The 72,089-nt window shown below is 36.8% G+C and overlaps 1 protein-coding gene across 1 annotated transcript; it reads right to left on the bottom strand.

Annotated features, from left to right (window-relative positions):
• Positions 1-16,838: 16,838 nt before the first annotated feature.
• ZPLD1 (zona pellucida like domain containing 1) lies at positions 16,839-61,223 on the bottom strand (the record flags this gene model as incomplete). Its single annotated transcript, XM_080816607.1, has 10 exons — positions 61,103-61,223; positions 46,182-46,402; positions 42,904-43,085; positions 41,542-41,614; positions 36,811-36,908; positions 35,371-35,451; positions 24,790-24,961; positions 23,430-23,538; positions 17,411-17,440; positions 16,839-17,014 (listed from the first exon to the last, which is right to left on the bottom strand). The coding sequence occupies exons 1-10, from the start codon at positions 61,206-61,208 to the stop codon at positions 16,839-16,841; spliced, it is 1,248 nt and encodes a 415-aa protein (XP_080672733.1). The 5' UTR covers positions 61,209-61,223.
• Positions 61,224-72,089: the final 10,866 nt, after the last annotated feature.

Below are 72,089 nucleotides of genomic sequence, written 5' to 3'. Positions count from 1 at the left end.
AACCATATGATAATTGACTCTCTCTGCTTGACTTATTTCGCTCAGCATAATCTCCTCCAGTCCTGTCCATGTTGATACAAAAGTTGGGTATTCATCCTTTCTGATGGAGGCATAATACTTCATTGTATATATGGACCACATCTTCTTTATCCATTCATCTGTTGAAGGGCATTTTGACTCTTTCAATAGTTTAGCGATTGTGGCCATTGCTGCTATGAACATTGGGGTACATGTGGCCCTTCTGTCCTCTACATCTGTATCTTTGGGGTAAATACCCAGTAGTACAATTGCAGGGTCATAGGGTAGGTCTATTTTTAATTTCTTAAGGAATCTCCACACTGTTTTCCAAAATGGCTGCACCAACCTGCTTTCCCGCCAACAGTGTAAGAGGTTTCCCCTTTCTCCACATCCTCTCCAAAACTTGTTGTTTATGTCTTATTGATTTTGGCCATTCTAACTGGTGTAAGGTGGTATCTCAATGTGGTTTTGATTTTACTCTCCCTGATGTCTGATGATGATGAACATTTTTTCATGTGTCTTAGACATTTGTATGTCTTCTTTGAAGAAGATACAGCATCCTTTCCTGATCAAAACTCTTCACAGTGTAGGGATAGGGGGCACATACCTCAATATCATAAAAGCCATCTATTAAAAACCCGGAGTGAATATTATTCTGAATGGGTAAAAACTGAGAGCTTTTCCGCTAAGCACAGAAACATGGCAGGTCTGTCCACTATCACCACTGCTATTCAACATTATATTAGAAGTCCTAGCCTCAGCAATCAGACAACAAAAAGAAATAAAAAGCATTTGAATCAGCAAAGAAGAAGGTAAACTCTCACTTTTTGCAGATGATATGATACTTTATGTGGAAAACCCAAAAGACTCCACTCCAAAACTGCTAGAACTCATACAGGAATTCAGTAAAGTGTCAGGATATAAAATCAACACACAGAAATCAATTGCATTTTTATACACCAACAACAAGACAAAAGAAATAGAAATTAAGAAGTCAACCCCATTTACAATTGCACCCAAACCTATAAGATACCTAGGAATAAATCTAACCAAAGAGGCAAAGAATCTGTACTCAGATAACTATAAAGCACTCATGAAATAAATTAAGGAAGACACAAGGAAATGGAAAAATAGTCCATGCTCATGGATTGGAAGAACAAATATTGTGAAAACGTCTATGCTACCTAAAGCAATATACACATTTAATGAAATCCCTATCAAAATACCATCGAGGGAGGAGTCAAGATGGCGGAGAAGTAGCAGGCTGAGACAACATCGGGTAGCAGGATATCAGCTAGGTAGCTTATCTAACCATTGTGAACACCTACAAATCCAACGGGAAATCGAAGAGAAGAAGAGCAACAATTCTAGAAACAGAAAATCGATCACTTTCTAAAAGGTAGGACCTGTGGAGAAGTGAATCCAAAGCAATGGGAAGATAGACTGCGGGGGGAGGGGCCGGCTCCCGGGAAGCGGTGGAGCAACGGGAGCACAAAATCGGGACTTTTAAAAGTCGGCTCCACTGGGAGACATCGCTCCAGAGGCTAAACCTGGGGGAAACCCAGGCAGGGTCAGCATAACCCCAGGACCCGCGGGGTCACAGAAGGACCGGGGGTGTCTGAGTGCTGCAGAGCTTGCAGGTATTAGAGCAGGGAAGCTGGCTACAGCGACAAAGCCGAGGAGTGAGCTCTCAGCCTGGGGTTACCTTGTGCTGGTTGCAGGCTGGGTGGGCTCGGAGCCGGGCCGGAGGTCACGGAGACGGAAGCAACCGGGCACTTTTCTCCAGGTTCCAGCAATTGACTGCTTTCCTCAAGGCGCGACCGCAGGCCAGGGAGGCAGGGCAGTTGGGCGCTTATCTCTGAGGGTGCACTGAGGAGCGGAACCCCAAGCTCTCAGCTCCTCCTGGCCGAGAGATTGGGAGGCCGCCATCTTCATTCCCATCCTCCGGAACTCTACGGAAAGCGCTTAGGGAACAAAAGCTCCCAAAAGCAAACCCGAGCGGATTACTTAGCCTGGCCCCTGGCAAGGGCGGTGCAATTCTGCCTGCGGCAAAGACACTTGAGAATCACTACAACAGACCCCTCCCCCAGAAGATCAACAAGAAACCCATCCAAAACCAACTTCACTCGCCAAGAACAGCGGAATTCCACAGCAGGAGAAAGCAAATCTTATCTGGACAAAATGACAAGGCGGAAAATCTCACCTCAAAAAAAAGAACAAGAGGCGGTACCGAAGGCTGGAGACCTAATCAATACGGACATTGGTAACATGACAGAACTAGAGTTCAGAATGACAATTCTCAAGGTTCTAGCCGGGCTCGAAAAAGGCATAGAAGATATTAGAGAAACCCTCTCCGAGAGATAAAAGCCCTTTCTGGAGAAATAAAAGAACTAAAATCTAACCAATCTGAAATGAAAACAGCCATTAATGAGGTGAAATCAAAAATGGAAGCTCTCACTGCTAGGATAAATGAGGCAGAAGAAAGAATTAGTGATATAGAAGACCAAATGACAGAGAATAAAGAAGCTGAGCAAAAGAGAGACAAACAAATACTGGACCACGAGGAGAGAATTTGAGAGATAAGCGACACCATAAGATGACACAACATTAGAATAATTGGGATTCCAGAAGAAGAAAGAGAGAGGGGAGCAGAAGGTATATTGGAGACAATTATTGGAGAGAATTTCCCTAATATGGCAAAGGGAACAAACATCAAAATCCAGGAGATGCTAAGAATGCCCCTCAAAATCAATAAAAATAGGCCCACACCTCGTCACCTGATAGTAAAATTTACAAGTCTTAGCGACAAAGAGAAAATCCTGAAAGCAGCCTGGGAAAAGAAGTCAGCAACATACAAGGGTAAAAACATAAGATTGGCAGTAGACCTATCCACAGAGACCTGGCAGGCCAGAAAGAACTGGCATGATATATTCAGAGCACTAAACGAGAAAAACATGCAGCCAAGAATATTATATCCGGCTAGGCTATCATTGAAAATAGAAGGAGAGATAAAGAGCTTCCAGGACAAACAAAAGCTGAAAGAATTTGCAAACACCAAGCCAGCTCTACAGGAAATATTGAAAGGGGTCCTCTAAGCAAAGAGAGACCCTAAAAGTAGTAGATCAGAAAGAAACAGAGACAATATACAGGAACAGTCACCTTACAGGCAATACAATGGCACTAAATTCATATCTCTCAATAGTTACCCTGAATGTTAATGGGCTAAATGCCCCAATCAAAAGACACAGGGTATCAGAATGGATAAAAAAACAAAACCCATCAATATGCTGCCTACAAGAAACTCATTTGAGACCCAAAGACACCTCCAGATTTAAAGTGAGGGGGTGGAAAACAATGTACCATGCTAACGGACATCAGAAGAAAGCTGGGGTGGCAATCCTTCTATCAGATCAATTAGATTTTAAGCCAAAGACTATAATAAGAGATGAGGAAGGACACTATGTCATACTCAAAGGGTCTGTCCAACAAGAAGACCTAACAATCTTAAATATCTATGCCCCTAACATGGGAGCAGCCAACTATATAAACCAATTAATAACAAAATCAAAGAAATACATTGACAGTAATACAATAATAGCAGGGGACTTTAACACTCCCCTCACTGAAATGGACAGATCATCTAAGCAAAAGATCAACAAGGAAATAAAGGCCTTAAATGACACACTGGACCAGATGGACATCACAGATATATTTAGAACATTCCATCCCAAAGCAACAGAATATACATTCTTCTCTAGTGCACATGGAACATTCTCCAGAATAGACCACATCCTGGGTCATAAATCAGGTCTCAATCGGTACCAAAAGATTGAGATCATTCCCTGCATATTTTCAGACCACAATGCTCTGAAGCTAGAACTCAATCACAAGAGGAAATTTTGAAAGAACGCAAATTCATGGAGACTAAACAGCATCCTTCTAAAAAATGAATGGGTCAAGCAGGAAATTAAAGAAGAACTGAAAAAATTCATGGAAACAAATGATAATGAAAACACAACGGTTCAAAATCTGTGGGACACAACAAAGGCAGTCCTGAGAGGAAAATATATAGCGGTGCAAGCCTTTCTAAAGAAACAAGAAAGGTCTCAAATACACAACCTAACCCTACACCTAAAGGAGCTGGAGAGAGAACAACAAAGAAAGCCTAAACCCAGCAGGAGAAGAGAAATCATAAAGATCAGAGCAGAAATCAATGAAATAGAAACTAAAAAAACAATAGAACAAAGCAACAAAACTAGGAGCTGGTTCTTTGAAAGAATTAATAAGATTGACAAACCCCTGGCCAGACTTATCAAAAAGAAAAGAGAAAGGACACAAATAAATAAAATCATGAATGAAAGAGGAGAGATCACAACCAACACCAAAGAAATACAAACAATTATAAGAACATACTACGAGCAACCCTACGCCAACAAATTTGACAATCTGGAAGAAATGGATACATTTCTAGAGACATATAAACTACCACAACTGAACCAGGAAGAAATAGATAACCTGAACAGACCCATAACCAGTAAGGAGATTGAAACAGTCATCAAAAATCTCCAAACAAACAAAAGTGCAGGACCGGCGCCTTTCCAAGGGAATTCTACCAAACATTTAAAGAAGAATTAATTCCTATTCTCCTGAAACTGTTCCAAAAAATAGAAACGGAAGGAAAACTTCCAAACTCATTCTATGAGGCGAGCATCACCTTGTTCCCAAAACCAGACAAGGATCCCACCAAAAAAGAGAATTACAGACCAATATCCTTGATGAACACAGATGCGAAAATTCTCACCAAAATACTGGCCAATAGGATCCAACAGTACATTAAAAGGATTATTCACCACAACCAAGTGGGATTTATTCCAGGGCTGCAAGGTTGGTTCAACATCCGCAAATCCATCAATGTGATACAATACATTAATCAAAGAAAGAGTAAGAACCATATGATACTCTCAATAGATGCCGAAAAAGCATTTGACAAAGTGCAGCATCCCTTCCTGATTAAAACTCTTCAAAGTGTAGGGATAGAAGGCACATACCTCAATATTATCAAAGCCATCTATGAAAAACCCACCGCAAATATCATTCTCAATGGAGAAAAACTAAAAGCTTTTCCGCTAAGTTCAGGAACACGGCAGGGATGTCCGTCATCACCACTGCTGTTCAACATAGTACTAAAAGTCCTAGCCTCAGCAATCAGACAACAAAAAGAAATTAAAGGCATCCAAATTGGCAAAGAAGAAGTCAAACTCTCACTCTTTGCAGATGATATGATACTATATGTGGAAAACCCAAAAGGCTCCACTCCAAAACTGCTAGAACTTATACAGGAATTCAGTAAAGTGTCAGGATATAAAGTCAATGCACAGAAATCAGTCGCATTTCTTTACACTAACAACAAGACAGAAGAAAGAGAAACTGAGGAGTCAGTCCCATTTAAAATCGCACCCAAAACCATAAGATACCTAGGAATAAATCTAACCAAAGAGGCAAAGAATCTATACTCAGAAAACTATAAAGTCCTCATGAAAGAAATTGAGGAAGACACAAAGAAATGGAAAAATATTCCATGCTCATGGATTGGAAGAACAAATGTTGTGAAAATGTCTATTCTACCTAAAGCAATCTACACATTTAATGCAATCCCTATCAAAATCCCATCCATTTTTTTTGAAGAAATAGAACAAATAATCCTAAAATTTATATGGAACCAGAAAAGACCTCGAATAGCCAAAGGAATATTGAAAAAGAAAGCCAAAGTCGGTGGCATCAGAATTCCAGACTTCAAGCTCTATTACAAAGCTGTCATCATCAAGACAGTATGGTACTGGCACAAAAACAGACATATAGATCAATGGAACAGAATAGAGAGCCCAGAAATAGAGCCTCAACTCTATGGTCAACTAATCTTCGACAAAGCAGGAAAGACTATCCAATGGAAAAAAGACAGCCTCTTCAACAAATGGTGCTGGGAAAATTGGACAGCCACATGCAGAAAAAAGGAATTGGACTATTTCCTTACACCACACACGAAAATAGACTCAAAATGGATGAAGGACCTCAATGTGAGAAAGGAATCTATCAAAATCCTTGAGGAGAATGCAGGCAGCAACCTCTTTGACCTCAACCGCAGCAACTTCTTCCTAGGAACATCGCCAAAGGCAACAGAAGCAAGGGCAAAAATGAACTATTGGGATCTCATCAAGATCAAAAGCTTTTGCACAGCAAAGGAAACAGTGAACAAAACCAAAAGACAACTGACAGAATGGGAGAAGATATTTGCAAACGACATATCAGATAAAGGGCTAGTATCCAAAATCTATAAAGAGCTTATCAAACTCAATACCCAAAGAACAAATAATCCAGTCAAGAAATGGGCAGAGGACATGAACAGACATTTCTGCAAAGAAGATATCCAGATGGCCAACAGACACATGAAAAAATGCTCACTCGGCATCAGGGAAAATACAAATCAAAACCACAATGAGATACCACCTCACACCAGTCAGAATGGCTAAAATTAACAAGTGAAGAAATGACAGATGCTGGCGAGGATGTGGAGAGAGGGGAACCCTCCTACACTGTTGGTGGGAATGCAAGCTGGTGCAACCGCCCTGGAAAACAGTGTGGAGGTTCCTCAAAAAACTGAAAATAGAGCTACCCTGTGACCCAGCAATTGCACTACTGGGTATATATCCTAAAGATACAAACATGTTGCTCCGTAGGGGCACGTGCACCCAAATATTTATAGCAGCAATGTTCACAATAGCCAAACTGTGGAAAGAGCCTAGATGTCCATCAACAGATGAATGGATAAAGAAGAGGTGGTATATATACACAATGGAATACTATGCAGCCATCAAAAGAAATGAAATCTTGCCATTTGTGACGACGTGGATGGAACTAGAGGGTATCATGCTTAGCGAAATAAGTCAATCGGAGAAAGACAACTATCATATGATCTCTTTGATATGAAGAAGTGGAGATGCAATGCGGGGGGCTTGGGGGAAGTAGGAAAAGAAAAAATGAAAAGATGGGATTGGGAGGGAGACAAACCATAAAAGACTCAATCTCAAAAAACAGACTGAGGGTTGCTGGGGGGAGAGGGGACGGGAGAGGGTGGTGGGGAAATGGACATTGAGGAGGGTATGTGCTATGATGAGTGCTGTGAAATGTGTAAACCTGGCGATTCACAGACCTGTACCCCTGGGGATAAAAATACATTATATGTTTATTAAAATAAAAAAAAAACATCAATTTTTTTCAGAGAAATGGAACAAATAATCCTAAAATTTATATGGACCCAGAAAAGACTCTGAATAGCCAGAGGAATGTTGAAAAAGAAAACCAAAGTGGGAGGCATCACAATTCCAGACTTCAAGCTCTATTACAAAGCTGTAATCATCAAGACAGTAGGTACTGGCACAAAAACAGACATATAGATCAATGGAACAGAATAGAGAGCCCAGAAATGGACCCTCAACTCTATGGTCAACTAATCTTCGACAAAGCAGGAAAGATGTCCAAGGGAAATAAAGGCAGTGTCTTCAACAAATGTTGGGAAAATTGGACAGTCACATAGAGAAGAATGAAACTGGACCATTTCCTTACACTACACACAAAAATAGACTCGAAATGGATGAAAGACCTCAATGTGAGACAGGAATCCATCAAAATCCTAGAGGAGAACACAGGCAGTAACCTCTTCAACCTTAGCCACAGCAATTTCTTCCTAGAAACATCAACAAAGGCAAGGGAAGCAAGGGCAAAATTGAACTATTGGGACTTCATCAAGATCAAAAGCTTTTTGCACAGCAAAGGAAACAGTCAATAAAACCAAAAGACAACCAACAGAATGGGAGAAGATATTTGTAAATGACATATCAGATAAAGGGCTAGTATCCAAAATCTATAAAGAACTTATCAAATTCATCACCCAAAGGTCAAATAATCCAATCCAGAAATGAGCAGAAGACAGGAACAGATATTTCTGCAAAGAAGACATCCAACTGGACAACAGACACATGAAAAAGTGCTCAACATCATTCGGCATCAGGGGAATACAAATCAAAACCACAATGAGATACCACCTCACACCAGTTGGAATGGCTAGTATTAACAAGTCAGGAAACGACAGATGTTGGCAAGGATGGGGAGAAAGGGGAACCCTCCTACACTGTTGGTGGGAATGTAAGCTGGTGCAGCCACTCTGGAAAACAGTATGAAAGTTCCCCAAAAAGTTGAAAATAGAGCTACCCTCTGGCCCAGCTATCACATTACTGGGTATTTACTCTAAAAATAGAAATGTAGTGATCCAAAAGGGCACGTGCCCCCAAATGTTTATAGCAGCAAAGTCCACAATAGCCAAACTATGGAAAGAACCTAGATGTCCATCAACAGATGAACGAATAAATGGCTACTATGTAGCCATCAAAAAACCCAGAATCTTGCTATTTGCAATGACCAGGATGGAACTAGTGGGTATTATGCTAAGTGAAATAAGTCAATCAGAGAAAGACAATTATCATATGATCTCTTTGATACCAGTAATTTGAGAGGCAGGGTTGCTGGTCATGGGGGTATGGAGGGAAAAAAATTTAAAAAGATGGGACCAGGAGGGAGACAAACCATAAGAGACTCTTAATCTCAAGAAACAAACTGAGGGTTGCTGGGGGCAGGGGCTAGGGATAGGGTGGCTGGGTGATAGACACTGGGGAGGGTATGTGCTATGGTGAGTGCTGTGAAATGTGTAAGACTGAGGATTCACAGACCTGTACCCCTGAAGCAAATAATACATTATATGTTAATAAAAAATAAATAAACAGATATGAAAATATAAAGAATAAATAAATAAAAGCAAAGTGTTCAATTCCTTGACTCTAAGGCCCCCGGGAACCTTTAAGTGCTGATTTGCAGAGCTTATGCATTTCACAGTAAGTTCCACATTTTCCCTGAACACAGAAAGCACAGATATAGATGACAACTAAGACAACAGTTAAAAACAATAGTGCTTATTATACCTTTGCAATTTACACATAGGTCCTTGAAACTCAGTTTTGTCCTACATGGTTTAGATTCCTTGGGTCAGCCCTGATAATCAATATAATCTGGAAAGTTTCACCTTATGCATATTTTTGAACTTGCTCATTTTTTTCTGCCAATAATCAGATAGAAGTAAGTTTTTGCTCATGTTTTGCAGATGGTTTTTTAAAAAATAATTTTCATAGCTTCACTGTGAGCATTGGACTTTTATAGTTGTCAGAGCTCAGCTAAGGAAAGCTATGACTGTTTCATTTTGACAGTTCCTTTGGAACAATTATTTAATGTGAGCATTATTTAAATGTGAGAGTGGAATGAATATATCTTGGTGTGGTTTTTAAAATTTAGTCTCTACATCTTATCTTCCATCTACATTTAAGACAGCACATTATTCTTTACTTCTTGCCTTCCATTTAGAGTTAGCAAAGAGTTTAGATACTGGGAGAAGTAATTTAGACCGAAGAGCAAAAGATACACATTTATGTGCTATCCTTGGCTCTGTTATTCCCTTAATCCCATCTGAAGAGAGAAAAAATGTTGATTTTAAACTGAGGCAAAACGTGATATCTTTTGAACGGTTCAGTTGACAATTTAGGAAAAACCACACAGTTTTTAAGGCATTATTTCAACCCCTCTGGGTATGTATAAAGTTACTTTCGCTGGTTGCCATTTGAGGAAAGATCCATTGTTGAGAAAAAAATTTAACCCCAAGAATGAATAAGTTAACAGAGGAAAGCTGCCGCAGCCTTTTTCCTCAGACCTGCAGGAATTCGGATCTTATATTTGTAATGAATTTCTGTCCACCTATTCTCGGGAATACTTAATAGGTAATGGAAGAAATGTGAAACGCCAACAAAGCAATTATCATTGTTCTGAAGGGGAAATAGGGTGAGGTGAAAACGCAGAGAAAATAGTTATTTGTTTACTTTAGAATATGGGTAGTGTTCAACCGAGGGGGTAATCTGGAGAATTTCTGTATCTTTTTCATATGCCAGCTCTCTCAAGAATCGACAGGCAGTGGCATTATACTCATTCTGGAAATTGCCTCTATGTTCAGATAGCATTCATTACATGCAGCTTTTTCTCAGATCTAAAGGGCAAGGGGAAAACAGATTATTTGTAAAATAAAAACATAAAGCTGGCATGGATTTATTTTTTCCCCTCAGGGTGAGAGGGAAAATGTCTGGGTGTCGTTTTCAAACATTCCAGCCATCAACTCTAGAAAGCATGGACAGACATTATTTTCATTGTTGATATAATGAAGATGATGATGCTTTTCAACCATTTCCGAGAGCATAAACCCATTTTCAGTGCGAGCCCGGCTAACCATAACAAATGTCAGTGATGTGGGAAAAACAAATGCACTAATGAAAAACAATGAGTCTGATAGCTCATTCATTGCTGTCAATAGAAGCCAGAGTTCCCCCAAATCCGCTTAGTATCTAGTATCGACTATTGTATAATCTGAAGCATTGCAGGCCATTTGCATATTGACTAAAGTATTAAAATTAGCAATTGAGAAAAATGTTGGGAATAAGCAAAGCAGTTACATTCTATCTCCCAGAAAGGTTTGGGATTTTTCTTTCAGGTCTGTGCTTTTTAAAATAGGTACAAATAATTTTTTCAGTAGCTGAAATGAAATAAAGTTTAAAATTGAGGTAATTATCTCAATAATATATACAAAACATTTTCTTCAACTTCTAAATTATTAGAAAACTAAAATTACTTTCTGTTTAAATGACTTGGATAGTTTCTCAAAAAAGGAAACATTCTAGAGAGCCATACAATTATTTTTCCTTACTGACCATTGTTAACATTTCTATCAGTTTCCTTCCTGTCTTTTTTCTGTGGGAGCTTATATTATGGATATGGTTCAGGGTTCTTTTTTCTTTTCATAGTCCAGCATATTCTTATTTGGTAAAGGTTTTTTACAACTGATTTCAGTGTCTACATATTCTTATATCCCAAAAACGTACTATAGTATGTCTAAGAATTCTGCATTTGGGAACACATAAGTGGTATCTAATACTTTTTGATTCAAAGTAATACAGTGATAAAGATCCTTGTACAGAAATCAATATATCTAACATTCTAAGGTCATGAATAAATGGTGACATAGGATTAAGTCAGATCCTCTGATCACCCTGGGTCTCTGCATTATTTTCTGCCCCCCTCATTTTAGCAACAACTTTTAAAAAGCAAATCATTTCCAATTCCCAAGTGGTAAATAATTTCTAAAAAGTACTACATTTCCTCTCAAGTAATTTTTCATTTTAGTCAATTGTTCACTATTATAAAAAAAGAAAAAGTTACAAACTACATACAAGAGGAGAAATAGCTTAAGGACCTGTATAACTTTGAGGCAAAGTTGCATGAAACTGTCAAACCACAACTCTCCCAGGATCTTCTGGTGCTGGTTGATTAGCCAAACCAGCAGGACTACTCAGTAATGGATTCCACTTTGGGCAATGCTAATAGAGTTCTACTCTTGATGAAAAGCAACCTCAAAATTGGGGCCACATTGACTTTCACTAAACCTCCATATAATGATAGCACTTCACTTTTCAACATGGAAAATGTAGGGGAAAATTGAGGTAATTATGTCGGCAATTTAAGTAAAACAGAAAATACCCAGATACTTGAGGCAAAAGGAACTGGAGCTTTAAACTATGAAGAGATAACAATCGGAGCTCTCAATTTCACTTTTTCAAGAATACAAAGCATTTTACAAATAAAGTTTACTGAGCAGAGATTCCCAAATCTTGTATCTAGTACCTGTGAGTAGAAAGTCCCAAACCAATTCTCTCCCTGCTAGCTTAGCAAAAACGTGGCATTAACTAAGGTTATTTTTCAGTTCTCCTGTGTTCAAATTTGCAGAGGCTGATGCTGTTTACCAACAAGCAATCAGGCAGGATATTTTCACAAACATGAAAAGGTGACATGTTTATCCAGTTTCCACTTCCTTGGAGCCTGTGGAGGAGCTGGGCCACCATCCGGATAAATATGGGTAACAGCTACCAGATATTCTTCTTTTGTCTCCCACTAGTGAACTCATTCCCACAAAGAAGGTGCCTCTTCTCCCAGCCTCCTGCACTTCCTTTGCTGCATTTGCCCCCAATATCTCTGCTTTGCTGTCTTATATTCTTTATTGCTCTGGCCTACTGTCACTGCTGATGTCATCACTCACTATGCTCCAGGGCCAGCCCTGTGGAATGGGGACCCATTGGTACTTTGAGGCCAAGCCTCTTTCTTTCCTGTTTCTCCTGATGCTGCAGGATAATTTGGCATGACTTTGGAGCTCATCGCTGCCCACCCACTCATGGCCCTCTCTTTTCTCTATTTGATCCATATTATTAGCTAACATAAAAGAGGACCCTCTGCTCAAAAGTCCCTACATTTAGACACTAAGTGTTTCATAATCATTGCAATCATAAACTGCCAAATTTTGTAATATTTTTATTTATTCATTCCCTTACTGTTACTGGACTATTAGGACTTCTGGTTTTCAGAAGTGCCAGACAAATGGATGGTGGGTTTGCCAATTTACCAGCTGTGATGTTCATTTTATATCAACTTGACTAGATCACAGGTCACCAGACATTTGGTCAAACCTTATTCTGGGTGTGTCTGTGACATGTTTCTGGATGACACTAACATTTGAATAAATTAGTAAATCAGATTGCCCTACCTAATGTGGGTGGACCCCATTTAGTCATTTGAAAGTCTGGCTAGAACAAAAGGGCTGAACATCCTGTGACTAGGAGAGAATCATTTCCATCTGACTGCTTTTCAACCTAGGACACTGGTTTATTCCTGTCTTTGGAATTGAATGGAAATAATAGCTCTTTTTTTGTCTTAAGCCTGCTAGCTTTCAGACTAGAAATACACCGTTCTCAGACTTTTGGACCCAGGCTAGAACTCCATCACCAGCCCTCCTGGGCCTTGCTGACTGCAGATCTTGTGAATTGTCAACCTCCATAATTTTTTTTTTTATTTTTTATTTATTTATTTGACAGACAGATCAGAAGTAGGCAGAGAGGCAGGCAGAGAGAGAGGAGGAAGCAAGCTCCCTGCTGAGCAGAGAGCCCGATGCGGGGCTTGATCCCAGGACCCTGAGATCATGACCTGAGCCGAAGGCAGAGGCTTTAACCCACTGAGCCACCCAGGCGCCCCTCAACCTCCATAATTATGTAAACTAATTTCTTAAAATAAACCTCTTTATATCCAGTACATATATTCCATTAGCTCTCTTTTCCTGGAGAACGCTGACTAACACAACAGGTAGTCCTGGCAATTGTTCTGATTACTACCCAACTACATTTTTCTAAATTACAAATTTGAATTGTTTTATATTAAATGTCTCCCCACTTGTAAATAATTGAGGAACTTCATTCTCAAAAGCAATTGATCTGTGATCGACTTGCTTTTTCCCTTATAAATATGGAATGAAAGTCAATGTGTGCTAGCCTAATAGCCTCCACAGTCATAATAGAAGGCTCTCCATCCTGTTATAATTCTTTCCTGCCAAGTGCTCTGGAAATCCTTCAAATTATGCCTCATATGTGTTCACAAACAAGTGTCTCCCATGGACTTCTTCTCCTGCTCTTTTCTCACTTCTAGACGTTTACTACCTTACATTTTCCACAGCTGACAATGTCCCTTCCTGACATTGTGATTCTCCCAAAGCTATGTGCCATCACATGGAGACCCAGAGGTTTACTCATTTCTTTAGATTCTCCCTGAGTCAGGAAATGCTTTTTTCCTCAACTCTGTGTCACTTCTCAAAACAAGAGATGACAGGCTGACCCTGGGAACTGTCATGAGAGCTTGTGAATCTCTAGGCAGAGGCTGAGCTCCTTGTCTTTCCAGTTCTGATTTTCCCCTCAAAGTTTTAAAAATTATAGGTTCAGTGTTAGTGCTTTAACTCAAGGTAAAGCACACTTCTTTACCATCAGCTGATCTCCTGAATAGGTCTCCTGATACAGAGCTGTAACCAGGAAGCTCAATATGGAGAGAACAAGCTTCATCTAGCTTCAGAGATCACTGCCCTTCCCTGTTGCATGAAGGAGCTTATTTTAAGTTCAGTCATTCTTAACGTCCGTGAAACTAGGAAGAGAATGTTGAGATTAGGAAGGAGAAATATCTTAAAAACAAAAACAAAAACAAAAACAGATGACTATTTTAAAGATATTCATTTACAATTATTTTATTAAACAATCATCTTTTACATGTCATCAGACCTAACCCCTGAAGTGCCAAAACAACAAAACAACAACAACAACAACAACAACAACAACAACAAACCAGTTTGAGGTATTAAAACTGAAGGAACATTTGCACATATTTTGTAAGGCTTTCACACTATAGTAACCAAAATATTCTGTGCAACTAAATACTACACATAACTGCAGGTTGATAAGAACAAAACTACATAAAACAAACATGGTTTGTCTCATTATAGTTTGTCTCTGATTCTCCCATTTATAGTGACAGGAAGGCAAAAAAAAAAAAATAATGTGAGATGTAAGTTGCTTACAAAATGATGTGTCCATTATTCAATTTTAAAAAGTGGCATATAGAATGTAAAAGGTCACTGGCCTGAAACAGTACCCATCCCCAAAGCACAAAATCAAACTGACAAACTGGTTTCAATGATAACATCCTATTCACAGGACTTAATCCTCAGATTAATGGCAATTCACTTAAAGTATCTGAAATAGATTTACTGGACTATTTTAAGTATCCTGTGCATATAAGACCACATAAGTAGTACACATGGTCCGTACTTTTTCTTTTCTATAGGATTTTTCCCTTTAAAGTAGAAAATAAATTCTTAATACAGATAAAGTTCAGAATGGTCACTTCAAAGGGATTTTGAAGTAACAGGGAAGAGGAAGTTGGCTTTCTAAGTGTTAGACTTTTTAATATTGAATAAATTATCTGAAGACTTTCCAGACCCATTTCACTTTGACTGTATCTAAACATTGAAAGAGAAAGTTGAGGCAATCGTATAGCTAATTATTATAATACAAACACTTTCTTCTGATCTGTTATGGCAAATTGGAGAAAAGGTGTTTTTCATTTAATGATTGATTTAATTATTAACTTCAGAGCATAGCTACTTCATTTGAAACAAATTTAAAATTGCATAGCGATTTGCATATAGGATAATAAATTAAGTTTTGAATAATGGATCACAAATGTTGAATATAAATTAGTCTCTACAGCAGTTGTTACAGGTAACATAACACATCTAGTAGCCACATGTGCTAGATTTTGATGTTTGTCACTGAATTGTTCTATTCAGTTGTGTAGATAGGCTGAAGAAAAGGAAGGATAATTTTTTTGTTGTTGTTAAGAACATAGTCTGAGGGCACCTGGGTGGCTCAGTGGGTTAAGCCTCTGCCTTCAGCTCAGGTCATGATCTCAGGGTCCTGGGATCGAGCCCCACATTGGGCTCTTTGCTCTCTGGGGAGCCTGCTTCCCTCTCTGCCTGCCTCTTTGCCTACTTGTGATCTCTCTGTCAAATAAATGAACAAAATCTTAAAAAAAATAAAAATAAAAAGAACATAGTCTGCTTAAAACTTGGCTTTTAAAAACTTTTTGCAAAACTGATAAAAGACCACATACTTCTTGCAGTTTACTATATAGGAAAATACTGTTTATTCCATGGTGAACATGACACTTTCAAGAAGACACCCTAACAAGTTAGGCTCCTCCAGATTCTTTATTTAGCCAGCATCAGAAATTTGTGGGAAAAGGACGTTTTTTCATAGAGACTGCAACAACGTTCTGCAAAACACACTTAGCCTATTTCCTCTTTGTTATAGGAAAAAAAGGGAAACTAGGTTGTTAAAAACCCCTATGTGAACACTACACGTATGTGTGGGGACAATGTCCTCTCCCACAACTATGGTTTGTTTTCCCATGTAATGGCTCTTTGCAGTTGCCTCACTGCTGGAAATAGAGCTGCAAAAGCAGCTGAGCGGTTTACCTGGGAGGAGAGTCAACATGTGCTGATGTTCTCACTTGAACCAGGAGAAAACTGATCACAGTCATTTCTATACAAATGAATAATGATCTAGGGTCACTTAGTATCTTTCAGAGGTTAATGACTATTTTTACTATTTGCTACACAAGTAGATGCTCCAGGTTAAGATACATTTCCCAAGAGTTTGTTGTTTTGTTTTGTTTTTTTAATGAATGTCATCAGACATGGAAATCAGCCAAAAACACAGGTCATAGAATAAGTAATTAAATCTCAAGTATCCAAATTGGCCAGTCCAATTAAAACATATCCCCAAGCTGGAATTATCTGGAATAAAACAAAATATTGACTTTCATTTTAGGACCACATATACAACTCTAAATGCTATTACATCAGGTTTTAACACTTACCAGAGGGAAAACATGCAACAAATGTATTTTTCTCTACGCCCACCTTTTATCTCTGTAATAACCAATAATCAAAAGAAAATTGAAATAAAATGAAATGTGACTGATCCTGTAAGATCTAAGTCCTGAATATTGTTTGCTTATTGTCATTTTTATACCCATTGGTGCCATACAAATAGGGCTGACCACATACATAAATGACAAGAACAATAGCATCAAAATTCTTTCACTATCATCAGGCTAATGAGCTACACTGTGAAATCTATCATACTTATAAATACCAAATGCTGGCTGGCATTCAATTTGGATGAAACACTGACAAGTTACCCATGGTATGGTCAGTGAATCCTTTTCCCAAAAGGAGGGACCTGTTACAGTCAGTCAAAGACTGGGTTTCTTATGCCATTCAACACTAAATTGGTGGGTGCCTTCCTGTGTAGAAGGGCCAGTGAGCACAACAGAAGGGAAAAGCTCATGACTCCCAGAATGACCATTCCTGATATCAGTGCACTGGTAACGGCGTTCAGCTGGAAAGGAGGGTCACTTGGAGAACCTGCAAGCAATAAAATACACATAGTGGAAAGGTCCAATATTGGATTTATCTCACCTTATCCCAGTTTATACCTGCAAAACATCTGTCATTAGTATCTTGTGAAATAACAGCATGACATGATAAATGCTATAATCTATTTGACTATAATTCAATCCAATAACCAAAGGATTATGCAGTTTAGAAGTCTGCTATTCCCTGGGTTGCCCCCCCCCCAAAATCATCTGTAAAATGCTATAAAAATTGACCACCAGGTCTCATATGAGTTCAGATGTTATGTAAAATATAACAAACTTGTAAAATCAGAAGTCATCATATTTAGTTGCAACTGATAATCAAAAAACACTTAAAATTTTTAAAAATCATACTTTTATTTTCAATATATGTTCATTAGCTTACCAAGCTGCGAATTGTTGGTTGGAGTCTCATCTGAGAGAGAAAAGAAAAAGAAAAGCAATATTGTATCTCTAAATATTTACTTATGTTTATTATAATTCTGTGATTACTTTTTACCTATATGTGCTTCATCCACAAGCTCCATGGGTGAGGGAATCATGAAAATCTTCCTAAACCATTCTGCTTTCCCATTTTCTGTTCCTTGTGTCTGAGATTTTTTCTGTCTCTCCCATAAGCCCACACCCTGACAGTTTCCCTAGGCATACAGATATAATCGCAAAATATACTCTACGATATTCTTTCCTGCCAACCTTGCTTTGTCATTCTCTCTCTAGTCAGGTTAGTGGGGGCAGTAATTGTTAACAGCTATTACATTTTTTACAGCCCTATAACCTGCCATTTGTTATTTTGTTTTAGAGAAGTATTCATTATTTAGTGCCGTTCTATTTTAAGTGTTGCAAATTTGCCCATAATAATTTGCAAAAACATCATTTTAAGTTCCTAAATTCACACTTAGTAACTAAATGAAAGGAAAACATGACTCCTAATCTTGCGTTGCAGGATTTTTTGCATCTTTTAAGTGAAAGATTAAAGCTTGTGATTTTTTACTTGTCCCTGGCAAACCTCATAATGGATGCAATGAATACATTCACCTGGTATCCCAACTTGTGTTACCCATTTGGTAATCGTACAGCCATTAACCCCTGATCTTGTAAAATGAGTGGATTTCATTTCTGGTCTTAAATATGTGGATGTGTAGTGCCTGTGGGTGTCCGTTATCTGAACCATAAAATGTGTGTAGTTGACTGTTTGGGAGTGTAAATATTATTACAATTAACATGTGTGTCATGCCATACAGTTTACAAAGTGCTGCTTCATGTGTCATCACATTTTGTCCTCGTAACAGCCATATGGTTTTAACATTATTGCTACCCCCATTTTACAGATGAAGAAACTTCCATCTGTCACAGCCTCCATGATGAAGTAAACATATGTTTAAATAACAGCTCAGCTTCAGAATCCTTTTTCTAAAATAATATAGACTAGCCAAGTATGGAAAATATTTTTAGTTATAAAGATGACTATCTCAAGCTATGAAACCCCAGGGTTAGTATTTGAAATGATTGATTGGGAGAACCTGGCGTGATATTTATAAGCCATCTGATACCATTTCTTTTAAGACATATGAGTCTTGGCAGAAATGATGATTCTGCTGTTTGAGCCGGAAGTACAACGCTCCAAATTAATAGTGTGTTCATTTATAGTATTCTTTAGAATGGTGCAGTGCACCACTATAGGACAAAAAGGAGGGGGGGAAAGCACAAATTTTCATTACAGGATACCCTTAGGAAAATCCTAACCTCTGACCAATACTATTTTATAAAGACACTTGTTTCTCATGGAACTGGATGGAATGAATGAACTGTGATCAATTCTTCCAAAAGATTTCCAAGACAAACTGCCTCACTGGAACATGGAGGAGAATATGTAAGGCTCTAAAATTCCTTTTTCAAAGTTATTCTTTGTTTATAAATCACACTTATTTGCATTTATTTATTTATTTTTAAGACTAGAAAGCTCCTTCTCCTATGTGTCCCAAATTAAGTGAAAGTGCTAGGACTGGCTGCCCGTGCTATTTTCTGCATCCTGAAGTTAATTAAAGAAGTCAGAAAGTTCCCTTCTCTCCCACATTAGCAGCAACACTTCTGTAAGAACACTACCCCAGGTGTCACTCACGAGGATGGGGCTATGGACAAAACAAACTGTCAGATGAGCCATACCAGCCACAGGTTCCAGGATTGAAAAAGTACAAGCATCCTACCTCTGATGGCAGCAGATGGCTAAAATCAAAGCATGTACTATTTGAATATCATTTGGAACTGCATTTGATAGTGGATAAAGATAGAGCGAATCACTTTATCTAGTTGCTGTTTCTGGTTTCCTTCCATTTCTAGTATCCTGCAATTTGGTTTAGCCCCAAAGGGAAGGTAGACATTTTCTAGGAGATTTTTTTTTTCACCACACACTCTGTTATTTTTCTCTTACACACACTTGGTCTTACCATATACATATATGCTAAAAGACACCTTCTGGAGTTAGAACATATGGGAATACTAAACTTGGTGGGCTCTTCAAAATGCATGCAGCTAGTTGAGGACCCAGAGGAGGAAAGTGACGGCAGCAATATCATGGCTGTTGGAAACCCAGAAGCACCTGATAAACATTTTTTCTCTGCTTTTCTTTCATATAAGTAGCAGAAATAAATGGATAAAGTAAACATTGGTGCAAATATATATACAGAATAAATATTTTTCCTTTCTTAGCACAAGCAAACTATTTTCTTTACTCTTCAATTATCTACCTATATGGTAAAATGGACCACATATTTCAAATTCAGAGCTTCCAAATCTATCTATCTATCTATCTATCTATTTATTTACTTTATTTATTTTTTAGAGAGGAGGGCAAAAGGGGCCAAGGGACAGGGAAAGAGAGAATGTTTTCTTAAAGATTTATTTATTTTACTTGAGAGAGAGCGGGGGGCGGGGGGCCAGAGGGAGAGGGAGAGAATCATCAAGCAGACTCCCCACTGAGTACAGAGTTTTACTTGGGGCTCAATTCCCAGGACCCTAAGATCATGACCTGAGCCAAAAGCAAGGTTTGGAAGCTCAACAAACTGAGCTACCCAGGTGCCCAAGAGAGAGTATCTTGGCCCTCTCTCCACACCCAGCACAGAGCTGAGCCGGGGCTCGATATCATAACCCTGAGATCATGACCAGAGCTGAAATCAAGAGTTGGAAGCCCAACTGACTAAGGCACCTTGAGGATTTCCTAACTTTCTACCCTCCATTATGTTATGTTTGTTAATAATCCATGTCTACCTTTGAAGACTAAGATTCCTGAGAGCAAAGACTGGCCTGTTTTCTAGTGTATTCCCAGTTCCGAACAGGATGCCTGTGCCATGTGGAGGTTTGTATGAATTATTACCTCCCCATAAAACTCAATGATATGCATTGAATAGCTTGACTAGGACTTCCCCCCATCAGAATTTCTGTAAATAAAACAATTAGGTACTATTGGTTTCCAGTACTTGCAATTGTGAATTTCCAGAATTATACCCCATGATAAGCATTTCCCTACTGAATAGTTTAAGCACGTGAGGGTGTGCAATAAGAACACTTCAGGAATTTTGAGGATTTGAAATATTGAAGATATGAATATTTTCCTAAATCAATCAACAAAAAGATTTACAGTGTTGGGTAAAATGATCAGAATATCTTCAATTGTATTAAAACAAAACAAAAGTACTGAGCTTTAACAACTTAATTAAACTTGACCTAAGTCAGATGTCTAAGGGAAAGGAGTGGTTCAATGAGTAAACAGAGCAAAAATTCCAAGTACCAGAGAGCTTTGAAGAGAGCAAATCAAGCCTGAAATTGGACTTGCCTATATAAAATTGGCCACAGGACCTGGAGAGATCAATTCCAGCTGACCTGAGGTAAAAATGAAGTGAAACTGAGAAAAGAAGATAGCCCTGGTCATTAAGGTAGACATTATGCTTACATAGGATTTTCCTGTTGAAGGATATGGCTTGATTTCTGAGTTCTATATGTATGTAGAATTTAAAATAATAATTTTTAAATTATGATACTCTAGTAACATAAAGGAAAAATTGTTACATATGGCCCTCTACACCGTGAGGTCACCATGATTGTCCAGAAATGAGCACCATCCTATAGCTATTTATCAAAATTATAAAAAATAAAACCACAGAGAGTAAGAGAGGAATGAAGGGCATCTGGAACTTTTAAACATGATTCTTTGGGGGCTTTGCCGGTGAGGAGACTGAGGTTACTAAAACAACACTACTGTGTTGGAAAATGAATGTTATCCTTGAGGTGAAAATAGGTTGAAATTGGAAAGGAAGATATTCAGGCATGACATCAGTGGCATTGTGATCAAGGCATTAGCTGCCTGAGGTTTGAGCCAAGATACTTGGGGCGAGTGAATATGGTATAGGTGAAACCTGCAAACTTGCATGGCTGGCTGGCTATGGTAGAATCAGAAACTTCTACGTGGGGGATGCCTTTGTGGCTCAATCAGTTAAGTGTCTGAGTTCAGCTCAGGTCATGATCCCGGAGCCCTGGAATCGAGTCCCACATCGGGTTCCCTGCTCAGAGTATAAGCATCTTGCTCTGCCTGCCACTCTTTCTTCTCTCTCTCTGACAAATAAATAAATAAAATCTTTAAAAAAAAAAAAAAAAAAAAGGAAAGAAAAGAAAAGAAACTTCTACTTGGTTAATCTTTACTGGGATTTGGGGATCTTAAAAATGTTGGTCCTTGTAAAAACGTATCTTATACTAAAAAATTAATTAAAATGTGTACCATTTAAATTTGATTTGGTGCATGTAAGAAGGAAGCAAGCGGGTTAATAAGGAGGAAAAGCCACCTACTCAACATGGGCAGAGAGATGCCCCTTTCAAGGGTTTTTTTCTCTTACACAAAACTGATGCTAGATATGCTCCATAGAAACAAAAATATTTTTATTGTGTCTACCCAAAACATTCCTAGTTATTAGCAATGAGAGTTGAGTTTCCATGCAGTGTAATTCTATGAGCTATTTCTGACAGCCAGACAAGAGATAAGAATTGGGCCTTTCACAAACCACAAGCCAGTCATTTTCAAGCCATTCAAAACACATAACAAACCTCAGGGAATGCAGAGTAAGTTTGAAATTTCACATTTAATAAATTTCTATTTATTTAATAAGTTTCATTATTTTAAAAAAACCCATTAGCTTGTTTTTAAATAATGCTATGTCTAAACAAACACAGAGGAGTGAATAATTTAAGCAACTGTCTAAACTTTCTAGGCCAAATCATTTTTTGCTTAATTACCTATTTCAGGAAAAACTTTATTTTCACTGTGGAACAGAGGGCGTGGGAGAAAAAGTAAAGATAATCTAATTGAAACATAATAATAACCTTGTGATAAAAGTGAGAAAAAATTATTAGAATACAATCCAAACCAGAATTCTACTTTTTTAAAGACAAATTTAGATCTATTGACCAATAGGGTAAGAATCTTAAAGCAACTTCTTCAAACTCCTTGTTTTAAAATATTTTCCAAAGGAGGTGACATAAAATCCCATGTCATATAGCTTGTTTGGACATGAGCTGGAGCTAGAATCAGTTTTTCTGACTTAAGTTTGGGTTGTTTACCCTGCATGTCTGTTTTCTCCAGTTGATTCTGAATGTCTCTGGATTCACACTGATAGAAAACAATGTCCCTTTGGAGAGTATGTGTGGATGTACATGCATGCACAAATATTTGTATATATGAGAATATGTGCGGATAAGCCGTTGTATCTTTTAGATTCGTGACCGTGGTTGGGTGTGCTGGAAGGGCTATGTAATATTTAGGATCCTGGCAAGAAACAAATGGTACTCAAACTGGGCATTTTAAGAAAACTTTAATAGGACTATTTACAAAGATACAGGGAATTCACGAGAGAAAGTCAAGTTCCCTGGGCTATAGGAAGGTTCCTTTTCTGTTGAGAAAGTTGTTGGGGAGGAACTCTGTGGACTTCATTTTCATCCTTGGATAGCACCACCTACTGGCCAAACCCAGCCAAGCACTGGATGGCAAAGCACTGAATGGGAGCAGTTCACACAGGCCCGTCTTCAGGGGGGAGAGCAGGACAGAGAAAAGGGCGAGTGAAACATGTCCAGCACGGGATATTTGTATACTTCGTGTGTGTGTGTGTGTGTGTGTGTGTGTGTGTGTGTGTGTGTAGTGTGTGCATGTGTAAAAAGGGAAATATTGTAAAAGACAATATTGCCCTTTGTGTGAAAGTTGAGTAAACAGGAAACTACTGTGAAATTAAAGTTGCTTAGCAGTTTATCTTGTTTCACAGTTAATTAGTATTATTGAGAAACCACTTTGAGTTCTCCTTAGAAGCCAAGTAATAAGCCATTTTGGAACAATCTATTACTACACACAAAAGGAGAAACGTTCCTACCACTCCGAGTAATGATGGGACCAGCAGAGAGGACGGCGTTTCCAGACGTGCTCTGGGGGCTCCAAGTGGTCCTCCTCCCTGCGTCTCTTCTTTCTCTGTGGCCACAAATCTGAGGTGTTAATGAAAACAAATGAAATTCCACACCAGCACAAAATTGGTTCTTTATGGCCATTTGGAAAGCAGATTCTTTTGGAAGAGATACCACATGTTTAATTTTATTCATTTACTTCTGTGCATTTATTTAATTACTTCGCATATGATTGCTACAGTGTTTCTCATTCTGGCTTGGGCCACATTTCTTATTTCCTCCTGTTATAATTGTGCTTTGCCTCATTAATTTACATAGCTCAATGGTTCTCCTGAAAAAGAGCTGTGTTTATCAAACTTTTTCCTTTTATTTCTCTCAAGCCTTTAATAAATCTTCCTGAAATGTTGGTCAGCACAGAGTCAAGGTAATGTGGATTCACCATTTAACCCCATCTGATACAGCTAGTTAGGACTAAAGTAATCAATTGTTGTGAAGGAAATGCATGAATTTAAGCTTAAATAAAAATGTATTAAAACTATTCCCAATTTTAAAATGTGGCTTCATTTTTCTCAGGTTAATATTGATGTGACCTTAGGGACCTGTCAGCAATAGTTATCGTTTCTTATTAACTAGTAAATGGATCAATATTTTAATGATGGCTGTATGCAATTCAGATCCACACCTATTTTATAACTTCTAACTTGCAATCCAAGGGATTCCTGGGCCATCCATCCCAAATCTACCTTTCTAGTGTCAGCCCTGCCCCCTCCCTATGTTTTCCAATCATCCTCTACTCTGTCCCATCACCTCATGAAGGTCTGGTAGTTCCCTGGTTATTCTGTCTTATGTGTCTGTGAATTCAGTCAACCTTTGGGATGGGGTGTCTCTCACACTCTCACACTCTTGATTTTGTTTCTTTGGGGTTCATCCATCTTCAGAGTCATACCCCGGGTTTCATGTCTTCCATCAAACCTCCCAGTCTCTCCTATTCTACTCTCACAGTGGTGATTACTGCCTCTTACAACAATCCATACATGTGTCTTTGGACCATAACATTTTTATCTTATTTTCTTCCATGACAGTCTCATGGTCCTCAAAGATCAGCTAAATGAGTTCAGAATTTATGCACACATGTCTGTTTTCCCAGTATTATGCTTGGCACAAAGTAGGCGTCCGATATATCTTTACTGCATGAATAAATAAATAAACTCTACTTCAAACTATTTGGCTTGACCCATATTCACTTTCTATACAGAAATTAGTCCCTAACACTGGATAACCTTTCAGCTTAGATCAATTTGACAATTTAGAATAAAGTTGCTAAAAACATACAGGCATAAGGAAGGGGCAGTCATCAGCTCTGCAGAGCTTGGTAACACAGTGCAGGAAGACGGTAGACATTTTCTGATTCTTGTGTTTCACAAATCGGAACACTTCAAAGGAAAACCGGCCCTGCTGGCTTCTGCCATTTTCAATGACGGTGGTCTGAGGATCTTTGTCACAGCTACATTTTAGGGAATGTAAAAACAGGATGTTACTGAAGATTACCAGCCCACTGGAAATGGTAAACTAATTTCTGCAGTATTAAAAGCTAACAAAATCATGCCATGTTACAGATATTTAATAAGAGCATAATCTAACTCAACAAATATGACAAGAGTGACCTAGATCGCAAAGTTTAAACAGATCAATTTCTGATTATAATAGTACCATCAAATTTTAGAGGGATTATACTTTCATAAGGTTCAAAAATCCAAACAGTATAAAACATATGTAGTGAAAAGTCTCCCTCTCATCATTGCCCTTGTCCACACCGTTCCATATCCACATTCAAATCTGCCAGAGGTGACCTTATTTGCCACTGCATCCTCCCAGTGTATACACATACAGAAGCTGAAGCAATGAATTCTTATTGTTTCCTCCTTCTTAAAAAAAAAAAAAAAAATCTACATTGTTTTGTTCCTTGCCTTTTAAAAAATTTAGCAGGACATTTTAGGGCTCTTTCCATATGAGTATTTAGCAAGCCCCCTCATTCTTTTTGCATACTATACAGTATTCCATCACGCACGTGAGGCAACCGTTACTTAATCAGGTCCCTGTTTACAGAACGTGGCATCATTTTGAATCTTCTGCTTTTTACAAAGTAATAATGAATAGCCTTATAATGCCTTATTTTGAACATAAGCAGAATTATCTGTACAATATCATTTAATAGATTTTGCCACATTGCCTTCTGTAAATATTACTGCATTTTGTACTCCCCCAGTAATGTATGCAAAAAATCTTTCTTTCCCCCAGAGTTACAACAACAAAGTGTATGGGAAAAAATTAGTTGTTCACTGTTGGGGAGGAAAAGTAAACTGTCACCAATAATTTTAATTTACATTTTTGTCAGTGGGAATGACTAAGTACATCTTTCCATATACATTAGAGCCATCTGTATTTATCTGAAAACAGTTTATGTCCTTTGCCTAAATTTCTATTTTGTTGTTGGTTTTTTCTTTCTGTTTCCTACAAGTTCCTACAACTAGGAATACTAGTTCATTGTTTGTTATATAAGTTGCAAATTACTTGTTGCCCAGTTTTGGACATTTCTTGAGTGTGCCTGCATGTATCTGTTCATACATACATAGGAGGTTTAGTTTTATGTTAAATTTTCAATATTTTATTGTATAGCTTCATTATGCTTTATTTATTTATTATTGTATAGTTTCATTATGCTTTACTTTGTTGTGCTTGCAGAGATTTTGGTTTTTACAAATTGAAGGTTGGTGGCAACCCTGCCTCAGGCAAGTCTAGTGGCGCCATTTTTCCAACAGCAGTTCCTCACTTCCTGTCTCTATGTCACATTTTGGTAATTCTCACAATATTTCAAACTTTTTCATTATTATTATATTTGTTACAGTGATCTGTGATCAGTGATCTTTAATGTTACTATTGTACTTTGCCCACCTCCCCCGAAAAACTATGCCCCTATAAGACAGTAAAGTTAAGTGATAAATGTGTGTTCTGACTATTCCACTGATCACATGTTCCCCCATCTCTCTCCCTCTCCTCAGGCCTCCCCATTCCCTGAGATGCAATAATATTGAAATTAAGCCATTTAATAGCCCTACAGTGGCCTCTAATTGTTCAAGTGAAAAGAAGAGTCACACATCTCTCATTTTATTTTTTGTTTAAGATTTTATTTATTTATTTGACAAAGAAAGATCACAAGTAGGCAGAGAGGCAGGCAGAGAGAGAGAGAGAGAGAAGCAGACTCCCTGCTGAGCAAAGAGTCCAATGCGGGGCTCAATCCCAGGACTTGAGGTCATGACCTGAGCCGAAGGCAGCAGCTTAACCCACTGAGCCACCCAGGCGTCCCACACACCTCTCATTTTAGATCAAAAGCTAGAAACAATTAAGCTTAGTGAGGAAGGCATGTAGAAAGCTGAAACAGGCTGAAAGCTAGGCCTTCTGCACCAAAAAGCCAAATTATAAAACCAAGGGAAAGGTTCTTGAAGGAAATTAAAAGAGCTATTCCAGTGAACACACGAATGATAAAGTAAAACAGCCTTATCACTGATATGAAAAAAGTCTTAGAGGTCTGGTGAGCAGATCAAACTAGCCACAAGATTTCCTTAAGCCAAAAGCTACTCCAGAACAAAGCCCTAAATTTCTTCAATTCTAGGAAGGCTGAGAGAGATGAGGAAGCTACAGAAGAACAGTTTGAAACTCGCAGAGGCTGATTCATGAGGTTTAAAGAAAGAAGCCATCTCTGTAACATCAAAGTAGAAGGTGAAGCAGCAAGTGCTGACATAGAAGCTGCCGCAAGTTACCCAGCAAGTTCACATGACGTCCACTCTGCAGCCCAAAGATCAAGGAGTAATTTTGACTTCAAGTCTTATTATTTAAGAAATACATTTGGTAAGGCTACAGGTGCCATTGGTTGTGATTCCTTTGATGGGTCTGGGCAAAGTTAATTGAAAACATGGAAAGGATTCACAATTCTAGATGCCATGAAGAAAGTCAAAATATCAAATGACAGGACTTTGGAAGAAGTTGATTCCAACCTTCATGGATGACATGGAGGGGTTCAAGACTTCTATGGAGGAAGTAACTGCAAATGTGGCAAAAATAGCAAGAGAACTAGGAATTACAAGTGGAGCCTGAAAAATGTGCCTGAATCACTGCAATCCCATGATAAAACTTCAACAAATGAGGAGATCCTTCTTACGGATGAGCAAAGAACCTGGTTTCTTAATATGGAATCTACTCCTGGTGAAGATGCTGTGAAGATTATTGAAATGACAACAAAGGATTTTATAGAAACTCAGTTGTTAAAGCAGCAGGGTTTGAGATGACTGACTCCAGTTTTTAAAGAAGTTGTACTGTGGGTAAAATGTGGGTAAAATCAAACAGCACTGCATACTACAGAGAAATTGTTTGTGAAAGGAACAGTCAACCCATATGGCAAACTTCACTATTGTCTTATTTTAAAAAATTGCCACAGGCACCCCAGCCTTCAACAACCACCACCCTGGCTAATCAGCAGCCATCAATATTGAGGCGAATATTCCACCAGCAAACATTCCACCAGCAAACAGATGACAAATCACCAAAAGCTCAGAGGATGATTAGCATTTTTTAGCAATAAAGTACATTTTACTGAAGGTCTGTACATTGTTTTTTAGGCACAATGTTATTGCACACTTAATAGATTACAGTATAATTTAAACATAACTTTATATCCACTGGGAAATCAAAAATTCAATTGACTCACTGTATTGAAATATGTGCTTTATCAGAGTGGTCTGGAACCAAACCCACAGTATCTCCAAGGTACGTCTGTATTTGGACCAAAGATGGATCATTCTTACTCCAAAGTTTTAAAAATATTTATGTTAATATGGTTTCTTCTGACACTTTTAAAACTGTATTTTTATATTTAAATTAATAATCTACTTAAAGTTTATTATCATACATTAAATGAACTATAGATCCAGGACGATATTTTCCTCATGGTTATGCACTTTCAACACCATTTTTAAAGTCTCTTTTTATTCTACTGATTTGTGATATCAGTCTATCATATCATTAATTCCCATATGTTTTGGATCTATTTCTCAACTCACTATTCTAATTTTTGTCTATGTGGCTAACTTTGTATAATATCACATTTCTTTAATAATTTTAGAGCTGTTATTAACTATAATATGTGGTTGGGCCATGTTTTGGGGTATTTTGTGGATTTGCTCATCCCTTTTCTTGATTTGGTTAACTTGTGATTCTTTATTTGTTTTTTCAAATAATTTTATTTATTGCAAAATTTTGGTTCACATTTCCAATTCTGATCCAAGTGTTATCTGTTTTAAACTTCTAAGTAATGGTGACTTTCTGTTTTCATATTGTTAAGCATTGTCAGCTATTAATATATAGCTCACTTACTATTTCATTCAGCTCTTCTATACCCTTACTTAATTGTTGGCTACCAGATCTGAGTTTCCTGAGAGAGGGGAATTAAAGTCTCCCATTTTTATTATATTTCTGATTATGTCTTTTTATAGTTCTCCTCATTTCCACTTGATGAAACCTTTTATTTTATCCAGGGCATCCTTTCTTTATGTTGATGTAATTCTTCTTCCAATTTAGGAAAGTATTTCTGGACTATATTTTTTTTTAATTTTTTAAATTTTTTTAAATTTTAACATCTTAATTTAATTTTTTTCAGTGTTCCAAGATTCATTGCTTATGCATCACACCCAGTGCTCCATGCAATATATACCCTCCTTAATACCCACCAAGTATTCCTGGACTATATTTTTAATTACTTGTTCTATTGTATTATGTTGGATCCTTTGTGGGGAGGGGACATTCCAATTATGTATATTAGACATGTGTTGGATTCCCTTGGCCTACCTTTTATTTCTATTATCTTTATTGTAATCCTCTTTATCCTTTCTTTTATATTTGTTTCTTTTTATTTGCATCCTAGTTTTATTTTCTCTGTCCCGTACTGTGCTTTCTGCTGTGTCTATTCTCCCTAGAACACCTAATTGTGTATTCCTCGTTTCACAGAAATGTTTCTATAACACACTTTTTTCCTATTCCATTTTAAATTTTTCCAGTTCCCTTTTCTCATTTTTGTAGCTTTCCCTTTTACTGTCCTATCCTTTCCTAGGTGAGTTCTATTATTCTATCACCATCACTATGATTTTTTTAAAGATTTATTTATTTATTTGAGAAAGAGAGAGCACAGAAGCAGGGGAAGGGACAGAGGGAGAGGGAGAGAGAGAGAATCTCAAGTAGACTCCCTGCTAAGTGTGGAGACCAAAGCAGGGCTTGATCCCATTACCCTGAGATCATGACCTGAGCCAAAATCAAGAATTGGACACTTAACCAGTTGGCTGAGCCACCCAGGCACCCCACCATCACTATGATTTTTTAAGAGAAATTCATTTAGACATTAGAATAAACTTCTTCATAAAATTTCATCTTTTCGAAGTGTTATATAAATGGAATCATGCGATATGTAACCTTCTGGGACTTGATTTTTTTACTCTGTAATTATCTAGAGATACATTTATGTTATGTGTATCAATAATCCATTCTTTTTTATTTAGGAGTAGTATTTCATGCCAGGAATATATCACATTAAATTATTTACCTATTGAAGAATATCCATTATTTTCCAGCTTTTGGCTATTGCAAATAAAGTTGTCATTAATATTTGCGTACATTTTTTTTGAGTGAGTCTCTTACATAAACCTCATAATCACTGAGAAAAATGTTCAGGAATGAAATTGCTAGATTTTAGAATAATTGCATATTTAGTTTTCTTACTTATTATTATACTTTTAAGTACTAAATTTTCCATTGTTTCTTCTTTATGTCTTCCATTTCTGTTCAGAGACTTCCCTTTCATTGCTAAGGCTTTCTATTTTTTCATTTGTTATAAGCATGTTTGCTATTGTTTGTCAAAACTTTTTATGACGACTGCTTTAAAATCTTTTTTTAGATAATTCTAAACTCCCTGTAACATTTATTTTTGTCCATTTTCCATTCATTTTGAGATCTTCCTGATTGTTGTTGTGACAAGTGATTTTTACTAAACCTAGGACATTTGGACCAGTATTTTATGAGACTCAGGATCTTATATAAACCTTATATTTTAGCTGGCTTTCTTTGCCAACACTTCATCAGGGAAGGAGAGGCACTGTGTCATTACTGCCAAATAAGAGTAGAAATCCAGATTCCTTCTTGGCCTTTCTTGACCACCAAGGAGTGGGGATCTTGTTAATGTTGGGTAGGGTGGGAGTTTCCACTACCCATTAGGCACCCAATAATATCTCTCTGACTAGCTGGGGTAAGAGTGACCTTCCGCCAACACCCCAAGGACTATGGTCTCATTACAATGGGGTAATAGTAAACATCTGACTCTCCACTGGGACTCCTTTGACATTAACCCAATGGGGCATGTAAGGGTATTTCATCATTGCCAGGTGAGAGTAGAAGTACAGAATCCCCACTCAGCCTTCTCTGAAATCATCCCATAAGTGCAGATTGGGATACCTTCTTACAGCCAGACCAAGGGAGGAAATTTGGCCATCTACTCAGTCTTCATTGGCCTGGGTGGGGATGAAGTCACACTTTATTTTGTGTTATTAAACTAGAGTAGTACAATTATTATGAAAGTTTTCTGTTTTACTAAGCTCTCCTTTCCTAGTCTTTTGGCTTGAGAGGGCCAGCTTTATCATCATTCATCCATTCATTCATTTATATCTGTGCCCATTGATATTTGACTTAACTTCTTCAGCTCTAAGTCTGGGATATATAAGACAAAAGGGAACTCACCACAATATCATATGAGGTCTCAAATTTCCTAGCTTGTTGAACCCTTCCTCCATCTTTTTATATTTATTTTATATATAACATTCAGGGATTTTTTTTTTTTTTGTACTTAGCAAGAAGAATAGGCAAAACTTTATCTGCTCTCTTCCCAGGAATGATTTCAGGTCACTTATTTTTACTACAAAAAAGAATATCAATTTTTTTCTTTTACCACACTTGTTTACTTCCCTCCTCTTTCCTTGCATTCTTTTCCTTGCCCTTGTCTCTTCTCTTCACCCTTGACAATTTTTGCCTTGCCTCCTTGTTCTTTCTTCCCTTCTCTTCTTGTCCTTCTCTTCTCATTTTCCTCTGTTTCAATTCCTTTTTTTTTTTTTTTTAATCTTTTGACCTCCTTCACCCATTTCTCTCACCCCCAAGTCTCCATGTCTGGCAACCACTAATCTGTTTTCTGTATCTATGATACCTATGAGAGGTTGCTTTTTTTTCCCCCCGATATGATATCCATTCACAATTTCTTTATGCATTCATCCATCAATGGACACTTAGACTGCTTCCATGTTTTGGCTATTGTAAATAATGCTACCATGAGCACAAAGGCACCTATATCTTTTTGAGTTAGTGTTTTCATTTTCTTGCATAAGTACCCAATAGTGGAATTGCTGGCTCAAATGGTGATTCCATTTTTAGTTTATTGCGGAATCTCCACAGTGTTTTCCATAGGGTCTATACCAATTTACATTCCCACCAGCAGTGCACAAGTGTTCTTTTTGTTCCACATCTTCACCAACACTTGTTATTTCTTATCTTTTTGATGTAGCCATTCTAATAGGTGTGAGCTGATATCTCTATTATAGGATTGGTTTGCATTTCCTTGATTATTGAACAGCTTTTCAGGTACCAGTTGGCCATCTCTATACCTATTCATATCTTCTGCCCATTTTTTGATGAGATTGTTTTTTTACTGTTGAGTTATAGGAGTGATTATATATATATATACATATATATATATATATAGAGAGAGAGAGAGAGAGAGAGATTTACTTGAAAGGGAGAAGGCAGGGGAAGATGAAGAGAGAGAATCTCAAACAGACTCCGCACTGAGCACAAAGACTGATGTGGGGTTCAATCTCATAACCTGATCATGACCTGAGCTGAAATAGAGAATTGACACTTAACCAGCTGAGCCAGCCAGGTGTTCCTTTATATATTTTAGTTTAGTTTAGTTTAGTTTAGTTTAGTTTAGTTTAGTTTAGTTTAATTAACATACAATGTATTATTTGCTTCAGGGGTACAGGTCTGTGAATCATCAGTCTTACACAATTCACAGCACTCACCATAACACATACTATCCTCAATGTCTATAATCCAGCCACCCTCTTTAAATATTTTAGATGTTAGCCCCTTATCAGATATACGTTTTGTAAATATTTTCTCCTGTTCTTCTATTCAGAAGATTGTCTTTTCATTTGGTTGATGATTTCCTTTGCTGTGTAGAAGATTTTAGCTTGATATAATCCCATTTGTTTAATTTTGCTTTTGTTGCTCTATGGTTACTTTTTTTTTTTTAAGATTTCATTTATTCATTTGAGAGAGACAGTGAGAGAGAGCATGAGCGAGGAGAAGGTCAGAGAGAGAAGCAGACTCCCCTTGGAGCTGGGGCCCAATGCGGGACTCGATCCCGGGACTCCGGGATCATGACCTGAGCCGAAGGCAGTCATCCAACCAACTGAGCCACCCAGGCGTCCCACTCTATGGTTACTTTTTAATAAAAAAATTAATGTTGCTATGTTTAATTGCAAATCTTATCTGTTTCATAGCAAACTTTTCCAATGAGTTTAGTTTATCTTTACATTTTTTTTCTCAGCTATTTTTTTTACATTTTTCAGGCAATACATTGGAAAACTATAAGCAGTATCTTCACTGCTTACCATTCACATTTGAAAAAGTTGGATTTCCCTAGACCTGTCATTTTCTGAGGACTCTTTGGGCAACGTGGAACAGTAATGACCTTCCTCCAAGATTTCCTCAACTCAAGGTTCTCCCGCCTTTGTTTTACAAGGATAGAAAAATTTCCATTGAATGTGCCATATTTGTGTAGTTGAATTTTCCCTGCCTCTCTGGACCTAAAGATGTTCAAGAGTTCTACTACCAGTTCTCTGTTCCTCAGCTTCATTCATATGCCTCTTACACCAAGGCCCTTATTTTCCCAGGTGAATCCTTCACTTTTTAGAATGTGTACTCCTGGCACCTTGAGACCTGCCACTTCTGAAGCTCTGTCACTCTCTATCCCTTCACTCTTCACATTCCCCAGGGCTGTTGGCTTGTTGGTTTTCAGCCCTGTTCCTAGCAACTCCCACTCAGATTGGTACCCTCTCCTTCTGGGTATGTATCTCTCCTGGCTGTTTCTGAAATCTGCCACCTCTGGGATCCCTCAACATTGATTTTTCTTCCCCACTTCTCCTGCCACCTCTCCCCACACTGCTTCCTGCAGAGAACCCCCCTCCCTGCACTATTTGCTCTTGATCTTAATTATTTTTATCCACATGAACATATTATTTGGGGATTTCTCAGTTTTCTTTTTCACCTACTTTCATTGACATGGACATTCGAGAAACTCATTTAGTTACTCATTTCACTCTCTGTAGTTCTAATAAGAACACTAAAGAGAGTTAGCCTTAAACCATAATCATACTAGAAGTCTGATGATCATATTCCAGATTACCATCATGTGAATACTATAGAAATTTTGGAAAGTAAGAAAAAAATGTCAAAACAAAATGATTCACAATCCTACCATGCATAAGTAACCAAGGTCAACCTGTTGATGTATTTCCTTACAGTCTTTTCTATCATATATTATATAAATGAGGTTCATTGTACATACAATTATATACACTGATTCTTTCACTTCATGTTTCAGATCATTTAAATTTTAAAGAATCACATATTTCCAAGGATTAAAAATACCAAGAAGACAGAAAGGTAGAAGATAAAATTGAATTAATTTTTTTCTGTTTTATAAATAACTTTATATAATTTAGTGCTGTGCAAGCTCCTAAATTACTAGCGCTCCCTAATTCACCTAGCCATTTCCTCATTGGTGAACATCCAGTTTGCCCCCCAAGTTTTAGTATTTTAAGTATCACTGATAGACCAGAAAATCATAAATATTTTTGAATATGCTTCTAAATTTGTGGATGTAACATCAAAGAATATGGAATGTTTTAAGGTTTTTGATACATACCAACATTTTTTTTTCCCAAAAATGTTTCCCAAATTAACACTTCCAGCAATAGGATATAAGAGTGTCAGTTTGACCTAGCCTCTGACCATCATCTTAACCTTGATTAGCCAACAAAGCATATTCTTTTGGTTTCCCAACATATTATTCCCATCATGTGTCAATAAGTAGCTGTGATCTGAGCCAACCGCATTTTATAAGCATGATTAGAAGCCATTCCTTGACTCTCAAGTCTGCTCTGCTGTCAGATAAAAATGCTGAAAGGAAACTTGGATGATTGAATGTTTTTATGATCAATGTCCCCTTTCCCCAAATGTAGATTACATTCACTCTATCATTGTCTATTGGGGAATGGAGTTGAAGTTATTGGCTCTGATAAAAAAGGAGTAGCAGGCTATATCATACTTTCATATTAAATACTGATAAATGAAGAAAAGCATTTTGGGGTCTAAATTATCTAGACCATTGCTTTAATTTTACTCTCACTGACATACGATGAGACTGTCTAGCTGCGAATAAATAGTACCTCCTACTGCCTTTCTTTGATTGCCAATAATATCCTAACCATGCTTTTTCTAAGACAGTGAAATATTCCCATATGTCCTAAACATGAATAAAATATCTTTGATGGACCTAACTTACTTGCAATTCTCATTCAGCAATAGCTTTATCAGCATTTTGTCTTGAAAACTCTTCTCAACTTTTATACTTCTGGCTTTGTAAGGACTAAAAGTTCACAATGTAAAACTTAAATTTAAAAGCTATAGAAGTGCCCTATAATTTGTTTATCTAACTTGGAGTTTTCATTTCAATGGGTCTTTGTTATCAATACCAAGACTTACCTAAGGAAGAGATCATATCGAATATCATCATTTGGGTTCCCTGATGGTGTTGTGTAGCAATAATCCATTAAGACATTCCATCTACAGAAAGAGGTAAGCATAATCATGATTCAGAATCTCCTTTTGGGTATTAGTTATTAATCCAAGGGGAGTAAATATTGACAAATATCTTACCCCCACAGCATAAAACTAGAGTCTTATTAGTTATTTCAGAGGCTTCTTGTTTTAGAATATTCTCCTAAACTCGAGGTATTTAAAAATATCCAGCAAATTGCCATCCTACATCAAGTGGGTTTAAGGCTAATATCACACATACACACACAAAAGTTGTGTACAAGACAGCTGTTCAAAGTCTGGAGAAACAGAAGCCAAAAGTGAGCTACAGAGATGCTTTTATGTTCACTCTGAACAATAGCCTTTTGTTACCAGAAATTACTATCTTTAACAAATGACAGAAGATATTATAATACCACATACAACAAGGAGTTTGGTGCATAAAATTATACACTGAAAATTATGCCAGAATCAGTGGTGGTGAGAGTGGGAGTCCATGACAGACACTGTTTTAGGCAAAAGAAAACCATGAGGCTAAATACACAGCCTTTCTCCACAAGGCCATACTGTGCCTAGATTTTTACATTATTTCATTCCAACTCTGGTGTTATAAAAATGACTAGTCTATGGGAAGTAAATGCGAATAATTCTTTTTAATTCCTGCATTTGATAAGATAATTTTAAAGAATCATATATATCCTAGAAAAACAATACTAAGAAAGAAAGGGAGAAGGTAAAGAAGAACTAAATTTCCAGAGAATACTGGAGAATACTCTTCAGGATGTCAAGTTTATAAAATAATATGTGATTGGATCTTTATAATTATATTGGCTTGGATCTTCAGCTTTTGAATTCCCTTTCAATTTTGATCATTCTGGATTGTCTAAAACATGGTCATATGAAACTCGATTGACTTGGGGTTTCTTATGGAGATGTTTCTGAGGATCATTTTATATAATTTTGGCCCAGATCATTATGGGGAGAGTTCTTTGTGTTATTTTTTTAAATACATTTGTATTGTATAGTAACATACACATAGAAAAGTGCACAAATCATGCAGTCACAAAATGACTGCATCTGATTCATTGTCTTTCAGATGAAAGACTAGAACATTGTGGTATCCCAGAAGATCTGCTCATTCCCTCTTCCAGTAATTCTCCCTCCTTCTTTATGGGAAGACTTCTTATTTTCCAATTAATGACACAAAATAAGTGTCACTCCTTAATCCTTGTAATTTATTATTTCTATTTATTAGCATTCCTAAATGGTGTGGCAATGACAGTATTTTTTAAATTAAAAATGAATGAGCTAACTTTATGATTCATTAGGCTTTATGTGGTCAAAATGTTTTAACCAACAGAAAAAAAGAAAAGAGTTTGAAAATACCTGCCATCCAGATTAGTGGCTTGTACAGCTGCAAATACTTTGGTTTTCAAAGGTAATCCTATACTTGGGATAATTAACTGCTGGCTGTAGGTTGAATCCTAATGATGAAAAAAAATGAGCAATTAATCTGTCATTGTCTTCCAAACTGCACATTTGCCACTTAAAACAATGATGTCATATAAAAAGGGGGAAAATCAACATAAATATACAGAATCGGGACGCCTGGGTGGCTCAGTTGGTTAAGCGGCTGCCTTCGGCTCGGGTCATGATCCCAGTGTCCTGGGATCGAGTCCCGCATCGGGCTCCTTGCTAGGCAGGGAGCCTGCTTCTCCCTCTGCCTCCGTCTGCCAGTGCACGCTCTCTCTCTCTGACAAATAAATAAATAAAATCTTTTAAAAAAAAATAAAAAAAATATACAGAATCTACCCCAAAAATATCCAGTTAATCCTTTAGTTTCTCAGCAGAACTGTTCTTAAACCATATCCAAGTAACAAATTCATTTCCATGCATAAATCTTTTTGTTTCCATAGTTTATCATATGTAATAGTTAATGTTCTGTGTATTTAAATTGCATTCAATGGTTAATAGTCAGTGGTTAATACTTAATTTGTTTAATAATCAATTGTCAACATAGAGTTTATTTAAATTAATACTTCATTTATTTCAATTACATTACTGGCTAATACTCAGTTTCTTTAAATTACATCTACTTCAGTTTAAGCCCTTTCCCATTGGGGTTATAGGTCTTTATGCTCTTGATAATGTGTCATTTGCTCAAAATCACTTATCTGGCAATTTGAAAGTACCAAAATGTTTTTGAAAACCTAAAAAGAGACCAACATGTCCTATAAGTTGCCAAAATGCATGCCACGGAGTTCCTTCACCTAATTCCTTGGCAGTTACTTACAGAAGGGTGTCTCAGGATTTCACTTCTACCTTTCTACCATTATTTTATAAAAATTTTCAAGAGCTTATTTATATCACTCCCCAATTTACAGTATTAAAGTAATAGGTTAGAAATTAAGAAGTGACAGTTTTAATGACAAAAATTGTAGGATGCAAAAAAAACAAGACGAAAAGAAAAGAACTTCTAAAAATGTAAGCTGTCAAATCATTTAGCATGCAAGCAAATTGTTTCCTCCAAATTTAGTAACCCTGAAGACAATGATATTTTGCGGCAAAGGAAAAATGTTAATGTTCATTATGAAATTTCAAAGACATCAAGCAAAGGCAATATACAGAGCACATTCTATTTAAGAAGGACAGGAAGAAAGAAACAGATTTTGAATTTTTGAAATTATAAATTTTTTAAATTATGGTTTGGACACTTTACTTTTGAAAAAGTTGCACTTGTATGGAACATTTCATTCCCAAATAAAATAATATAAATGAGGGATTATATGCTGTACTTATTTTCTCTATTTCTGTGATAAATGATAATAGCTCCTCCAACCATTTCTAATAGGTAGTATTTTTATTTATCTTTCCGGCTCCCTTTGCAAACTTCTCCAAGTATTCCACACTTCATTAAGTATCAGATCTGATTCTTGCATCATCAGGGCATTAGCAGAGGCCAGAAGAATGTTTGCTCATTTACAAGTATCATACTGTTAAGTCATTTGCAAATGATGGGACTCAGCTGTGGTTTAATCATGAATCATCACATTTTTTCCTCCTAAAATTGCTTCTAAAGGTATTTTTTCCTCCTTTGTTTTTATAGTTGCTTTTTTATTCTTATTAGTACAATATTGTCCCTAAAGTCAATTATATTTATTTTATATTTTTTTCTTCAACTATTAAGAAACATTCATAGTTAATATAGTACTATTTCAGATTTACTCTTTCTGTATTTTCTCAGAAGACACTAATATTTAGGTACAATTCAAATGCACAAAGTCATCTTCACTTTCCATTTCCACTGTGGAGAGAACCTATATATTTATATTACACATAAATAAGGCCACAGTTCAACTTGAAATAATCCACATATACGGAAATTGTGTAGTCAATAAAAGTCATCTTTTTTTATAAATAAAATTTTCCTAAGTATATTTACTGACTTCCAGAATACATAAACAATTGCAAGAAACCAGACTAGGCACAACTTTTCGTTTCCAAAGAATGAGAGTAGTAGGTATATAACTCTTCATGCTTTTCATAACTTTTCATAACCCATTGCTATGGGTTAAAAATAAAAAACTCTGCATGTAAAATAGGAGGATATGGCCACTAATGATTATAAAATAATACTCATTTTGAAATACTGCAATGAAATTACATATGGATAGCTAAATGTTAGTCTTCCAAACAAATAATAAGTATGATTTTGGATCAATTAGTGAAAGGAAATCAATTTTTTTCTAGTGTACATTACTAGGTTTTTTTCCTTGTTATTACAATACAATTGACTATATTCCCTAGACTTTGCTTTTCACCTTTGTGACTTATTTATTTTAAAGCTGGAAGCTTGCATAAATTACTAGTTTGGTAATAGCCTGTATCATGACAAAATATTACATCCATGCCATGTTAAAAATGTAGTTTAGGGCCATGAAACTCTTCTGTGTGATACAGGAATGATGGATCCAAGTCATCAGCATTTGTCAAAATCCACAAAATACACATGAAGTGTGAAACCAAATATAAGCTATGGACTTCAGTTAATATATCAATATGAGCTCATCAATTGTAATGAATAGACCCCAAAATTCAAGGTGTAAGTAATAGAGGAAATTGTGTATAAGCACAGGAGGTCTGTGGGATCTCTGTATTTTCAAATCAGTTTTTCTGTACACCTAAAACTACTCTAAAAATTGTCTGTTAATTAAAAAAATACTTTGTGGAGAAATGACCAAATTTCATTATATAATTATTGAGTAAATAACTTTTTAAATTCAATTTAATTTTTTAATTCAACCATTAATGACACCTTTATTGCAAACTGGTTAAAAATGAGATGCGTTTATTCTGTTTTCTGAATTCTATTTTTAAAAGATTTTATGTATTTGAGAGAGCAATAGCAAGGGAGAGCAGGGTGGGGAGGGAGGGAGAGAACTCAGAGAGGAAGAAGCAGGCTCCCTGCTCAGCAGGGAGCCCAGCAAGGTAGCATCATGCCCTGAGCCAAAAGCAGATGCTTAACCAACTGAGCCACTCAGGCATTCCCTGAATTACATTTTTAGAATCTGTTCCCATCAGAGCTTTCAGGATGTTGAGTCTTATGAAATAAAAAGCATGACACATCAAAAAAAAAAAAAAATGGGATGTGTTTTGACACTATCTATTTTACTTATAGTCTGATATCAAACAATTGGTTACCTTTTTACCACAGAATTTAAACCTTAAGGTTATCACCAAATTATAGGCTTTTATTTAGCATTAAGATTCTAGAAAGTTTGAAGGATTATATCTAGTTAGCAACAGGAGAATACTATTTCTAATGATAAAGAAAAGACCCTTACAGCAAAGCTCTCCCCAAAGCCACACTTCTAAATTTTTATTTTCTGCTTTATCAGTAAGAGAATAGTTTAATTTCACAAAAAATAATGGTGTCATTAATCACCATGTGGGTAAATTTTTTTTATTTTTTTAGGATCAGGAAGTTTCATCTTTGTTTCACTCAAATATAACAAATAATACCGAATCCAAACCAGTCACCTCAATTCTACCCCAGGGAGCTTATACATATAAATCAACAGATAGGAATTTTCCAGTTTAAAAAATATTGCTCAAAACAAAAATAAATATCTGGCCATATTGGGAATGAATATTGGCACATATTTGCTGAGTATTGTGGAACCAAGTAACTTGGCAGTTTCTCCTTGCAGAGGGAAGTTTGGAAATGACAGAAAGGCAATCTTCATTCCAACACATTTTAATTTGTTGTTTAGAACTCGGTGGTGTCAGACTACAAACTTATAAACATGATTTTTTTAAATGCCTTTGGAAAATGTCCTACTACAATATTTATAGCTCATTATATTCAAAGTATAAAGCACTGACTTTTAAATCAGTTGCATGAATTATAACTCAGTGCCATGATGACATGAATAATAATGTAAAAATCAGATTCATAATTTACAAAAATGTTGGTTGATAGATTGAAAAATTGATATTTAAATCAGGCATTTAAAATGTATGAATAAAAATTTTTAATCAACATGAAAATATCATTTGGGGGATTAATGTTAGAGTTATAAATAGAAATCCATGTATTTTTCACGTTTTGCTGCCACCATCTATATTTACATGACAAGAGTTTAGACAATACTATGTAGTCAACCCAAGTTATTTCAAAAGTGACAGAATTGTCATCAGCCAAATCCCATACTGAAAATATTAACACATTCATCACCAGGAAAAATATCATTTGGATTTTTCCTATCTTTTTATCATAATAATACTACTTTCAAAATCTTGACCCTGACTACGGCTACACGCACATGCACACAAATAAATACATACATATAAATATAGATAGACACTTGGAGTAACTATGTAAAATCACATTTACAAAATAAAATCTAAATCATTTATCAACTTTTAGAAAGTAATGCAGGTTTTAGTATACCTTTATCACTAAGCTATACAAAAACTCTAGTAAAGATGAATAAATGTTACCAAAGTAAAACAGGGTTAATGTGGCTTTTGTAGATTTTGATATAAAACCCATCCGCATAAATGGCTCCTCAGAACAGTGAGAGGGAACATAACATCCTTCACCCATCAACTTACATTATAAAGGAGCAGGTTCAAAGTGCTGACAAATGTACCATTGTTCTCTCTCACAGAAATAGCAGCTGAGGACCTAAAACAGATTTAGAGAAAGGAAAGCACTGATGAGTTTTTAAATTAAAAGTTTCATTTATACATTAATGTTGGATTTAAGGCACTCAAACTCTTGAGTAAGCGTGACATACTTTTAACTAGACCTGGAGTAGGCACACTATTTAAATCACTGAATAGATAAATAATCAAAAAGCCAGAGAGACCAAATAAAGACAGACTGTTCTTTATGATCTTTTTATTTACAAAGGCATCTTTGCATTTTGCATTGTGTATATGGGACTTTTTAAAGAAAAATGTCATTCCCGTATAACTTGAATCTGATACAAACACATTTTCATCAATCCCCGGAGAAGTTTCATGAGGTCAGGGATTTTGTTTTACTTTGTTCACTGCTAGAACACTGCATGGCACATGGTAAAGTGTAATAAATATTTATTGAATGAATGAATGACTTTCCAGGTGCACTGCAGCTTGGGAATGTGTTTACTGGGGAAGAACAGGGGAGCAGATTAAGTCTATGACACCCTAATGACTCACTTTCCTCTACACCTGTATCGTTTTGACTCAAAGCCTTTCTTTTCTTGTTTTTCCAAGTCTTGCTTTTCACCAAGTTATTTGTCATCGTTGTGCCACTAAAACCAGCTGTGATCATTTTTTTTAAATGAAAGAGAATGTGGCCTCCACACTCCCTCATGACTAAGATTAAACAATCACTACACCTTTGTGAAAGCAAACGCTAGATCTGAGGAGAGAAGGTTTTCACTCAATTACCCCATTTTGTCAAAGTTTTGACAAATCTGACAAATCCAGGGGGCTATGCAGTATTGTGAACATAACCTTGTCTTGGAGTATGTGCTTTGGGAAAAATGAATGAATGCATGACTATAAGCAAAAGGCTATGAGCTCCATCCACACCTGAAGCCCTTTGGCTCTGAGTGATATCACCTCTCTTTGGGAGCCTCAGCACCTGTGCAGCTGACACCCCAGCATGCAGTCCCACATTCTGAGGCAGGAGAGTCCAACAGTGAGAACTTATGGCAGAGACTGAAGCCAGGCAGGACCCAAAATGCAGTAACCGTTCTACGCCCCAGAAACAGGACAGTCCTCTTGGACTGTATCAGCATCCAGAGTTCTTAGCTGCTTGGATGATTCTGAAGGGCATGAGGAGAACCCCCCAGGAAGACATCTGACCAGTTTGAGCCAGTTTTAATTTGGGGAGAAATAGATATATTTGATCTGTTGATATGGGTCATAGCAAGGTCAGATAGATAGATAGAATGTGAAAACAAAGATAGAATGTGAACTTACGAGGCAAGCTGGGTATTATTAACCAGGTACTCCAGTGGGTAACTACAACTAAATTTGTAGAGAAGCCCAGGTAGATAGCTGATGATTGTTGGTGGGTCTGGAGTATCAATGTATCCCGAAATATTTCCTATTTGTACTGAAGTTGCATTTCCATAAGCACTGACTCCTGGAATTGTGGATACCTATTAAAACAGTAGATCAAGTTTAATGATTAAATAGCTATATGTAAATCTAGGCATTTCATTTGCAAAATAAAACATTAGATCAGATCATTCCTAGGGTCTATTTCAAATACAACATGCCATGGTTTTGAGATTATATACACAAAATGCTATTTATAAGTGATTATATATGTCTTTTAACTAAAGGAAACTCCATATTCACCAAAGACACTTTATTCATATTTCGCAAATAAGAAAGGAGAGAGACTACATGTTCAGAGGGCTACAGCAAGTAATTCGAAAATGTTCATGAGTAAGGTCCAAATTCTGTGGCCTGCCTTAAAAAATCCTTGTTAATCTGATGTTGTTTTCCACTTTGGCTTCATGTCTCCAGACTTAAACTCTTGGCTAATAATGCCCCATCCACTGGCACACTTGGGTGGCTCAGTCAGTTAAGCATCTGCCTTGGGCTCAGGTCATGATCCCATGGTCCCAGGATCAAGTTCCCCAGTGGGCTTCTTTGTCAGTGGGAAGTCTGCTTCTCCCTCTGCCTGCAACAACCCCTGTTTATGCTCTCTCTCTGACAAATAAATAAAATATTTTAAAATAATAGTAATAAAAATAACACCCTAGCCGCACATTCTCCCTCTGCCTTCTTCTCCCCCACTTCACCATGATGTATCCTGCTTCTCCCCTAGATCTCATCTGCCCTAGGAAACCTCCTGAACTCCCTATAGGTGGTGCTTATCTCCATCACAGGAGCAGCCACGGTGCATGAGCAGTCTCCTGAACTGGCGGTCCCCTTCACCGAATCAGAGCCCTTTGTGGGTAAGGAGTCCTCTTAGTCTTGTTTGCCTTTGCATGGTCAGCATCACACAGTGACACCAGCATCTTGGGGCCCTGGAGATGAATTCTGAACAAATGAATTAAGGTCACAAATTTTCTGAGGGTCAATCTGTGGGCCTTCCTCTGTAGAACATACATGGAGACTCTCATCTCTTTCCAGGGCAACCATTCATAGATGGGTTTCAGGGGGATCATGAATTCCCAGAAGTTATATTAAAATATTGTCCATATGTATATTTTCCTGGGACTGATTAGCTTTCATTGGATTCTTCAATCCCACGAAAATGTAAGAACCACCATTTCAGGAATAATCAATAATGTTCTTGACTTTTGTAACACCATAGAGCTATACAGCTTCTCCCATTATGTCAAAGACAGTATGACACTCATGAATACTTTTAGCAGATATTATGGAAACTTGTAATACTTACTTTTCAACAATAGAATAAACCTTATGCATGAACTTAGAAGTACATGGGCAAAGCCAAAGCAATCATCAAGCTGATTCATGAACAGAGCCAGAATCATTATAAATGAAAACTTTTTTTTAAAATTCTAATTCAGTGATGTAATAGTCTACTTAATTTTTCCCATGTAGGATTGTCATTGGAACAGACTCCAAAGCTGGTGACATCCAGGGCAAAAATGAAAAAATAAGCAAATCTTCCCCTCCTCTCACACCTCCCTGACTGGCTAACTAAACATACCAATTCTGTGAAAACAAAACAAACAAAACACACACACATACATAGTAATTTTTATACCCAAGTTATTCAGCTTTAAAAAAAGGTAAATAGCACATACACGTACCAACGTGCACACACGCATGTTCACACACACACACACACACACACTCCCAGATGATTTGCCTGGCATTTCTCCTGAACTGTTTTTCTTGGCAGCTTGGCAAGACTTAAATCCAGAGAAGAAAGCAGCCTGAAGGAGAGACCCCAGGATATGGTGGGAGGAGGGAGACCTTGGTCTCCATGTGGGCTCCTCCCTCCATAAGGAAACACAGACACGTAATCATCAGCCTGCGTCACTCTCTCAGGCCCATCTCATAACCTCTCTGTGCACAACTCAGAGAGATGAATAAATGTCTTTAATAAAAAGAGTCAACAATACTCACGGTGCAGGCTTGAAAACGGTCATGGGCACAATATTCTAACTGGCCTCCGAGAGAAGATGAGGATGGAGATCAAAGAAATCCCTTTCCTGTCTCCCATCTCCCATCAAGTCTTAGAAAACCTGCCCTTAGAGAAATTAAGCCTTCCCCTTTAATCCCAAACAATAATTTATGAAGAGGAAAAGCCAGTTTCTCCTCATACACTGGGCTAAGTGGTCATGCTCACTGTATCTCCTTTTTGACTGTGCTAGGATTTACCAGTAAGATTATATTTAAGCAAGCAAAATGAAAAATGATATTCAATGAATTTCAGTGTAACTTATACTTCGATTAATTTTAATTCCTGGGAGAATCAATTCCTCACTCAGTTTCTTTTCTTTTCTTTTTCCTTTCCTTTTCTTTCTTTCTTTTTATTTGTTTATTATTATTATTTTTTGGTGTTCAGTGCAAGTATAAATAAATGAATAGCATAGACTAGTGGTTCTCATTCAGGGTGGAAATATTAGAAGCAGTATTTTGATTTTTACAAAAGAGATTTCTTTTTTTGAACAATATACTGACTGGGATTTCATGAGTAAGATTGGATATGAAAAACATTTGGAAATTCAAAGGACAGTCCCACACAATGAAGAATATCCCATTGAAAATGATGACAGTCCTCTTCCACTAAACACTGCTGTAGATAGTCCCATGGTAAACACGGACCTAGAAGATTCTGTTTCCCATTCTGTATTTCATCTTTCTTTCTGAATGAGGTCACTAGAAGCAAGGGGCCAAGAGATTCATTGCCAAACTCACCAGAACAAACAATTTTTGTATGATAAGATAGTTCCATAAAAAAGCATGAAAAGCATAGCTAATGATAAAATGTAGGGAAATATTCATCAATGTCACTCACACAGATAATGTTGTTTAGAACAGCACAGCTGATCTCACACCCTCAACCCTCACCAACAATAAACAGAACCATTACTGGGAAATAAAATTGTATGTCTGAAGCCTCAAACAGGCAAAGGAAGTGATTTGTTTAGTTTTATTGGAAATTTTTTCTTGAAAGATAGATTGGGCTTCTGGTTATTTCATGAAATGGGGGAGAATTTTTGTCATGACCCCAAACCTAGCACATAATTTCACACTCGTCTTACCACTAAATTGTTTCCACAGCCCTCCAAGGTGCTAAGATTGATGATGAAAATGACCACTGCAGGAAAGGTGTTGTTATTAATGAACCCCCTGCAGTGGGAGTCCCCATGCCTTCCGTTCAGGGCCAGATCCGTTTCAGAATAACCCGAGAAAAGTACAGTGCAAAAATTAATCTTCATTGTAATGGTTTGCACCCCACAGTAGACATTGATGTCTCTTTCAGCTGAAATAAAAATACATAAAAAGTAAACATTAGTCACAAAAGCACAGTACAGGGTACAAGAATAACTTTAACCTCCTCTAATGTATTTACTCATCCCTTCAGTCTGTTTAACTGATTCCTATAGTTGAATACACCATAATCCAATGTGAAAGTTAAGAGAAGTAGCCAGGAAGTATAGTCATAGAGGTAGTAATTTAGGAGTTAGAAAATATCTCTGTTGCTTTGTGTCTGGTATACAGTGGATGTGCATTAAATGTCAGTTGAGTATTACAGAATGATTAGAGAATTGAGTGGAAAAAAATCAAGTTACAGAGAAAACTCAGAGCTAGAGTAACTGAATTATTCAGATAGCCTGTCCAGAGTAGTGAGACTCACTACAAATGATGCATCTTTCCAAGTGTAAGGAAGGAGAAGTTAAAACCATTGTAAGCCATATTGCTGAGCGTTTGGGTGTTCTGTAGCCCATCTTATCCAGGATGGAGCAACAAAACCTGTCCGTCAGAATCCCATTTTATTTTGCCTGTAATTTAAATTACTCTAGAGAGAAAGGAATGAGAACAAATGTGCTGATACTACAAAAAAAAAAAAATATGCATAGCCTGCTCTAAGAAAATTTTGCCAATGACTATGCCAAAATAAAAGGAATGAACTAGACGTGGAAATTTAAAACACAATTATCACAGTTTCCATGACTATTCCATGAGTTATCAGTGATGGGATCCATTCTAGGTCTACAGAGGTGAGCATAGGCGCACACACAAGCTTTTCATATCTCTATCTAGTTATATTTCTACATATGATGAAGAAAATATATGTAGCAAATGGAGAGGTGGGTTGGGAGGCAATTCCCCAGTGCCAGAAGCTTTTACATTTATTGTTTTTGGGGGTGCCTGGGTGGCTCAGTGGGTTAAAGCCTCTGCCTTCAGCTCAGGTCATGATCCCAGGGTCCTGGGATCAATCCCCGCATCGGGCTCTCTGCTCAGCAGGGAGCCTGCTTCCTTCTCCCTCTCTCTCTGCCTGCCTCTGCCTACTCGTGACCTCTGTCTGTCAAATAAATAAACATTTATTGTTTTTGGTAACTGTTTAAGTTGAATCATGTCCCTCCCCCCATCATAAAAAAGATACACTGTAGTCCTAACCCTCAGTCTGTTATAACATGATCTCACTTGGAAATTGAGTCATTGTAGATAAAATTAGGTTAGATGAAGTCACACTGGAATAGGGTGGGTCTCTAACCCAAAATGACTTGTGTCCTTAAAAAAGGAATGCTATGTGAAGAGGTGGACACAGGGAGGATGCCATGTGAAGACACAGAATTGGAGGGATGCATCTACAAGCCAAAGAATGCCAAAGCTTGCTGGCAAACCACCAAAAGCTAGGAGGGGCCAAGGAAAGATTCTATCCAGAGTGTTAGAGGGAACGTGGCCCTGTGGACACCTGGATTTTCAACCTCTAGCCTCTAAAACTCCAAGACAATAAGTTACTCTTGTTTCAAGTCACCCTTTTGTGGCATTTTGTTATGTCAGCCTTAGGAAATTAATACAATAACCTCACCACTTTCTAACACTCTATTTTACCACTTAAAGTATCAAAAACAAGCATCAGGTTTTCAAAATGTGGACACAAACAAAACAAAAACTGACTAAGCTATTTGGAGAAGTAAACTCACTTTACTCAAAAAAGGAAAAACAAGCAAACTAAAAGATATTTTGAGTAAATGAGATGATGTTCACCTAAGTAATACATAAATGTCACTCAAGGTTTTTTGACATAGTATTATTGGCTTAAATATCTCAAATGTAATCTAAGGGTTAAGTGTTCAACAGCATATTTCTTTGGAGTATTCATTCCCCACACTGGTTTTTGCTGGAAAAGTGAGTCATATTTTGAGAATGTGAATAAGTAAAAATGAAAATTTCTGTTTGGTTGTGATTTTAAACATATTACAAAATGAAAGTATTTTTCGTGGTTAAAGATGAAGAGAAAGATGGAAAATCTATTTCTTGGCCAAAGGCAAATATTAGGCTAGTTATTCTAGAAAACTCCAAGCAATATTCCCTTTGTAGGTATAATTCATTATGAAGTATATAGGAAATAATACATACTACTTAAAATTGGGAAAATATCTCTATTAGCTTTCAGCAACATTAGCTGTTTAAATGCAACCAAACTTTTAATGATGTTCTTTACTAAAATAATAGAGTTCATTTTAATAAATGTTTGAGGGTCTACAAACTCCAAATAAGATCTTATATCCATTGATTATTCTCTATCTACATGCTATTCGTTGGCTCATGCCACCATTATCTCTTACCCTAGAGTATTATGTTAGCTTCCTACTTGATTCCTTATTTCCACACTTAACCTTCTCTAATTAGTATAGCTATTAATACATGAATGAAATCATTTCACCTGTGCTCAGGTCTTCAACCTATCCATTTCACATGTGCCAGAATTCCAAATCTTGAAGCAGGTCCTCAAGACGCTCCATGATCTGCCATCATCTTACCTCTGCATTCACATCGCTCTACCATTCCCCTTGCTCCCTACCTTTGTTTCACTGAGCTTTCTTTAGCTCTTTGAAAGCATCACACTGAGTGATGAAAAGCAGAATAGATGTCACCTCCAGGGGTGGAATTGTCTGGAATAGGGGAAGCAAGGAAATTTGTGGGATGATAAAAATGTTCTTTATCTTGATCTGAGTAGTAGTTACACGACTGCATACACCTGTCAAAATTGCAAGCTGTACCCTTAAAATCACTACAGATATGTAACATTATTTTATATAAATTATTCCTCAAATGCTGTGAGTACTTTGAAAAGCCTAATACAGATTTGTGCGAGGCCTTCGATCAGTGTTCTTTTCTCTGTTTAGGATGTTCTTCCTCCCTCCAAGTCTTTGTCTGCTTAACTCCTATTCAGTCTTCAGGTCTCAAATTTCTTGTCCTTTCCCCAAAGACTTCCCTGATCCCAAATCTAAATTATGCCACTGCATTATGCTGTCATATTGCCCTAGAATCATATATGTATTTGTCTAGTTATCTTCTATATAAACTGAAAGTCCCAGAAAGGAGGAAGCTATAATGTTCATTGATGTGAATATTTAGTTAAGTAATTAACTGCATGAAATATTGGAACACTAGACTGCAAAGAGGATTTACAAAGTAGTGGTACTTGTTCTCCAGCACATCATAGTCCGTAAAAGGAGATATATGTGGCCCAGTTTGACAGAAAGATTAGGCAGAGAGCTTTGAGGTGGTACCAAGAATGAACCTTACCCAGATGAGCTAGTTAGGAACAGTCTCTTGGAGAAGATGTCCCTGACCTGAGTTTTGAAGCATCAGTAAATTGGAGATTTAAAGGAGTAGAAATTTTATAACACAAAGGGGAGTGTGAATAACGACACAAGTGTGAAATATGTCCAGACTTGATGGAGAACTGGACGGTTCTGTTTTCAGTAGAATTTAAAATACAAAGAAGGAAATGGCAGAAAAGGAGGCCAAGTGGAAAACACACTGGCAAAATCACAGGAAGCCGTTTCATAAAAAATGGTCTCTGTAAGGTAACAAAATGTCTTCCTCAATGTCAGATCAAATTCTTAACTACCAGTGAGTTTACTAAGAATTCTCTTTCTGTCCAGTGGAATAGAGAACTGTATCACTGCATTACTTGGAGTATCACAAATTCATCGAAGTGAATACATATCATTAAATATGTTACAAAGGAGAAATATCATTCCCCTTAATTTAAACCAACTAAGATTTCAGCTTCTTCACCTTTGTTTGAGAGGAATTAGTGGATACTTAGAATAGTTTAATAAATGGCAAAGATTACTCCATCCAGATGTAGAGCTCTCTTCAGTTTTCTGCGTTTAACTGAAGACTTGTAACTCCTGAAATGGAACTGAATTTGCTACAAGCTGATCCCACTAGGAGATACGGTAACAAGCTAAAGGCTTTTTGCAGTAGAAGAAAAGAGATCTGTTCAAATCCATCCTAACCTAGTTTTCTAAAGACTTTTCACCATCCCTTCTGAGAAACACATTTTTCCCTGGTTGTAGATACTAAAGACATCCATTCAGCACAACTTTTCCATTTGTGAGGCTTTGAGGTGGGAGAAAAGATACTTTAAGTTGCCAAAGGGCAATTTCTGCCAAAATAAGAGAAGTTTTCTTTCAGAGTTAGTGAGTAACAGTTGGTCTCGACAACTAAATTACTTCAACGTTTTTATCGTCCAATCTCTGGCCAGAATTGCTATATTCTTTTGAACAACACTTGAGTATTAAACAACTCAATGAGTAAAAGTTAAAAACAAGATCAAGGAATAAATACCTTTAGATTTTTTTACTTCTAGTGTTTTGTATTTAAAGATACTAAGCATGTTTACAATAGGTCAGCTTACAGAGTTTATGTGGGGTTATACTGACAAAATAGCTATTTTGCCCCTGATATTTTAAAGAGTTGTTTACTTATTTAAGAGAGAGAGAGAGAGAGAGAGAGAACAGTGGGGGGAGGCACAGGGAAAGAGGGAGAGAGTCGTAAGCAGACTCCACACGGAGGACTGAGCCTAACGTGGGGCTCAATCCCACAACCCCAAGGTCATGACCGCAGCCAAAACCATGAGTCAGATGCCCAATCAAATGCACCACTCCGGTCCCCACCTCTGATATTTTAACCAGGCTAAAGTTTTTCATAAGAATAAAAAAAATACCGTATTAAATCAAATTCAGGTAAAAATAAAGAAATGCTCTGTACTTCCCTCTCCAATCAATCAGGCCATGAGTTTGTCTCAACTTTCTTAAATTATGCAAATTTTAAATATCCTGTCACACTATCAACCATCTATCTCACCACATAGAGAAAAAAAAGTGTCCAAACTTAGAGTTCATAGAGTATTATTACCATATAAATGGGAATAAAAAAGGGACGAATCTAATTCTATATATATGAATAAAAATCTCACTCTGTTTCTTCATTCCCAATAAAGTTCAATTCCTAGAACACCTAACTATAATTTCCCTTTAGACACAATTACTGACAATACATTTGCAACATATCATTCATATATCTAACAAGTACATCTAACTTTCTTCTTTTTCCTCAACAATTCCACACTCAACTAGCTTAAATCCAATGGCATCCAGATGAGACTAAAGATCCCCAGCTTTTGATTGACTGATCTTCATCTCATCTCAATACAGTTAAGTTTGAGATCTACATTCACTTTCATTAACATCAGCATATTTATTCTAACATTCTCTAATTATTACCAAGCATAATAAGAGCACAGAGCAATACATAATTCAAATAATCTGCATATACATATTCTGACACAAACATGGTAACACAAACATGGTAACACCCCCAAAAAATTGAGCTGTAGGCTAGTACTCAGTCCCACAGAGCAGTGGCTCAAAAATATTCTTCCACTGTCTGAAAATAGAAAAATCTTTGCATGAAAATCAGCAACTCTGGGGTCAGTGCATTTAAAAAAAAAAAAAAAAGGCAAGGTGCACAGGAGTTTAAGACAAAAATCAGTGGTGTGCCAGTGTGGCACAGTCTGCTAAGCATCTGTCTTTGGCTTAGGTCATTATCCCAGGGTCCTGGAATCAAGCCCCATGTTGGATTTGCTGCTCAACTGGGCATCTGCTTCTCCCTCTGCCCCTCTCCCTGTTCATTCTCTCTCTCTCTCTCTCTCTCTCTGTCTGAAATAAGTAAATAAATAAAAATCTTTAAGATAAAATCAGTTCCATCGGTTTTATACAAGCTAGAACCTATTGTTCCTATTTATTTTCAAGATCTAAACTATATGCTACTTCATGTCAAAAACGAATTTTTTAAAACTACGTATTGTATCCATATTAAGTCTCTTTGCTAGACTCTGAAGATCAAGGCATTAAGAACAATCCTTTACTTCAAGATGTTCATGTTTGATTAGAGGAGGCAGAAAAATTAAGCAATTATAGAGCAGCCTGATAAAGATATGATAGAGGCTCACATACATGTTGTATACAACCATGCCTCTGTAAGAGAGAGCTTTTTGGAAGGGATCATTGAGAAGAAATGAAACCGTTCCTGGGCACCTGGCTGCTCAGTCAGAGGAGCATGTGACTCTTGATCTTGGGATCATGACTTTGAGTCCCATGTTGGTGTAGAGATTGCATCCATCCATCCATCCATAGAAATGAAATCATTCTAATGGGCTAAACTTACAAGAAATTGATTAGATAATGGCATGAAGAGAGAGAGAGAGATGTCAAACTGATATTCATATTTCTAGCTTTAGTGGGTGACTAGGTCATTCCCTGAGATAGGAACACAGGAAAGAAAAAGAGGATTCATGTTCAATAGGTGACCAGAAATATAATTCTAATATTTGGAGAATAGCAAAGAACAGAAAACGTAAATTTGAGAATCACCAAATACTCAGTGTATCACTAATAAACAATAATAATAGATGAAATACTCATGACGGCATTGAGGTAAAAAGGGAAATGAGCTGAGAACAGAAAAATAATATCTAAGTTGTCCATTTAATGAGACTTTCCCTCATTTCCCAGGGGAAGGACTCTATCTTGCATCCCTTTAACTGTGAGGCTACTGACCTGCTTACATTATGTCTGGGAGTGGATATTTGCTTTCCCAGTAGATCATGATCTCATTGAAAGCTCTGGATTTCCCCAGGTACCTAACAAATATGCATCAAATGTCTATTAAAACATGCTTAGTTCGGGGCACCAGGGTGGCTCCATGGATTAAAGCCTCTGCCTTCACTTCAGTCATGATCCCAGGATCCTGGGATCAAGCCTTGCATGGGGCACTCTGCCTGGCAGAGAACCTGCTTCCCGCCCCCTCTCTCTGCCTGCTTCTGCTTACTCGTGATCTCTATCAAATAAATAAATAAAATCTTTTAAAAAAAACATGCTTAGTTCAATTCCTTCACAAACAGCATACATGGTTTCTAATGGTTAATAATAAGTTCCAAGATTCACAAAGAAAATATGTGTGCAATTAACACAGTGTCATCTTGACTGTTCATCCAGAACTCATATTTCCTATCTGTACTCTGCCAAGTGCCTGAGATGATTGCTGTTTTCAGAGTTTTAGTCAGACATCAATATCTTTAATGTCACATATTTTCTGACTTCCAATTGAGAAAACTCAACCCATTAAAGAATATGAAATGAATAGATTTTTTCTATTTTTTTTAGGTATTTAACCTTTTAAAATGCATTAGTCTTGGTAACTAATTATCTTGCCTCATTACTAATAATGATTTTTTAAAAATTATTTTCCCTTAACAGTGATAGATTTGCTTGATTCCTGTTGTCACCAATAGTGAGCAAGTGCATGACAGCCACCTGAACTTGACATACACAGTGTGGTTATGTAGCAACACAAAGTTAGCAAGACATCATGAGCACCATTCTCAAACCAACACTTCTTTTTTTTTTTCCCCCTAAGATTTTATTTATTTATTTGACAGAGAGAGAGAGAGATCACAAGTAGGCAGAGAGGCAGGCAGAGAGAAAGGGGGAAGCCGGCTCCCTGCTGAGCAGAGAGCCTGATGCGGGGCTCAATCCCAGGACCCTGAGATCATGACCTGAGCTGAAGGCAGAGGCTTAACCCACTGAGCCACCCAGGTGCCCCTCAAACCAACACTTCTTATGTTTTACTGCGCATATGTATTATCAGAGAATCTTATTAAAGTGCAGATTCTGATTCAGGAGATCTTGGTGGGGGGTGGGCTGATTTGTGCGTTTCTCACAAGCCCCTAGGTGATGTCAATATTGCAAGTCTCTTAGTCACTTGAACTGCTTAGTCACACCTGTATACCTGGGGCAGAAGCTAACCCTTAGGGTGGATTCTGTAGGATTAAGCACACCCCCCCAAGTGCCTATTTGTATGATTTCCATGCTGACAAGAAAAAGTTTGGATGAAAAAGGATGAGAGGAAGGAAGAGGAGGGGAAGAGAGAGAGAGAGGGAGAGGAGGAAGCATGAAGGAGAAGAATCCTGACTCCTTTCTGTGCCTGAGAAACCAACTGGTTTTGAATCTCAGCGAAAGAGGGCTCATAAAAAACTTTGTGAGCCTGAGTCCAAAAAACTCTATCTTAGTGCTCAGGTGGCGGTGTGTGAAACAGAGCTGGGAATAGGATCGGTCTTCCTTCCCCACCTCTCCCCCATTGCAAAGACCACATCAGTTTAATAACCAGTGGAACACCTCAATGACAAGTATGTTCTGGGCACTCTCCGCAAAACGAAGGAGGTATCTGTTGTGAGCAGATGGAGACTCTGTGCAGGTTGGACAGATGCAGATGCAGATGCAGGTGACCCTGTGAATAGGACTCCACCTCTGTTCACCGGTTGGATTACATGCCCTTCGGAGTAGCATTGGGTTGAAACTGATTGTGGGAACCAAAACCTATTACATGTAACAGGAGGAGCCTTTACTATCCTGAAGAATACACTGCTCTGTAGTGTCATAGAAATCTCACCTGGAAAAAATTTACTCCCTGAACTCCAATAGACATTCCAAAACTAATTTGTGCCATTTTAGCAGATTATGAGTAATTTGTATATCATTTCCATTTCTATCTCTGTAAAATGAGAGAAGAAATATTTGACACTGTATAAACTAAAAATTGCTTAGAGAACAGATGCTATGTTCATTGTTTTAACTCATTTTTTAAGTTGATTTTCTTCTCAACAAGATTTTATACAATATTGAGATTTCGGTGCTAAATGAGCAAGAAGTCCTAAAGAGGTAGGGATATTTCATCCACACAAAACACCAGCAGCTGATGGAGAATTTAAGGTGGACTAGGAATTCAAGTTCCCTTTCTACGTGGAACAGGTTTCTTGCCACCTTGGTTTTTCACATCTGTTTCTCATTAGCAAATACAAGCTGTTGTTTCTACTGCTGCAGGAAATTCATATGCAGTCTGAGGCAAATTTTGCAGACTTACATTCATTACTATCTGCTCTACATTCTTTGGAACCAGAAGAGATTGGTCATCTCTTTCAGGCAGGAAAAAGCATATGGATTTTACTTACACAAGCAGAGGAAGTGAAAAATTCACGCAATAAAGAAATTCTTTATTGAAATAAAGAAGGGTATGGACTCTGAATTACTAAGTCACTGAACCTGTGACTAATTATTCTTCCTGCCACTGCATTTTATCACTTAGATTAATCAGGAAGTGATCAGCAATCATTGCCTGGATCAGTTCTTCTGCTTCATCTGGTCTAGTAATGGCAGTCACAGGTGCAATGCAGAAGGCGGGCATCCTCTGGACAGCTTGGAGACCAAAACACTACTACTACATGGGAAGGCAGGAGAGTAGGCCTTTCTTATCACAGAAAGCCCAAAACATATTCCCTTGAATAATTATTCCATTAACCAGTTTTACTTTGGGCACAGGATAATGCAATGGTCAAGCAGAACCTAACACAAGATTAGAGAGTTCATTTTGCTTGACCCACTCATAAATTCAATTAAATTGGTGATTCTTAATTTTATCTCCTGTGGAACACTTAAGTTTACTGAAATATTAATAAATATCACTGGAAAAAAAGATTTCCTTAGTCAAGCGAGTACTTAAAAGGCTAAACAATTTTCCCTACTATGTGATTTTTCAGATTGTTTAATGTGATAATTCCCCCTTTGATTCTTTTAAACTTAGTATTCACTTTAAGGCATCACGGTTTGATGGAAAGGGTCTTAGTTTTACATCTCTGTCAATTTCTAGCTTTGCAACATTAAACAGATGCTAATCCTCAATTTCCCCATTGTAAAATGATGTTAAAAGATTTTATAGGTTTGTCATAAGGACTACAAAAAAGAATTAGTAATGTGCATTTCACTCAATATATGGGACCCATTGTTTTCTTCCTTATTAGTGTTGTTTTAAGTAGAAATCAAAATGACAAGCTGTGTAACACTGATATATTCAGTTTCCCATAAGTGGTTAGTTCACTCTAAGAGAGCGCTGAGCCACAGTTTCTGGTGCTATAAGCCTCATCTTTCCTTGATGGTGCCTTTATCATTAAAAACTTCTTAGAGGCTAACCCTTATATGCTACCACCTTCCAAAAAATGGGGTAGTTCCAGAAAGGTATTTGTCGGTCACAGAGGCCAAATGCATGTATCCATATATCTAATTTAGGCCAAATAATTCTGTGGTACTCTACAAGTCAACTGTGGTTTGAATTTTATTCTGGGAAGAGTGTTACCATAATGTCTGTGGGGTATAAGTCTGTCCCCTGCTATCAGCTTGGATGGCCAAGAGTTAACTACCTTTAAAATTAAATGGGGTCCCTTTAAATTTAAAATGAATTAAACCATGGCAGTTCCCTTGGCCCAAGGATAAATGCCATGGAAATTAAAGAAAATAGTTCTAATGTCATGAAACAGCAAAGGTCAGATAGGGTGAGATGATTACTTTCATCATTATTAACATTACTTTGCATTTAGATAGTCCCTCTCCTTTGCCAGGCTCATTCTCATTCTATCCCATTGCTTAGTATCTAAGCAGCTTGTGGAACTCCTGATGACATCAAGGGTGATCCTGATGTGAAAGAGAAGCCACAAGTCAAGAGGGGAGTGAGCAATTAACCTTTATGCTTTATTTGCTCATTCTAGTCTTCTGCAAACGACCTGCAAAAATAGGCTTACTTGAAAATAATACCCATATAAACTTAAAGCCTCTCCTGGGACTTCTGAGTTATCTGGATCTTAGACTTCTTTTAATATAGATTTTTCATTGCAACAATATGTGTGTGCGTGTACACATGTGAGTGCGTGCACATGCGTGTACATTTGGAAAGTCTGGATATTTGTTCTCTAAGCTGAACAGTACTAGAAGTTTTAACATGTATAAGGACAAATACAAATTAAGAGGTTTAGGGGCACCTGGGTGGCTCAGTGGGTTAAGCCTCTGCCTTCCGCTCAGGTCATGATCTCAGGGTCCTGGGATTGAGCCCCACATCCGGCTCTCTGCTCAGCAGGGAGCCTGCTTCCCCCTTTCTCTCTGCCTGCCTCTCTGCCTACTTGTGATCTGTCAAATAATTAAATAAAATCTTAAAAAAAAAAAAGGGTTTACTTCTCCCTGTTTAAAATAAAGGAAGAAGCTTCTCCCTCCCTTTTCTTAAATCATTTACATCAGAAAACTTGTAATTCTAAATACTCATACTTAGAAAACTTGTAATTCTAAGTATATAAATCCTCTAAAGACTAGATAGGCCTGCTATCAGCTTTATGACCCAGGAATGTTTCTCAAGGATCAGGGAACCATCTCTTGGAAATGTAAACATCAAGGAAAATAGCCCCCCATATCACAGTTTCTGTAGGTGGGTGGGTGGGAGCCTCCCTTCGAGGGAGCACGGCTCCAAATTACAAAAGGACTTCCTTTTGTAAAGATAGGAGTTTATTTTTCCTCTAGATAAAGCCAATATGCTAACACAGATGGTCATCCCAATTACCAGGTATATTTAGAAAGAACTATATGTGACAAATGGCGCTGTCAAGTCCTCTTATTGGAGGACTAGTTATTGTTTATCTTGAAAACATATGTAATGTGTTGCATCTGCTTGGCTACATAAAAGGGTAAGATTTCTTTCTGTCTTTGCACTCTCCTGATGGATTGTTTATGATAAGCCTCACATTCTGGTTTAATGCTTATTCGATGATAAGTGTTTTCGTCTCTACTATCCTCACAGAAAGCATTTTTGGATGGTGGGAAGGTTTTGTCTTTAATTTTATTCCCCTAACACATGACTATGCTTTTGATTGGAATAATGGGCAAAAGAAAATAATAGTATACACTGTGTCAGTTTTTCCCAACCATAAACATGCATTAGACTCATCCTCAGGATTTAAAATACACCACTATCAGAGATTTGGACACTCCATTTTTGGGGTAAAACAGTGAAATAGATTTGGGGTAAAACACTTTTAACAACTATCCCAGGTGATTTTAATGCAGGTGGTTGGTGGGCACCATTATAAATGAGTGTTTTAACCTAATTTTTAAATTTCCTATATGAAAAATACTTCCTTATCCTGTCTTAGCCTCTTCCTGGCTCATTTACATGTTTTATTTACCTTTACAAGTATTAAGTACAAGATCAGGTAGATTCTCTCTGCTGAGCAATCTTTTTACATTTGGCCTTCTTTTCTGCGCATAATAGGGGACAGCTTGACTACTTTCTCTGGCTCCAAGCAGGCCTCTGGGCCCTCCCTCTCCAGAGGGTGTCTGCCTCTGCCTCCCATGTCACAATGAGCACCCCTCAACTTCTCTGTGTCTTTTATTTCTCCCTCTCTCCTAAATCAGAGAAAGAGTTGCCAATTTCCCCAGGTTAACCTGTATCTTTGCTCTCTTCCATATTTTCTTTCCTCATCACATCAATTCTTTCTCTATTGCTATTCCCAATCTCTGAATACTTTCCCTTTACTCATGTATACTAAATGGCCTCAAGTTCTCTCATCCCCAAATCCTTTCTTCGTATTTTAGTTGCTGGCTCAGGTTACTCCTCTTTCCTTCATCACCAATGTTATCTAAAATAATAGTCTATTTTCTTACCTTTTATTTTCCTGTTCCCCACTCATTACTTACTATACAGGGATTCAGCTCCTACATAGCTATCTTTGGTTTCAACTTCTTTCTTTAGACCCAGGTCCATTTTTTTCTACTACTGGATAGAGGCTGCCATTAGAAGTTCTAGAAACTCCTCAAACTCATTATTCTCAAACCCAAACTTTCTTTCTAAAACATGTAAGTGTCCTACACTTTTGGTGTTAGTTGGCAATATCACCACCCAGTTATCTGAATTCAAAACATCGTCTAAGACATGATCATCATCTTCTCTTTCACCTCCCCAACTGAACCAGTTCTCAAGCTCTGTTGATTCCACCACCAACATATATCTCTAAGAGCTGTCTCATTCTGCCACTCCCACAGACCTGCCTTCATGACATTTCTCTCTGCCTCTAGATTCTTCTAACTTGATTCTTTCACTTTTCCCAAAGTTGGCTTTCTAAAACAAAATGTGACCAGGTCAGATCCTTAAAAGAATATATTTAAAAGAACGCAATGGGTCTTCATTGCCTGTAGATCAAAGACAAAATACTTCACATGAATAACTCACAAAGTCTTTTTGGCAAAATAACCAAACTTGAATTTACTCAAACTTCTAGCCCTAATTAGTTTATAGGGTGTATGGGAAAAGAGGAGCATGTAAAATGACACGTCCGAGCTACATCAATCAGATTCAAGCCACAATTCCACAAAACAAATGACCACATTACTTAACATTTTAGAAAAGCAAGGGACAGAAAACTATTATAAATTAAAATAGACTAAAGACACTTGTCAATAAATGGACCATGGGGATGTATTAGAGGCAACTTAGCTGAGTATTAGATGATATATTAAGGAATTATCATTAAGTTTATTAGCCATATACATGAAGTATAAAGATTTTAAGTTCTTTTCCATCAGATACACATTCTGAGACATGAATAATGAATTTACTTTAAATTATTCCAGAGAGAGGGTTGGTAAGAAGAGAGAGATGAAGCAAAATTTATGTGTTGATAATTGATGAAGTTGGGTGATCAGTACAAATGCTTGTTTTACTCCTCTCTACTTCTGTATATATTTGAATTTTCCATAACAAAAAAATATTTTTTAAAAGTCCTCCTTTGTGGTACTCAAAATCATTAACATCCCTGCCTTAGAACACCTTGCTAGATTTACCATCCTGACCTCCAGGTCGTACTTAACCTGCCAAGCCCTTAGGTTCTTGAATGCATTCCTACACACTTGGATCTTTATTCTGGAGATACAGATTACCTCACTTCAGGTGAATTAGAAATCCCACATCAACAACATAACTACCTAGTGATTACTCTATGCAAGTCTGTTGTTTCTCTGTCATGCTCCAAACACAGGAGTACTGGCAGGTTTGGAAAATGTAAAACATGACTGGAAGTATTTCAGTTTGCATGGCAAACTTGGAAAAGTGATTCCAGACGATCTAATCTTTATTTTGTAAATGTTTATCTGTGAGTCTATAACTTTAGCTGATATAAAATGATGAATAGTTAAATGAAACATTGAATTACTTCGCACTGAATGCAGATTGTAGGAACCTGTAGGACATGTCCATCAATCTGGTCAAAATCTCCTGTCTGTCCACAATATTGATGGTTGCTGGGCCATGTATCCTCAAGTTGGCCTGTGTGCTTTGGAAATGACCAACACACCATTGAAATAATATTTTTGAGTAATGCACAATATTTCACAATCATTTTCTTAAGTATTATTCCTAAGTAAAACTGTTAGCATATAGGGGCAGTTTTGAATGTCTGAATAAAGTTATGAGGGGAAAAATGGGCATTAATTAGGCAAGTTTTGATGAAATTAGCCTCTCCCAATTCTATCACCCAATAACTGATATTTTTCACATTTGTGAGCAGCCATTATAATAATATTAACTATGATGAACACTTTGTATGTTAATCTGGATATAAATTACAACTCCAGAAAAATGTCTTTTGTCATTTGCCACTTGTTAATATCCACTTAATGTAGATGGATATCACTTCCCTCCATTTTCCATATATATTTAAGGGCCTTACTATTCAAACATAATCACTCTTTGCAGATGCAATTAGAGAAAGGATTAGGTTCAGACTTACCAGGAAATCTACTGTGGAGGTTGGCATCACAGTTGTAGCCATTAAATTGAGCAGACCCCAGAAGCACTCCAATTGTTAGAAGCAACAGCAACCATATTCGTTCCATTGCAAAACCTAGAAAAGAGTTCTTAACATGTGTACATCACCAGCCTTCACTCCTTCTTGCTGGAAAGACTGAGGCTGATCTGAACTCACTGTTGGATAGGAGACTGGCAGGCTATCTCCATGCAGGCAAAGCTCACTTAAAGTCTGAGGATTATGAGAAATAATTATCAGAAATGAGGCAGACATTTTGGTGACAATATTTGTAAATTGCTTCCATCCTTTGGTGTCAGTTTGCTAAAGGTAACAAATCCAGACTTTTCTAGTGGAAGAACTAAGACATAAGTCATAAAGCTTGCAAAAGAAAGTGTATTATAAATAAGAAGAACTCAAACCAAATATTTAACAGATTAGAACAACATATCTAGACAAACTGACCAATGTAGAGACAATTTTGCACTTTAAAATACCAATATAATTAAGAGGGTTTTAACACTCAATAATTGATTCTCAAAGAATTCTCTATACTGTTAATAGCCAAACAATGTCAGGAAAAATTTCCCCTCAGCAAAGGAATTCTAGACTAGTGCTGCTTCTCAAAATCAGTGTTGTGTGTATCTTTTTTTTTTTTTTTTTTTTTTTTTTTTTTTTTCAGAAACACAGGGCTAAAGCAAAAGGAAGAATAGAAAAATACTATGTGTGAACTGACATCATCCTTCCATCAATGCCTCATCATTGTGGGTAAATAAGACTGATTATACAGATAAATGAGCACCTTGAATTCTTAGGAGAGAGTAATGGAAAGTGATTTTTTAAATTGTCATTTTGTGTTGAACAGATAAATATAAACTGGCTTTGATAATTAAACACCAATCAGTCTGGTGTTTTTTTCCCCCACATGCCCTTTTTTTGGCTAGATAAAGTTAAAACATCTTCCAAAAGCACCCAACTTAATCTCAGTGCAATTTGTGCACTGAAAAAAAAAAAATCATTTGGGTTGGTGGTTTTGGTCTGTGTGTAAAAAGCAAAAAGAAAATAAAATTGTAAATGGTTTACTCAAATAATTTAGTGCATTTTAAAAGCTTGGGGTTGGGGTGGATGGTATTTTAGCTTCCCTTAAAGATCTGCCCTTAGATGATTAATCAAGTCTTTAACAAAAGGAAGGAAATACATTTTGCTTTTGAACCATCATTTTAGTATAACAAGTTTATGGTGAACAAAGTCACTTTGGTAAGGATGTGGGAAAGGAAGGCATGAGTTTACTCTCAAAAATAGGCTGAAAAAATATTTATTCAACAGGAGCTTCCTTCCTTCAGCTTTATAACATGCTATTCGGGTACCAGCCTCACGACTTTTGGGAGAACAGCCACATGTCTGGTTACTTCTGATTCCCTAGGACATTCAGTAAACTAAAAGTTCACACAAATGGCTGACCCAGATCCTGGGTTCTCTTGGCCATATCTATAACATCGTTGTCTAGTTCCTCAAGGCACTTCAAATAGACAAGAAATCCTTGCTCTTTTGGAGTCTTTGGAATACTAGTAGAGAAGAGAGCAGCTTGTTTTGAGCAGTATATCCCATCCCACACAAACTTAGTATACACCCTACCCTTCTCATGTAGTATACATATGCCTTCTCATGATAGCTCCCATTGATTCCCTCAAGGCATTGGAGACTCTAGACTCATACTGTTGTCTTCTAATCTAGAAAAATAGACATTTCTAGATTAGATAGAGCGGTGTGGATCCATCCCTTGGGATTCACAGAGTCAAGAATTTTCATTGATGAGTGATTTTTATTCTGAAACACTTTCTAGCTTTTATATTCTTTTGTAGGAGAAAAATAACATTTACCATGTGGACACTATGCATGAAGAAGACACTGTGAGCCAGATCATTTGCCTATTGTCTCTCATTCATATTCCTTATAATAACTGGATGAGATTGCATTTATTACTCCATATATAGAGAGAGGCAAATAAGTCTCAGGAAGTTTAAGTGGCATGGAAAACACGTGGAGAAACCAGATTTCAACTCCGGGTCTTTCTAGTAACGTTTGCTGCTCACACTACCTAAATATCATCTCTTATTAAACAAATTCAGCATTATTTTGGTTGTTATTTATCATCAGTCATCAGTTATTTTTCTTTAAGTTTATGAATTAATAGATCTTTTTGCTTTACTTTTTTTTTTTTTTTTTTTTTTTTTTTTTTTTTTTTTTTAGAGAGAGAGAAAGAGTACAAGCAGGAGGAGGAGCAGAGAGAGACTGGGAGAGAATCTTAAGCAGGCTTCATGCCCAGCACGGAGCCCAACTCAGGACTTGATCTCATGACCCAGAGATCATGACCTGAGCCAAAATCAAGAGTCTGACCCTTAACCAACTGAGCCATCCAGGCATCCTATTAATTAACAGCTTTTTAATAGATATTTTCATCTGAAATGGATAAACAAATTCTTATGTGGTGAATGGAATCTGCTAGATTCTTATAATACAGGCATTATGAGGAAGAAAATTATTTTTTTCAATGGAGAAAAGTCCCTCATTATGAAAACTGTGAGAATTATTGCTACAGACTAAACTGGATATATCTATGTTTACCAAAAATGGATGAGAAACTCATGCTATTTGAAACAGCCTACCAATAGTGGTGGCAGCACTGTTGTGAAGATTAAAACCCTTCATAAATATTTTTGATGAAAAAAAGATAGAGATAGAAAGATGTTTGAGTCAACAGAATATGCATTGATTTTTATTTCACCAGATATGGATTCAACAACCCCCTAGTCATTCTCTATATTTGTCATTTGAAAATCAGGATGATGATTACAAGACTAGAAACTATAAGTGCATAAACAATATAGCACATGTACCCCAACATTCACAGCAGCAATGTTCACAATAGCCAAACTGTGGAAAGAGCCAAGATGCCCTTTAACACATGAACAGATAAAGAAGATGCGGTTCATATATACAATGGAATATTACTCAGCCATTAGAAAGAATGAATACCCACCATTTGCACTGACAGGGATGGAACTAGAAGAGATTATGCTAAGTGAAATAAGTCAGGCAGAGAAAGACAATTATCATATGGTTTCACTCATATGTGGAACACAAGGAATAGCACAAAGGACCACAGAGAAAGGGAAGGACAACTGAATGAAAAGAAAACAAAGAGGAAGACAAACCATGAGAGACTCTGGACACTGGGAAACAAATTGAGCATTACAAAAGAGAGGAGAGTGGGGGGACAGGGTAACCTGGTGATGGGCGTTAGGAGGGCATGTGTGGTGATGAGCACTGAGCGTTATACGCAACCAATGAATCATTGAACACTACATCAAAAACTAATGACATACTATATGTTGGTTAATTGAACATAAGAGAAGAAATTTTTTAAAAGGGGGAGGGTAAAAAAGAAATAGCATAGTGTGGACATACAGAACACACTGAAATACCAGTTTCAGAGTCACCACATATTGATATGCAAGTGATACTTTCTCAAGTACATCCAATAAAACGAGACAGTGACAGGGCCTGTGCTTCTTTGGCAAAGCCACATGTTCTGGAGCTAGATTGCTCAACACCAAGGTGTCCATGGTCTAGTAACAGCTCTGTGCAGTTGGATGACATTATATCTATCATGGTGTTTGTACCGATCTGTGTGTTAACATTAAGGTACATCAAGCAGGATATTCTTAAAGGACATCCCCATCTCTTGTGTAGGTATCCACATTTTGATCCCTATAACACATCTCAAGACTTGGGGAGGCTCTTTATAGTCCATCTGCAAGTTAAAACAAAATGATGAACTATTAACATGCAAACTTCCCACCCTCCATCCCCTCTCATCATTTCCCCTGCACACAGAGACCCTGAACATCATCTCACACAGGCAAGCTTTGAAACGTTATCTCACCACAGGTCCTAAAGTTCTTTCTGAAATGGAATTGCCTGGGATTTGGGACAATTTTGAGACTCTTTACAATCACTAAAGCATAAAGTCCTATTGCTCAAGCGTCCCAGTTCCTAGGCAGCTATAATTCTAGACATGTGTACTCCAGTCCCGGTCTGGCTATAAAAGCTTAGTTGAGTTTCATATCACAAAGTAGAACCCAATTTTCATTGTCCATTTTGGTGGGACATGTGGTGTTTGCTGTCCCATCATGACTCCAGCAGACTCTGTTTGAGCAAAGGTATTTCCCGTCTTCTCCACCATAACTAAGTGCAACAACCAGTGCCCCAACTTCAGTGCTAACAATGGTATGCAGGACTGCCTAACACAACCAATAATCCAAAACACTCATAACAAGTTCTTAGATAACAAAAACATTAGAGAAAGTGTGCACAAGGTTTTTGCATGGGTTTCTTAGCTTTGTATCTTCATAAATTTAAATTGATGGGGATAAAGGAGGGAGAGGAGACTTATGTCCACAACACTGAATTTTAAGGAATTTAGGAGTGTTAATCCTAAAGTGTAAAAAGAGACACTCACATCTCTTAAACTGGCACTAAAAGTTCCACGTTTTACATGTGGCAATTCAAAGGAAATCATGGGCCAAGTGATTTGCCATCAAATAAGTCCAAGTTTCTCATATTAAATTTTCTTTTTAAAATGGTAATTTCTTCTAAAATATAAATTCTGATTTATTTGCTTAAGATTGAACATGAGTCAAAAAAATGTAATTTCATTTTCAATTCTCAATTTTATGTAAATTGATATGGTTCTGTCATAAGCACTGTTCTCTAGTTTTGCATATTTGATTGTCTTATTTTGACCCTCCTTTTACCAAGATCTGTTATTTGCCAGGCATTGTGCTATATTTAGTATTCAACTACCAACATAGATTTATTTTTTTACCCATGTTACAGATGTGGAAACTAAAGCCTAAAGTTTTTCATTGACTTGTTCAGCGTCACAGATCTAGAAAATGACAGAGTAAAATTCAAAACCAAGCTTGACCTTTGTAATTATTATACTACTCTGTTTGGTTTAATTGGAGTTTGTCAAATAAATAAAATTAATGTTCTGTAATCTTCAGAGAGTAAATTATATTAATAACATATACTTCACATATGCCTTTAACTAAACAATTCTGATGATTAAGGCAAAATATTTTTAAGATTTACATAATTGTCATGACTATACCACTTAGGCAATGAGGGCCATAAAGATATTATTCTTTTCACAGATTGGCTTAATGGTAATACTAGTGAGTTTTAAGGACTGATCATGTACCACAGGTTTTTTTTTTTTGCTTTTTTTTAAATTTATTATTTTATTAACAAATAATGTATTATTTGCCCCAGGGGTGCAGGTCTGTGAATCTTCAGGCTTACACACTTCACAGCACTCACCATATCACATACCTTCCCCAATGTCCATTAACATCACCACCCTCTCCATAATGCCCTCCCCCCAGCAACCCTCAGTTTGTTTTGTGAGATTAAGAGTCTCTTACGGTTTGTCTCCCTCCCAATCCCATCTTGTTTCATTTTTTTCCTTCACTATCCCCCAACTCCCCCACGCCTTTCAAATTCCTCATATCAGGGAGATTATATGATAATTGTCTTTCTCTGATGGACTTATTTCGCTCAGCATAATACCCTCTAGTTCCATCCATGTCATTGCAAATGGCAAGATTTCATTTCTTTTGATGGCTGCATGGTATTCCTGTGTGTGTGTGTGTGTGTGTGTGTGTGTGTGTGTGTGTGTGTGTGTGTATCATCTCTTCTTTATCCATTCATCTGTTGATGGACATCTAGGTTCTTTCCATAATTTGGCTATTGCGGACATTGCTGCTATAAACATTCGGGTGCACATGTCCCTTTGGATCATTACATTTGTATCTTTAGGGTAAATACCCAGTAGTGCAATTGCTGGGTTATAGCGTAGCTCTATTTTCAACTTTTTAAGGAACTTCCACGCTGTTTTCCAGAGTGGCTGCACCAGCTTGCATTCCCACCAATAGTGTAGGTGTTTTCCCCTTTCTCCGCACAATTTCTTTTTTTAAGCACTTTATACTTGTCATCTAACCATGAGATAGGTAATTTATTTGTCTTACTCTGGGGATAGAAAACTAAGGCACAGATATGTTAACTAACTTGCCCAAGGTTAAACAGATAACCAGAATTAAAGTCAAGATTCGATGCACAATGACTCTAAAAACTACCCTCAACTATCACATGGCATTTCCTTCTAGAAAACAAACCTACACTCTTCAAAGGGAAAAATGGCAATCACTTAGTAAATTTGATCAAGAAAGATTATTTCTGCATTCATTTATTAAATATTATTGAATGTTTACATGTGCCTAGTACTATCCAGCGAGTGGGGCTGCTGAAAACTTTTGTCTGCCTAGAACCTACATTCTAGTAAGGATGTCAGAAGAAAAGAAAATCTGTAAGTAAAATACAGAGTATATTTGTGATAAGCACTATGAAGAAAAATAGAGCAAAAAGAAGGATAGGAAGTTCTGGGGTGGAACGATGGGAGCATTAAAATTTTAAATGGGGTAGCCAGGGATATATAAACAATACATATAAATGAAAAAAATTACTTTAGTTATGAACTGCCAGATCTACCTCTTTTTAATTTGTACTTCACTTTTTTTTTTTTTTTTTTTACATTATATAGGCGTTTCCCAAATAAAACAGACTTTTAGTGCATAAATTATTCTCTGGGAAAAACTTGGACATTTTGAACAACTGCATTAACCTTTTCAGATGAATAAAGGTGGCCCTGAGTGTCTGAGAAAAGCAATTTATTAAATAGTACTCCTGTGACCTGAGAAAAAGTGAACAAGTTCAAAGTGCTTTTATCTACTCTCAAGAAGCAACTTTTACAGAAACAAATGGGTTCAATCATTTATCAGTTTCTTACTTCCTTTATTTTATTCCCTTTATATAGACCATCTATATGATACTGTTCTAGGTGGGAAGAAAAATAGGAAATTCAAACATCAGCTCTTTATATGTTTAATCGTCATGCTAAGATGTATTTTTTTTCACTAAACTAAAGCTGATCATTTTATCATACACATTTTAAAAATATGAAAGGGGCCTTTCGCATCAGTGATTGCCCTAATTCTCTCATTGTCAGCCCTCCTCCGAATTTATTAGCCACCTGCTCTGCACAAGCTTGCTGGCTTCTACAGGGAGCATAACCTCAGTCCTGGTGCTTCTATATCACCTACCCAAGCCTGCCCCTCAGAAAAGATCAAAAACAGTTCATTATACTTTAAATGACTGGAAATAGTGTAAAGAGCTCCCGGGAAAGAGGAGGAGAAATATGTATATTTTAGCAGAGATCAAAGTTTAAGTTAAAGGAAAAAAGCCCCTTAAAACAACCAATAAGACCCAGGTAAGAACTGGGGCAAAAAGGCACTGAATTTGTACAGGTAGGCAACTGTCCTGCTCAGTGAAGTCTCAAAGTATTACATGGTTTTGCCTCTAGAAAAAGAAATTATTAGTTCACTCTCCACAATCATCAATTTTAAAGTGCTGGAAACCATGACTGTTTAATGAAGAGACATATTTTCTGATGGGGTGTCTAGACTGAAACTCTGCACTCTTTATTTCCATGTTCCACTTGGACATTAAATGCAATAGATATATTAAAAGGAAAGTGAAAAAACTTTCATCAGAAATATCCATTACTACGTACATACACATTCTCTAACATAGAGTGTCCTTGTCTTGCTAAACAAAGAATAAAATGTACCATGTACTTTCAGAAAAATGCCTCAAAGAAGGAGAAATGCTTGGCCATCAAGAAGATACTCAGAAATTTTATGACTAAAGACGCTGATGTATACCATGAGAAAACGTGAATGCTCAAGGCTGTTCCTAAGAGAAAAGCCCACTGCAGTCTTCTCTGACACAGTGTTCATTTATTTCTCTTTGCCCATTTCTCTCATTTGTCTTTCTGCTGAGGGTTTTCTTGAGTAATCTATGGAATTTAAATGATCTACAGTGTTCAGCTTAAACATTTATTCTAACACCTTAGTTTGGGGGTTACTGACAGATTGAACTAGGTCACTCTAAAAGCCTTTTTTAAAATAATTCACTAGTTTCATTTTCAAGGTATGTGTACATTTTATCCTACTGAAGCAGCTGTGAAGATATGTTAGTATATTAACTTCCTCTAATTTTTCATGAAGTACCATGATAACAGATTAATAATAAAATGATAATTTATCTATTTATTTTAAATGCCCATTTCCCAGTAATTAGCTAAATAATTGGCAGTTAGTATGATTATTTCCAAATGAAAGTGTTTCTTTCTTAATAGAGATAATATATGAAATATTTATGAAAAGGCACAACACAAGAACCAGCCAATTAGAAGAGACACCATGCTAACATATTCTGGTTGAATACCAACATAACTTCCAAAAAGTCAAAAGTATTTGCATGGGTACCAATGATGATAATGGAAAGACAACTTCATATCCTGGTCAGCTTTTGTCTAAGAATAAAAGAGCACCCTTTTTAGTACCCCCACTATTTGAAATTCCTCTGTTAATTAATTCACTCATTTTATTTATTCATTCCACAAATTTTTATAGAGCAATTTCTAAGTTTCAGACCCAGGGCATTGTGGATCCAGTGGTGAACAAAATAAACATGGTCCTTACTCTCTGAGTTTATGCACTAGAAAGGGAGATAGTAAATATAAGGTAATATGTATTACTTAGTAGATACTATTTTTCTCATATTTTTGGTTTATTTTCTTTATCAGTTCATCCATCTATTCTTGTGGTGATGGTGATTTTTGCATCATTTGGTATTAAGTTTTAGACAATTTGGTTTTTAATATTTCAACATACATTTCCTAAGGAAAAAAATGACCTTTTCCACATAACCACAATACCATTACTAAACTCAATAAAATTACAATTAATTCATAATAGCATCTAATATCAATGCTATATTCAGATTTCTCCAATTCACTGAAAATGTATTTTACAACTGATCTTTCCCCAATCCAGGATCCAAAGAAAGAGACCAAAGAGTTAATATAACTAAATGCAAAGGTTTATGTATTGTATTTGAATTGTTATATTCCTTTAGACTCTTGAAATATAGAATTCTCACTGCTCTGGTATCATTTTATAGCCATAAGAATTCTTTTGTCCGGGGCACCTGGGTGGCTCAGTGGGTTAGAGCCTCTGCCTTCGGCTCGGGTCATGATCCTAGGGTCCTGGGATCGAGCCCCACATCGGGCTCTCTGCTTGGCGGGGAGCCTGCTTCCCCCTCTCTCTCTGTCTGCCTCTCTGCCTACTTGTGATCTCTGTCCATCAAATAAATAAATTAAAAAAAAAAAAGAATTCTGTTGTCCTATCAGACCAAAGTAATATGAGAAAATACAAGATTCTGTAAAAATCAGAAATATCTAAAGCAGGACAAATTCATTCAAGTATCTTAAAGAGTCAATAAAGGCAAAATGTAATCAAAGATTAAAACTGTACCATTGGCGTTTCAGAGAGAAAAATGGGGTAATGGGTAACATGAATCTAGAGAATGTTAGAAATGTGGGTTATATGGTCTGGAAGAGTTATGTGCACTATAACAACAATGAGACCAATCTCTTCTCTAATTTATTAAGTCCTTGTATAGAAAATAAATAAGGCTATGTTGCATGATGCTTACAAATAAGAATCTATCCATTGTCCCAGTCAAAGTCTCTGACTAATAAGCAATTGCTGTAAGCTTAGAAGATAATTGCTTTCTAAGTGGGTTAGTATCTCTTAAATCCAGGAATATGTAGGCATAGAAGTATTTAAGATAATCAAAAATTAGAGTATCATTTCTTTGTGTTGAAAGAACTAATGCATGTTGATATTCTTTGTAATTGTGTGACCTATTTAAAGTTAGTTCTTTTATTCTGATTTAAGATGTGTAACTGAGTAAATAATTTAGACTTTTTCCATAGTTTGGCTATTATAGACATTGCTGCTAAAAAAATAATTTAGACTTTTTATGTAAAATTGACATACTTTGAAGATTATATATATTATTGAAATACTTAAGAAAATATAAACTAGAACACATTTAAAAACCTATTTTTTATCTTTGAGCATTAGTTAAATACTTTAGATTTTTTATAGCAGATAATTTAACTCTTACAAACATTCTAAACTTTAGCTGATAAAAAATTAATATCTTATTTCCTTTTCAGTATGTTAATTAACAGCTTTTGCATGTAAAATCAAGTATTACTCAAAGACTTGTTAAAAATTGTACAGTCTACTAGAACTTATAGATAAAAAGCCATAATTTGAACTTAAAATCTTTAATAATAGCTAGATTTGGTCATTTGTAACTCTAATTGAATGTTAATCTTAAGACACCTCAGAATATATTTTTCAATTACTCAATATAGAGCATCAGGAAAAAAAAAGCTCACACTAAACACAGAATAGGTGGTTGTTTTGCTTCAGAAGCCACATTAGACATAGAATTCACATCATGAAACACTAAGTTCATATACCCCATATGGAGATGTTCGCACTCAGACAATTACAAGGGAACTAAGATTGACTGAAGGGTACTAGTTTGATGTAGTCTACCTCACATTTACACAGTCATAAATCAATTTATTGACTAGAATAGTAGGAAGCCTGAAAATACTATTTAAATTAATTAACATTTCTTTCTTTTCTTCCCCAAGATTATATAGCAGAATTTGTTGATGATGAATTCCAATTTGATATGACTTCACAAAGTGCACAGAATACACATTTCTAAATATGTGTTTCTATCCTCAAAATGTTTTTAATCAGAGGGGAAACACTTTAGCTTCACAGTAATTACATCAATAGAACTTCTAGAAGTTAATTTAGAAGAATATCTTTATGACCTTGGGATAATGAAAGATTTCTTAGGAAAAAGTTGTTTTACCGTCATATATTATAGTCTGGGCCTACCCACAACCTCCTTC

The sequence above is a fragment of the Martes martes genome, assembly GCF_963455335.1.
Source record: "Martes martes genome assembly, chromosome: 1".
Classification (NCBI taxonomy): Eukaryota; Metazoa; Chordata; class Mammalia; order Carnivora; family Mustelidae; genus Martes; species Martes martes.
Note: the sequence above shows the minus strand (reverse complement) of the source record. Positions and strands in the feature narration are given on the sequence as shown.